We start from the raw sequence: 72,089 nt of genomic DNA on the forward strand, positions 1-72,089 counted from the left end.
TTGGCTAAGGACCCCGTCTGGAAAATGAGAGAGCAACGATTTGCTGAAAACATTTTATTATTATTGCGACCGTAGGTCGCATTTACTACCAAAACCTCCACGGGCTGTCTGTGCGTCAGTCAGTCAGTCACACTTTTGCCCTGCTCATATCTCCGCAACCGTTGCCCCGATCCATGGCAGATTTTGCACACACACTCCTTGACTGCCAAACTTCAACCTCCAAGGACCCCCGGAGCCCCAGGGACCCCCGGGTCCCTGGGGGACCCCCAGATGTAAAAAATGACCAAATGTGCTCACACGTCACACGTCACACTTTTCCCCTGCTCATATCTCCGCAACCGTTGACCCGATCCATGCCAGATTTTGCACACACACTCCTTGCCTGCCAAACTACAACCTCCAAGGACCCCCGGAGCCCCAGGGACCCCCAGATGTAAAAAATGACCAAATGTGCAAAAATGACCAAATGACCACCGCAACGGGGCTGCTCACGGTGAATTCCCGGGGACCACCGACTCTTGGAGCTCCAGAACGGATGCAAAAGTGGTGGCGCCCCCAGTGGAGGACCCCCTGCCACTGCAGCGCACAGAAAATGCCGTAACTCGGGCTAGGAGCGTCCGGGAGAGCCGGGGCCGGTACCTATTCGTCCGCCAAGGCAACGCGGACACCCCACCCCTCATTTCTCACATGGCACTATTCTAGCGCCACCTTCAGGCTGATTTTTAAAACACATTTTTGGACACTGCTCCTACAGTTTTGGCCCTAAAATCACGAATATCACTACACAGCATGTCTACACTCATGTCATCAACATGGATCAGGAAGATTTTGGAAAAACAAATGTTTGCCCTATTTGTGGAGATAAGCCACCTACGGTCGCTTATCTCCCGATTAGGGAGTCTTACTGGTTATTATATAGATTTCCAAGTACTGTATGACCCAATCATTATGCTTTCCGTAAGTCGCACTTTCTTTTCTGTGAATCATTCAAATGCTGGAAATGCAGATAGCCATTGTTTCAGTTTCAGTTTCTCTTCGCCAGGCACGTCAGCCCAGAGGTACATATATACATACACACACACACACGCACGCACGCACGCACACATGCACGCACGCATCCGCGTGCGCGCAAGCCGCGCATGCACACACACACATACAATACTGTACATACATACATGCAAAAATCATGTGCATTTCAATTTCACTATTTCTTCACCAGCTAGCTAGAATTTAAATGACAACATTTATTTAAGAAGGTAACGTGTCATTAGGTCGAGCACCCTTTGGATCGACCACCAAACTCTAACCCAAACCCTAATCCTAACCTCAGTAAAACTATGCCTAACTCTAACCCTAAGCCTAAACCTAACCTCAGTAAAACTATGCCTAACTCTAACCCTAACCCTAAACCTAACCTCAGTAACCGTGCCGCGGGTGATTATCTAACCTGCCGACGGTCGCGGGTGATTATCTAACCTGCCGACGCTGTTCGACCCAACAAGAGTTCGACCTATGGGGCAGTCCACATTTAAGAATGACTATGCACTATGCAGATCTTATTCTTTTCCCCAGTTGAAAGTTTGTTATTCTTTTGGCGAGCGACACTGTTAAATAAATAAACAAGGCTTTGCGCGGAAGACACCCTCTTAAGGAGCCGATTTATTTTTTTGTGGAACTTCCGACAGAGAAGAGAAGCGGTCTAGACAGGAGACAGTCGTGCTCGGGCCTGACAATGCCTTCATACCAGAGATATTTGGAAACGGTGAGTGTGTGAGCTCAGGGGTGTCGCACCAAATTCTGGGCCCTGGGTACAAGGATTCACTCACATTCTGTGCTTTAACTATTGAAAAATAGTTAAAGCACTCTGTGCCGCGCTGCGAGCTTGTAGATCTGCTGTTTTTGAAAAATGTTGAACATTTGTGGCTGAGTCTGAATATGTCAAATCCTTCTAAGGTGTTTTGAAAAGCCTATGTTTCTATGTCAGTTCTGCTCAAACGTTTTGATGTGAAGGACCCCCAAAATGATATGGATTTGGCCACGGACCCCCATCTCAAAATATTTCGTTCCAGGGACCCCCCAAAAGCAAAATTTGAGTTGCAAATGTTCGCTTAAAAAGTACATATTCAAAGATTAGCACACATTTTCATGACTTTTCAAAAATAGCAGATCTACAAGCTTGCAGCGCGGCACTCGTGCCGCTCTGTGAGCTTGTATATCTGCTATTTTTCAATAGCTAAAGTCTAAAATAATTAAGGCCCCTCCACCTTGGGCTCTAGTAACTCAGTCCCACTCCCCCCCCCCCCTTGTGACGCCCCTGTGTGAGTTGCTCCCCCCCGCTCACGTCTGGCACAGAGGCATCGTGAGTAGTGGGACGAGGAATGCGGGCCCACCACTGAACCAAATTTGGACTTTTTGCTGCGTCACAAACCACACCCCCTATCCCCTACCCCGTACCCCCACCCCCAGGCCGGGAGTCAAAGTGTAGATGAGTTTGGCACGAGAGGGAAAACTACTGTAGGTAAACAATACTGTAGCAGGCAGATGTCCTTAAAGGAGTAGTTCACCAACTTCACCCCCAAATGTTTTCCTATTGATTACTCACGCCATGGGGCTGTTAAGTGTGACATCATTTTGTAGGCAGAGGAGAACCTTTGCCCCCCAAAAAAGCGAATCTTTTTAGTATTTTTTACTATTTACAAATTTTTCTTCTTTGTTTTTGAAAGGAAAGTGGTAGAATTATACTTTAGTCCTTATTTTTGTCTCGGATCTATTATATTGAAATTTCTTTATTAGGAATAACCCCTTGAGATGAACCATCTCGTTTTAGAGGAGCTCCGCACTTTACAGAATACTTACGAAGTATATATAGGTACACACTACACACATAGCAAACAGAACATAACACTACAACAAAAAATAAATAGCGAGGGACAGATATTGACAATAAATCTGCTTGGAGGTCTGACTGCAAAATGATGTCACAGCTTAAGAGCCCCATAGAGACTTGAGTTGATATTTTTAGTTTTTTGTTGCATTCCTAAGACACAAATGATTATACTGTAGTAAATGTACCCCCATTGATTCCAGATGGGAAAGCAAATTGCATTTGGGTCCCCATCTGGAATCAATGGGGATACATTTACTACTGCTCCTTTAATCCCATGTGCAACGCTTTGACTTCCTAGTTCCTTTTTTTTGGTGTGTGTTTTCTAAAACCTTAACTAACATCCATAGTATATCATGTGTACAGTATACCTTTATAGTACCTTTGTATGTTATCTCATATCTTATCTCAGGTACTATGTGTAACACTGTAGATAATTTGTTTGTTTTCTCTGATATGGGCTGTCTTCCTCCATATATGGGCATTCCCATATGAAGTCCTGTTAGATATGGGCTTAATCTGTTAGAGGGGTTCCCATGACATCAGCATACAACCCCTTTTTATGCCCACAGTGTCAGGCGTTACACGTACCGGTATACGGACAAGCTGTGCCCGTTGTGACAGTAAACTGCGACCTTTGGTCGCAAAAATGCATATCCTCTTTTACATGCAGGTCTTTTTTTTATTTACATTGTCTTTTATATTACTCTATGCTAAACAAGCCATCATGCTTATCTACACAGTGACAGGCACATCTGATTAGGGAGGGCCAAACTAGGGCCAAAAACATAGCAGAACAGGACTTTGTTTCTACTATTACACTATGCATTGAATCTGTTTGCTTTCTTTATTCCTTTTATTGCAAATGCTGTGGCTGAAATCTTCCATTTATTATATTTCATGTATTATATTTATGTTATCTGGTCCAATAGCAGTAGTTGTATTACTATTTTTAGCTTAAACCCTCTCTCAGTGGTGTGGATTCCAAGATCATTGTAGGAGGAGATTAAATTAGATTAAAAAGCAATATATCCTGCTAATGTGAGTCTTCAACAATTACTCACGCCCTGTGTGTGTCACTATTTTGAAGACGTGACATAATTTCTGCCCAGGACTTGTCGGTTCGTCATACCGCGGGGTTATCAGTTCACCACAGGCGACACGTGGACGTCTTAGCGAGGATGCGCCGCTCTGTCAAGAACACGCAGTGAACTACTTTTATGTTTTACTTAAGTAAAAGTATCAATACTACAATGTAGAAACAAGTTCTGTATCCAAAATGTACTTGAGTAAAAAAATATAAAAGTGCCGGCATCAAAATATAGCCTACTTGAAGTACCAAAAGTAGAAAGTACTCGTGCCGAAGGTTCCCATTTCACAAGTCGAAAATGTATTCAGAATATTTTTAAAATAGCGGATCTACAAGCTACTGAGCTTGTAGATCTGCTATTTTCAAATGGCAGAGTGGTTAGTGTGTTTTGTAATAAATGATCAAAACAATGTAACTAGTAAGGAAAGTACAATATTTTCCTCTGCTATGTAGTGGAGTAGAAGTAAAAGTATTGAAATGTGTAAATACTCAACAAAGTAAAACATTTTAATAAAAAAGTACATACAGTACTTGAGTACACGTAGGCCTACTCAGTTACGCCACTGAGAACACGTTCACAAGAAACACCAGAAGTTGACTTTTTCCACACATACGTCACACACGTACAGACAGTACGTGCCGTATAGTGTCCTATATTCTGTCAGTTTGTGTGTAACGACCATGTCTTACTGTCACAGTGTCTGGGCCGTCGGCCAGCTGATGAAGCTACTGGAATGTGTCAGCGTCAGTGTGTCAACAAACAGCGGCCAGTGATTTCACCCCGTTAGTGACCCCGTCCGTCCGTCCGTCCGTCCGTCCGTCCGTCCGTCACCCCCGGGAGGACAGTGCCAGGGGATCCCTTTGACTAAACACCATGACTGGACTTTCTCCTCTGAGAGAGCTGCTAGTCAAACATACCGACGCGATTGCGTGTGTGTGTGCCTGTGAACGTACGTGTACGTGCATGAACATGTTTTTATGGGTGTGTGATTGAGTGTGTGAATGGATCAATGAATGAATGATATAATTGGTTATTTATTTTGGTCACTTGTGCAATTATTCAGACACATTTAAGGACAGTGTTTTGTTTTTGTTGTAGCGCTATCGTGCTGACACAAAACAATCAAAATAAAGATAAATACTGCATATGAATAAGAAATCTAATTGATAAAAATAAGAGTTATGTGTGTGTGTGTATGTGTGTGTGTGTGTGTGCGTTCGTGTGCGCGCGCGTGTGTGTGCCGTACATGCGCGTGCATGAGTGCAAAATTGCTCAGATCAAGCCCATTTTTCCATGAGGGCATGATGGGGAAAAAGGCACACAGAGTGAAATTTGAGAGCAATGATCAATAACGGGAAAAACTATTTATGTGTGTATGGGTGAGAGAGAGAGAGGGAGAGAGAGAGAGAGCATGTGTCAGAGTCAAACAAACCAGGGGGAGAGAGTGTGTGTACTCAGGAGAAAGGGTGCCTGTCCAGACAGTCAGGGTGACCTCATACCCAGTAATGACTTCCGTGTGTGTGCGCACGCGCTTGCGTGTGTGTGTGTGTGTGTGTGCGTGTGTGTGCGTGCATGTGTGAAGAAAGTGAGGGTGGAGAGAGTGAGTTGAGTGGGAGGGGCAGTAGAATAACGTGCTCCAACCATGTGTCTCCATTTCTATATAAAGAGAGGGAACTCCATTAGTTCCTCACATTAAACCGGTGTTATCACTCTCTGCACAGGACCAGGAGCAACAGCAGAGAAAACTCAACTGCTACCAGATCAACTAACCAGAACTCCTCAACTTTATTCATTTGCAGTTTCAAACTTTTGACTTCAAACACTCCAACTTACAAGGTAAGGGTTTATATCTGAACTGGACTTGTCTGAACACTTTCATCCTCACAATGCCAGTTTTTGAATAAGTAGAACATGCTCAAAACGATGCTATTAAAGGGATGCAAATTACAACAAAGCTCTCCGTAAATATGTCTTTAGAACTACAGAAATGTTGGAAGACACAGTATAGGCTTTCATGGATTGGTTGTCTGTGTGAATAAGTTCAGGAGTGAGTTGATTAGTTGCATAACACCTTTTACCAGAAATTATCCATGATTCATTTCATACCATAATACATACATCACAGCCTTGGTATTTTGTTTTAAAAGAGTTTGGAAATAGTGCTACTGCTGTAGAATAACTGTTGAAAGTGCTGTTCAAATGTTGCATGGTGGTACCGTTTAAATCATGCATAGCAACACACTTAATTTTACATAGTTTATATTTTAATGACATGCTTATATTTATAGTCGCTGTCGGGCGGAAACCTTGTATCTCCAAGTTTCAAATGTTTGTTCTTTCGCAAGGTAAAGCCCTGCTTCATCATACAAGGCCGTCCCACAAAAGTAGTGAAAACAGCCGATCTACAAGCACACAACGCCTCGCGGCGTGAGGCGTTGTGTGCTTGTAGATCGGCTGTTTTCACTAGTTTAAATCATTTTGTCAAAAGGATAAATGCAAAACTAACGGTTTTGGACATACAAGGTTTTCATCGGACAGCGGCAATATATAGAGATGCCAGGTGGTCCGGTGGAAAGTATTTAACTTCAGATCAGAGACGGCCTACAGTGTCTACAGTAGCTTCTGTGTAGTCAGTGGCAGTGAAAGGAGGTTTGTAGTACCATCATGATGGGTGTGTGAGCCAGATTATGCAAACAGATCCCTGCGGCCCGCGGTGTTTGATTTGAACCGCCTCTGTGATGCTGTCGCTATGTAGAGACAGCGTGTAGCATGGATACGCTACTGATGTACTGTACTGTACTGTACTGTATGTATGCAGTGGAAAACTAGGAACGTATGGTTAGTGACTCACTTCCAGTAAGCACATGGGCCTCCACAGCCAGGCGTGTATCTCTCTCTCTCTCTCTCTCTCTCTCTCTCTCTCTCTCTCTCTCACACACACATGCACACACACACCTTCTCAGAGTTTGTCCTGAATTGGCAGTTGGTGCTTGTTATGCCTCCCCCCCTGCCTCCCTATATTTGTGGCTGTGTAACTGCCAATTTGAGGCATTTAGCAGTCAACTGCCAGTGCCAAGGTCTTATATCAGTGCCAAGGCCTCCGTTCAGTTCCAAGGCCTGTATTATCCTTGTCTTGCGTAACCAGACAATCTGAGATCTCAACCAAGGATAGGCCTATATACCACTGGTGCCATCTAAATTCATTGAGTGGACAAAAACTGGACGGAAACAATTCAGAAAGTTAACATTGCAGAACCAATGCAAAGATTCAGGGTGCTCTTTCAAATTGAGACGGTACCAGGACTGGTTTTCAAAGCAGTGGGCGTACTGTATGTAGGTTTGATAACTGGTATTATGCAAGCTTCTCATAGTTGGAGAGCCAAGCTGGAACTGCTGACCTTGACCTCTTTTGCTCATGCCTTCTTCCACCTGAGGCGAAAGCTGTTCTAAACCTGACAACGTACAGTGATGCATATGAGAGTGTTGCACTTTGGGGAAAAAAAGGGGGGGAAAGGGATGGTAAACTCACTAGTCTGTGGTCTTTAGGGAGATCATTGGAAAGCCTGGAAGGCCAAGACAAAACGTAATACTCAGCCTACACCACAAAATCCTCAGTGTTATTTTAAGAAGGGTCCATTTGTTTCCATTTGTAAACTCTTGAAGTTAGATTGACACTGAGGTTTTCATTGTGCATGACGTTTGCCAAAAACTGAAATGCATTCAATGTGAGTCAGTATTCTCTGGTGCCAAATAATGTCACAAGGAACATTTTGTTTTTTCCATCATTCAGATGTGGAAGGTTTGTTTTTAATAGACAGATTGAAGCATTTTTGTTGGTGAGCGCAGCAGAAAAATGTGCCAGCTCTTGTTAAAGAAGTTAACAATTCAGCAAACCAACCCATGTATTATTTCAGCAAAGATTGTAGTTCCTTGGAATAACTTCTTGGGTTAACAGTTTGCTTGCGCAGTAGATTATACTCATCTACTGCATATTTTGCACGGCCTCAGCTGTCTGTTAAAGCTATATTTAGATGATTTTGGCTGGCGCGTTTTTCCATGTTTTAGCAGCGATAGAGGCAAATCAAACAGGAAGCTTTGTGTGGTTCTAGTCAGATATCTGACTGTGCCTCCGCATGAGTACTGACTCCGTGTCTGAGACCCCTTGGGGGTCCTCAGACTTACTGCAAGGGGGCAGCCAAATCTGTGTGATAGGACTTTGTTTTTACAGCTTGCTTGCATCCCTATTCTGAGGAGAACTTTACCTGAAAATAGGAGAACGTAAGCCCAAAATAGCCGTCCACGGCCCGAGGCTCCTCTCGATAGAATACTAAACCTCAACGTACACCCTTCTCTCTTTCCCAGGATGCTTTGCGTGTACGTGTTCCTCTTCCTGTCGCTGAGCGGAGCGGGGCTCGGCAGCCTCCTGCAGGAGAGGCAGACAGACTTCGGTCTGAGGGTGTTCTCCGAGCTGGCGCAGATCTCGTCGCCCAAGGGAGAGAACCTGGCCTTCTCCCCCTACGGAGTGGCCTCCGTCATGGGCATGACGCAGCTGGGCGCCGGGGGAAACACCCGCAGGGCCTTGACCGCCTCAATGGGCTTCACTCTGCAAGGTAGGCTATACCGGCTCCTGATCATATTTGTGTACATTCATGATCCAAGTTATACATGTTCCAGTCAGATTACGTTTTGACAGTATGTTGCGTCAACCACAGAAACCCTGTAAGTACGTGGTTGACTGTCCCTCTCAGGGATAGATACTTGTACCTTTTATGTTTTCACTCTACATTAAACATGTTCGCAAAAAATATACAATTTACAAGCTCACAATGTGTTGCAACAAGACACATTGTGAGCTGGTAGATTGGCTATTTTTCTGTGAACATTTTCCCCACAATATGGATCTGGGGTTTAGGTGGTTAATCAATTTCAACCTGGCGTCCCTATTTTAGGCATGTCATTGTAGGAGAACATTTTTAAATTTCCCAAAATCTTAAATAATGCATGAAAACCTTCAAAATTTACAAAAATATGCAAAAATGGGAGATCCAAGATCACAATGCATCGCACCACTATGTGTTGTGAGCTTGTAAATTGCCTGTTTTCGCTCTGTGTACTACTAGTTATGTCTAAGCGCTTAAGTGCTTAAATTGCCACTTGTATTTTGTTCCGGGTGATTCATGGTCATCATGTCTTTTCTCTCGTCCTCTCAGAGCGTGGGATGTCTCGGCAGCAGCGTCTGCTCCAGCGCGACGTGTCCAGCGAGGACGGCGTGGAGGTGGCGAGCGGCGTGATGGTGGAGAGGAAGATGAGCCTGGAGAAGGGCTACCGCCGGGCGCTCATGAAGGCCTTCCAGGGCGAGCCTCACCAGGTGGACTTCACCCGGCCCGAGCAGGCCCTCGCCGTCATCAACGCCTGGGTCTCTGACCACACCGCAGGTACTGCTTGGACTTGGACATGTCTCCCAATGACCTTTCCCTGGGTTGAAACCCATTAAGACCTGAGGACACATTGCCTCGTAAATCAGTAGTTCTCAAACTTTTTTCTAATTCAAAACTATTCTACAACACTTTAAAGATCTTTTAAAAAAAAAATCGAAAAATAGCAGATGTACAAGTTTGCACCGTGGCATGAAGTGACACGCTGTGAGCTTGTATATCTGCTATTTTTGAATAGACACTCAAATCTAAAAGGACACAGATACTTTCCTGGTCTTAATGGGTTAATTATGATGGAATAATTAGCTGGTTTTCTGATTTCATGGCAGACACATATTCGTTTAGCTGGTGTGAAAAACTCACTTATGGAGAAATAGTTACTGTTTTTGTGATGTGCATTTTAGAAGCCTCGTCTATTATGCTGCACCTCTTCATTTTAGTATCAAGATCAAGTCCGTCAATGTTTGAATTGTTTGTTGAAATTCCCTCACTAATCTTCTTTTTTCCATGGTTTTTCACCAGGTATTATCCCAGAGTTCCTGACCTCTGGAGCCCTGACCGACCAGACCCGCCTGGTCATCCTGAATGCCCTCCACTTCCAGGGCCTGTGGAAGGTGCCCTTCGACCCCAGGCTCACCCAGGAGAGGATGTTCCACTGTGCCAACGGCAGCTCCGTGCCCGTCTCCATGATGAGCCTCACCAACCGCTTCAACGTCGGTAGGTCAACCGAGTTCCTTCTGGGTCAAGCTGGCACTTCTTGTACCAACGGGAGGCGAAAAAGGATAGCCGAAATACTAATGTGGAGCAAATATATAAATTAGAGCAGGGGTCTTTAAGGGGGTCCTCAGGGTTGCTACGGGTCCACAAGCTCAAAACACCTCGCAGCAGTGAAGAGGTTTGGTGTAGACTAGAGGGAAAAGGGAGAAAACCAAATACAGAGCCAAAGGTCAAGTTTCGAAGTATTAAGGTTAATGTCTGAAACAAACTAAAAATGTTAACTTGCACTGAAAACATTGAAGACCTCTGCATTAGAGACTTGTGGTAGAGAAAAGACTTGCTGTAAATGAAAACAATAATGATATAAACAAAACATTCTCTCAATTTCTAGTGTATCTCAGGGTAGAAAATATAACCACTGCAAACATTGTTTTGAGTCCTTTATTACCCTGTGTGCACTGTGTTGAACCCCATACTAAAACTATCTTTATCCCTCTCCTCAATCGACAGGTGAGTTTGTTTCCGCCGACGGTCTGGACTACGACGTCATCGAGGTCCCCTACGAAAGCGACTCTCTGAGCATGCTCCTGGTGTCTCCCTTCGAGCCCTCTGTGCCGGCCAGCGCGCTCGTCAAGGAGTTGAGCAGCAAGAGGATACAGCAGTGGAGGGCCGAGTTCAGGAACGTCAAGCGAGAGCTGTCCCTGCCCAGGTGAGCGAGAGGGACATGATGTGTCTGACTTTCTGAAGTTCTTTAGTGAAACATGGCATAAGTACTGAAGAACTCTGGTTCCCAATATTATTTTATCGTTGGGTGGAAACCCTGTATGTCCAAAACCATTCGTTTAGTATTTATCATTTTTAAAATGATTTAAAGTAGTGAAAATAGCCGATCATAGTAGATCTGCTATTGTCATAGTTTTGTGCGACAGTCTTGTAAGATGAAACAGGGCTCTACTTCACGAAAAAAATAAAAATAAATAACAATTTGAGACTTGGAGATACGAGGTTACTGCCCGACAGTGACGTTATATTGTGACCAGTAAAATTGTGTCCTCGACTGTTTGGGAAACTGCTGTAGAAGAGAAGGGAGTGTTGGCACAGGCATCTATAGTGTTACGTTACAAAAAGATAAGTGGTCTTTATTTGCAGTGTGTGTGTCACAGATATGATATTAACGGCTTGTGTTTGTGTGCTGCAGGTTCACCCTGGACACCGAAGTGAATCTGAAGGCTGCTCTCACCAACTTGGGCCTGGGAGACATGTTCAACCTGGCAACCGCCGACTTTACACGCATCACCTGTAAGTTCAACATACAGAGTAATATGAACTCATGTAGGCTACTTGTTAAACTCTTAAATGTCGCTCACTTAAAGCTATATAATCTGGCCCGGACTGTGGCCTCCCGTTCTGGGCATTTACTGTAGGCTCCAAAGTGTGCAAACTAAAATAAAGCAGTATTGCATTGTAGTATTGGTCAACGTTACACAGTACAACGAAAGACTTTGTGCAGTGTAAACATGTACATTTACGGATGGTCAGAGTGATCAGTCTGTACCAGGTCGGGCTATGTGTATCTAAAATGAGCTTTGCTTGTTGTTTCTACAGCGGAGGAAAGGCTGTGCGTCTCCAAGGTTCTGCAGAGAGTGAAGATTGAGGTGAACGAGGAGGGCACCAAGGGAGCTGCCGCGACAAGTAAGACATGAATTCACTTATTCTTTCATATCTTTCTCGCGATGGCACCAGAGTTATTTGAAATAGTCATTTGTTTCTCAGTTTGATGTTAGATGTTAGAATGCATATAGCCTAAGTAGAAATTTGGTTATTTGATTTCAGGAATTGACTAGTTTTATTTAGTTTTAGTTTTCAGGCATTGCGATGAAAACCTTGATTAATAGACAGGTTGAAAGAATGCGCAACACCACATATGATGATGGAACAAGTTAAACGAAGATGATTAAACATGCAATTCTAGATAGTTTTAGTTTGTTTCTGCGTTGCTTATTGTTAGTTTTTTAACTTTAATTTCTAATTTGTAATTGTCTCTCTGCTACAGGTGCCATCATGTTCTCCCGCATGGCTGTGGAGAAAATAACCCTGGACAGACCTTTCCTGTTCCTCATCCAGCACAAAGCCACAGGTGAGACCCTAGAACATGATACGACAACTGTGTTGCAGTAATTTATCTAAGTGTAAAACACAAGCATCCGTACTGTGGTGCAAGCATTCGCTGAAAATAGCAGATAGACAAGCTAAAAGCTCACAACGCGATGCAACAATTGGCTATTTTCAGCTAAAGCTTTCCCCACAAATACAGAAAACAGACTAGAATAGAGCCCTGAGGGACAACCATATGGAGTTTAAGAGGGAACAATTTTGAAGATTCTCATGGCCCTATTTTCATCCATGCTAAACCCTAAACCCCTAAACTTCCTATTATTTTGAAGGAAAAAAAAACATTTTCAAATACTTCAAATAGCCCATCTACATCGACTAGCTTCTAGATCAACTATTTGAACTATTTCAAAATGTTTTCCAAAATACAAAAAAAAAGTCAAAGAGGTTTGGGGGTTTAAGGTTTTGCATAGACAAAAATAGGGCCCTCAAAGTTAAACTAAGACTTGGGATTTCACAATGTCACATGTATGATCACGTTATACAGTATATTAAATGCAAACCTTCTCCCTCCCTATCAGGTGCTGTTCTGTTCATGGGCCAGGTCAACCAGCCCCAGAAGCACTAAGTGGCCAATCGCCGCCACTCGACGCACACCCAACTACCGACTCCTATCATTCCATTGGCAGCGTCCGCTGCCAGTCAAACTTGCTACTGAGACTTGAACGTGACAAAGCAGAGATGTGATGACCACAGCGAAAGATATATTTCCCTGACTGACTCAAGAGTGTATTGATAATAATGCTTTGTCCCCCTTTATGTTAAAGCTGCAATCCGTAAATATCATGTCCTACCCATGGATTTGAACCGAAGACCAAATGTATACCGCTCTGCGCATGTGAGCTTCAGGCTGTACTCCTTCCCAGCACCAGGGTCTTAATGTCTCAATGGAAGAGTACAGGGAGACCAAGTTTTATTGTGTTAACATACTCTATCATGCGGAATGAGGTCCGGATTGCAGCTTTAAGGGTGATAAAGACATGAGAGGATAACAGAGACAATACGGTATTTCTTTGGTTGTATGTATGTTACTAATTTATTCCTTTTGATGGGCTATGGTTGACGAGATGGAACTTATATGAAGGAAACTGAAAAGAAAATGTTTACCATTTTCTGACCTCGGAGGCACTGATGCATTTGACAGTATGTAAATACAGGTCATTCTTTAACAAGGGAAAACACTTGTAAAATGCACCTTTATGGCTGCTTGACTGTTAAAAAAAAAGTTTGCAGGTTATGATGTTGATGTTGTATTTTGTTTTCTATTTTTACAATGTTTGTAATGGCTATTTCATTATTTCTTTATTGTTGCAAATATACATTTGTATTTTTTACAATATTTATATATTTATTTAAAAAAAATAAAGATGTTTTTACAAAGCCATACTCTTGTGATTACTTTCATGATAACCTATTAAACTATATCAAACGTTATAGTTCATGGCTCAGGAGGTAGAGTGGCCGCCTTGGAATCTGAAGATTCCATGTTCGATTCCCGGCTCCTCCTGGCTATGTGTAGAAGTGTCCTTGAGCAAGACACTGAACCTCGAACTGCTGCCGATGAACTGGTTGGTTCCTTCCTAGCATGGTTTCCTCTGCCATCGGTGTGTGAATCTGTGTGTGAATGGGTGAATGTGGAATTCATTGTAAAGTGCTTTGGAGAAAAGCGCTATATAAATGCAGTCCATTATAGTACAGTATGTCTGATGAGGTGATCATTTTGGAGGCATGTGCAAGTGCAGGATCTTTGTTTTTACTGTGTTTCTTCTTGTAAAATAAATGATATCTTGTAGCTTCTATGTTTCTTCAAATACAAAGAAAAGTAGTAAAACTAGCAACAACACAAAGTATCTATAGGTGTTTAGAAGCAGGTGAATGCTGCCCTCTTGTGTTCAGGCAGAACATGGTTCGCTCAAAGTACTTGATACAAAGGCTTTGATTGATTGATTGAAGACTTTATTAGAAGTTTGCATAGGAAAAGGTACAGTTTCATGACGGTACAGTTCACTGGTACACGGTCTACTAAAAGGAGATCCATGAAAAGACTAAGCTTATTTCCACAGGAAACCATTAAAGTATCTCATATAACATTGAATGACAGATGAATAGAACACAGTACTATGCAGTAGATATGTAAAGAGAAAAAAAAATGAGAGAACAAAAAAAGAAAACAGTAAGTCTATATAAACAGTAAGTATATACAAAGAAGGGGCAGGGGAGGGTAGGGTTGGGCTAGGTTAGTTTTTTTTACCAGTTGTGAACGGCTGCTGCCTGTAAGTGGTTTTTCAGGGCAATTTTAAAGGATGCTAGTGATCCACACTCCTTTATGGCCTTTGTTAAGGCTTTCCACATTTTGGTGGTATAGCAGAAAAACGAGTTTGACCCTTTGTTGGTTTTGACTCTGGGTTGGAAGTGATCTGTAGCGCTGCCTCTGGTGTTGTAATTATGGACATCCTTAATGTTTATAAAGTATTTTGACAGGTACTTGGGTATCATAGTGGTGTAGTGTATCTTGTACACCAGGCCCATTGCAAGTTGCTGTACTCTGTCATCTACTCTGAGCCACCCCACTCTTAACTGGTGAGTAGCGGTGAGGTGAGTCTGATAGGGAAGGTTAAGCAGGACCCTAATTAGTTTATTTTGGGCTGTTTGGAGTTTAGTTTTAAGGGCTTGTGGGGCGTCACGATACCATACGTGAACTCCGTAGTCAAAGAGGGGCTGGATTATTGCACCAGCTATGGTCTTCAGTGTGTTGAAATTGACCATTGGGGCGATCCTCTGTAGGAAACGAGTTCTTTTATTTATTACTTTAGAAGTCATCTTTTCGCTGGAAAGATTAGCTTCAAGGATACATCCTAAGTAAGAGATTTCGTTTTTTCGTGTTATGACCTTGTCACCCACTTTGATTGTGAAGTTATCGACTTTTTTGAGGTTATGATTTGATCCAAAGAGGATGGACTCAGTTTTTCCCAAGTGAATTGATAATTTGTTGTCGTTAAGCCATGTGCAGATCTTGCTTAGTTCAGAGTTAAGTGTCTTTTCAACCTGCAAGTGGTCCTTGCCCGAGACTAGGAGAGCCGAGTCATCCGCGAACAGGAACAGGTTGCAGTCGCAAGCAGATACCATGTCGTTCACGTATATTAGGAACAACAGAGGCCCCAGTATGCTACCTTGAGGAACACCACAGCTTACTGGGAGGGAGGGGGGGGGGGACAGGGTACCGTTAATCTCCACCACCTGTTCCCTCCCCACCAGGTAAGATTGCATCCAACTCACTGCTGCGCTGTCAAGACCAATGGCTTTTAGTTTCTCAATCAGAATAGAATGATTTAGGGTGTCATATCTACAGTACCTTTAATGCAATTTACACTGTGAAGGGCATGTTTAAGGAGTAGTTCTCCCCCAAAATGACTATTTTTCTATTGATTAGCCACGCCATGGAGACTTGAGTTCAATAGCCTAGTTAGTTTTTTGTCTACAAAAAATGTATTATAGTAAACTTACCCTGGTGGTTTCCCCATCCAGGGCCATGCATTTGGATCCCCATCCGGAATCAATGGGGGTGAATTTACTATAATCACATGTTTGTCTTAATAATTGTCAGTTTGGGGGTGAACTACTCCTTTAAAGAGCACCATACGGGGGTCCCCAGATGACAGTAAAGTGATAATTTAAGGACTTTTAAGACCTTTTTAATTCATGAAAAAAGGGAAAACAAAAGGGCCATTATAGCAGGTAATCAACAAACAGGCCTACTATACAAACAGGTCAAACATTGGTCAAAATTGTCAAGTAAGAGGCAAACATTGTGAAAATAGACCATCTAACAAGCTCACAACTCCTATTTTCCACAATATTTATCTGGGGAATTGAGTTAAACTAAATGCCACACATCCTACAATTCCAATTGCTTTAGGGGAGTTCTCAGTTCAAATATGATTATTTAGAATAAAACCACTGCAGTAGGCTAACAGTAGTCTACTACAGCGGACATTGACAAGCTGTCACTAACCCACAGAGTCCCTGGATTCCACTTTGAGAACCACTGTGTTATTGTATTACAACGCATTCAGAAATGCAGTAATTGACTCATAACTGCACAGTAGGCTACACCACATTTCTTTGTACATATCTGTTGCCTTCACCCCTTTGCTGCCGTTTCCATGGTAACTGCATCACCGTTTCATTTTGTCATGGCAACAACATTTGGAAACAATTTGAACTCGGCAGCCTACTCACTCAACTGTGGCAAGCGCAAGCTGTGCTACCTAAACCTCAATCTATGTTCTTTTAAATTAAAATTCCCTCCTAAATTAGATGTTTTGGTTGTATTCTTTGTGATGCTCAAGACAGTCAAGTTCACCTCCCCCCAAACATTAAGTGCTGTGTTTAAAAGGCCTACTGTAGTTTATAAATAGAAACAAGATACAGTAATGCCTAATTTATGCTATAAATAGCAGATCTCCAAGCTCACAAGGGGTCGCATCCTCGACGAGCTTTGAGCTTGTACATCTGCTGCATCTTCAGAGCCTCCACGATCCCATCGCCCGGAGGGTTTGTTGCGCTGTGATTGGCTGAGTTGGTTGTCAGTCAGTCACACTCGGCCTAGAGTAGACGTTGAAGGCTGGTCGCCCTTGACAACCCGAGTGCCGACTCGCCCAATCACAGCGCCTGGCATCCCCTCCCGCGTGTATCTATTCTGCATCTAGCTTGAGGCAAGACCCAAATTCAAAGTGAACATTTTTAACTAAAATCTTTGCTTCTGCGGGTCCCTGGAACACAATATTTTTAAGTGGGGGTCCGCGGCCAAATACATATCATTTTGGGGCTCCTTTTGACATGACAAACGTTTGAGAACCACTGCTTAGGCAGGCTAAAGCCTCGATCAGAGTCGGCGTGTTGTCTTTTTGAGTCATGAAACTACAAAGTTACGTCATTCCTCGCGGTGAAGAGCTTTCCACCGCGATTCCCGACACATCTCTCTGTTTTTACTTTCAGATAGATAGGCTCTTCACCCCGTTCACTGATTGGCCGATCTAGACCAGTCAGTCACGGTGAATAGGACTCCACCGTGACTGACTATGATGGCCATCACTTATTTTCTGACTTGAGGTGGAAAGCTTTCCACCTAAAATTTGCGGTGGATAGCTCTTCACCGCAGACTCTGATCGAGGCTTTAGGCCTATGCCTGACCTCATTGTTGCTCTGCTGCAAACACTTGTTTTTAAATTGTTGTACGGCGACCTTGAGTGCCTTGAATGGCGCCTAATAAATACAATGTATTTTTATTATTATATAGCATCATACTCTATGGCAGGGGTCTTCAACGTTGTCACCTCTTAGCTGAGAATAGAGATGAAGCAGGGACCCCCACATATTGTATAAATGTGTGATGCTGCAGTTTTTCATCGATTTCATAAATAGATTCATAGACTTGTTTGACAGAACTGTCATGATCAGTCTATGTTGGAATTGTGTTTTTTTGTTAACTTGACCTATATCACTCTGTACTTGGTCTGCTCTTTTTTGCCTCTACACGAGACCTATTGCCGGAAATAGCAGATCAACAAGCTGCGAGGCGTTGAGACTTGAGAGCTTGTAGATCTGCCATTTTTGGCCAAAGTTCTCCTCAGAAATCGTAATAGGGATGCAAGGGCTCAAGTTGTTCATTTAAAAGCATGATCTTATCACACACATATTTGGAGAACCCCCTGTTGTAGCTCTGAGGAGACCCCCCTGTTGAAGACTCCTGCTCTATGGTCTTGCCTCAAGCTAGTAGAATAGATAGACGCGTCCCTCCCGGCTATGGGACGTTACGTCCCACGGTCACGCACAAGAATGCGCAATGCGCATGTGTCCCACACACACAGCGGAGCAGACAGAGGTGGACGTGTGGAGCAGAACAGCTGACGCTCGCGCTGCTCCGCTGTCACCTCACCGGTCCTTTCCTTTCCTTTTCTTTTTAATGGACGCATTTGAACACGCGCACACAATGCAATGTTAACGTCGCTTCGTGCGTCGAAACGAGCCGGTTTATAAAAAAAACAAAACAAGCTTTTGCCTATTCGTTGTAGGAGGCTACGAACGGCGTAAAATGGTAAGTACTGCTGTTAACTGCTTGGGAATGGGAGCTGTTGTAGCCTCTGTGGCTAACGTTAGCATGCAAGGTGTTTCAGGTTTCAGGAAGAGGACACCTGTGCGTTTTCCCTTCCTTCCTCCTCCACCTGGATGAAGACTTTCACATTTCAAGGTCTTCCCTTAACTCTGTCAGTGTACAAATGGAACCAAATGAACCCTGTCGGGTTTATTTGGTTCCATTTGTACACTGCCAGAGTTACAGACTTGTATGGGTCAATTTAGACCCCACTAAAGGAAACCCACAGAGTCCCTGGAATCCACTTTTGAGAACCACTGCTATTAGCTCATGCCACCAGGCCATTTTAAGAGCACGAAACAGGCTCTCTAAACGCTTTAAATGACTTCAAATGACATTGACAGCCACTTGTTGTCAGAGATGGACAGCGACCCCAGTATACTTGAGTAAGAGTATGGTACACCTGGTCGAATTTACTCCACGACAAGTAAAAGTAGCTCTGTCAAAAAGTAAGTAAAAAAGTACTTTTAAGTAGTGCATTATTTTAAAAATACTTAAAAGTAAGAGTACATTTCTTTCTTATTGTTCACACATCAATGAATTGCTGTAATTCTTTCACAATTAATGTATAGGACCTTGCAACTCTTATTTCAGTGGAGTAAGTAACTGAAACCACTTGCACTGATGTGCTTGCTTGTAGAACCACTACTTTATACAAAGCTGGTAGAAAAACCTATAGAAATTAGGGATGCACCGATACAGGTTTTTTTCAATTTTGATCCGATATATACATTTGGATATTTCCAGATACCTGATACAGTAGGCTACATAGCAAGTATATAAAAAAAATGCATCACCTTTCAATTAAAGCCTTGTATTAATTGTATGACAGGCTTCAGTTCAAATAACAGAGTGCAGTCAGTGCAACTGAGTGCAAAATGCAATGGCAACACATGTCTCGTCTCAAGACGTAAAACGTTTGGTTATGGGCTTACAATTGCGTGATTATATTGCATATTTATAAGCCAGAGACTTTTTAATTATGTCATCGGCACCCAATACCAATAAGATATCGGTGCATGATGCATCCCTAATAAAAATATGACTGGGGGACCAGAACTATTGAAATAATTTTACTCCTACATCAAAAAACGTATTACTCAAGTAAAGTACAGTTCAGTTACAGTACAGTACATTTACTCAGTTACTGCCCACCACTGCTTGTGGTAGCTGTGTGAGTCTTGTATGAACGTCTTATCATAATATGGCCAAAGTTGAGCATTGGAGGAAAGAAAGTTGTCCTAAGTAGCTGTGAGTCTTGTATTCCCTATAATATCTTATCATAATAATATGGGCAAAGTTGGGAATTGGAGGAAAGAAAGTTGTCATAATGAGCATTGGACGCCAGTTAATTGCTTGTTGCGACCGTCATTTTAAGTGTAGCAACAGTAAAAACAGCAATCAGTGCTCTTATTTTACATTCCCGCAGACTAGAAGACAGCTCTGGCCATGTGCAGGTGTTTAGACAGATATCTGGTGTTGTGTTTTTTTTTATAGACGGTTGTGTCCTCTCTCTCAAATGAGCACTTGCCCGGTCGGGCAACCTGAAAGCAAAGTTCACCTGCCCGAAGGTTTCATTTAGTTTTTCCCAAGTTGCAATGTATGTGACATAATGCAGCTCTGTTTACACAATGCTGGATTTAATTCCCTCCAAGTAACCTTACTCATTCATTCATTCATTCATTCATTCATTTCCTCTGCTGTCAGCCTGTCAGTCAGAGCAGTGGAAGTGCCATTGACAGTTTTACAGTTAAGTTGGTATTTTAGCCTTGGATGAAGACTATCAGGGTCGAGGGCAAAATAAAATGCCACATTTTGACTACTTTACACTTTCCAGCATTTTTTACAAATTTGCTGGGGACCCCTTGGAACCCCCTCAAGGACCCCTGGGGGTTCCTGGACCCCACTTTGTGAACCACTGATGTAGGGACATGACTGAAATAGCTTTAAACCAGATGTAAAATGTTAATGATTTCGTATAACGTATATTTATTATTACTATGTCTATATATATTATATACTTAGTTGTAGGGACATTTCGTCCTCTCAGCATCGGGTATAGGAATCCACGCACGCACGCTCGTGCTTATTGGCTCCTCTCTGTTACGGCTGGCACTGAATATTAGGCCTGGTAATACGGGAAACAAGAAAATACGAACAAATACAACCTTTTCCGTTTGCTGTTTGTCTCAAATGCAAACCGATCCGTGTGAATCAAATGATATAAAAGAAACTGTTATCCGATCCTTGTGGATAAAATGATAGAGAGCGTTGGTAACATTGTGGGAATAATGTGTTGACCTAATACGTTTTACAAGTGGACATTATTTCTTCATCTGGGACAGATTGTTCTTGGTATCTTAACCCAATAAGAGGAAACCATGCAAGGCACCAACCTGCTCATCGGGAGCAGTTAGGGGTTCAGCGTCTTGCTCAAGGACACTTTGACACTTACTCTGGGGGAGGCCGATATCAAACTAAGGTTCTGTTTAGTCAAGTGAATGACAGTGTTCATACAGACTATAAAAATAAGAAGAAAATACAATGGTGAACGATCTGTTATCGTGCTCGGTTTGAATGGCGATGTCAAGACAATGAGCTACTACAATGATCGATCTTTACCTTCTCCCCGTGTCTCCTAGTCCTAGGGTTGATACCCTCACAAAAACATGCAGTAATCCTGGTCTCAATAATGCCTCCCCCTTGCCAGCCGGGGCGCCTGATGGAGGGGAAAGGAACTGGTTGGAATAACGTGTTCCTTCCACGCGCTACGTCCAAACCAGGGAAATCCCCACTGTCAGGTGAAAAGAAGCAACTTGGACTCCTCATGCATAGAAGGAAGCATGAGGTCAGTCCGTTGTCTCCCCAGGCGCGGCAGAGGGAGAGCAGAGCCCAGGATCACATAGGCAATTGGCACTGGGTGAAAATGGGTTACAAAATCGTGGGATAAAAATTATATATATAAAAAAAGTGCCGAAGTGTCCTTGAGCAAGAAAGACACTTAAAACCCCTAATTGATCCCAATGAGCAATGTTTCCTCCAGTTGTCCATGTGTGAAGAATGTGAATGTGTGTGAAAGGGTCAATATGAAATACTCTGTAAAAGGAAAAGTGCTTTGGAGTCAATTAAGTCCATATGAAGGTTCATCATGGGTTACTTTGTGATTTAATGATAGTCATTGTGCATGCCGCACAGTGACATGATAATTATACCGTACTGTCGTATATGTAACCTAATTATTGTTGCTGTCAGGCAGAAACTTTATTTTATAAATCATACAAGGTGTCAAGCAAAACAAAACCTCACAACGCATTGAGATTGGCTATTTTCACCATTTTAAAATGCTTTTAAAATTACCTTCATATCCAATTAAAGAAGTCACTTTTTAAGTAGACTTGAGTCAAGTCACTGTTTGAGAACTCACCCTAAATAATGTCAAATCAATAACTTCTCTTTGGTGTATTTGGCAACAACCTTATTTGCTGCAATCAATGAATAAGATTAGTCACACTGTCACACATGAATGTTGGAAGGGGAGTAGCCAAGCATGTCAAGACAGAGTCACCCAGGTTGTCTCGTGGATTTGTACAGTGCTGATTTGCTTGTGTGTACTTTCGTTTGACTTGGGCTCAAGGAAAGAAAACTACAAGAGAGTGGGGTCAACCACACTCTTGTCTCCTATTATTGGTTGACACCTAGTCAAAGTTGCTCCCTAGAAGGCTGCTTGTGAGTTGTGACATAAATGCGCGCTGCTTCTGGGTGTTGTGCTGACTGCTGAATATGAGTGAAAGGGTGTTGTGCTGACTGCTGAATATGAGTGAAAATGTAAGGCCCTGGCCTCGGCTGACAGGCATTATGAGAGATGCCAAGTTTAAGTTTTATAGATCTATTTGTCTATTAAATACAACTTGTCAAGTGTAAGTTTGCATGGGGCACAGACTGTACCCTTTCTCTGTATATAACCTGCGATAAAATGTTGGCTAATGAACTGCACTAGCCCGGCGTGTTTCGTTAAAGGTTAGCTTTGGATTGGGACTCGTGGAATTCACAATCCTTGAATATAGTGCCTGCATTACCTGAGGCATAATGCAAATATGCCCAATACAAACATCCAAGCATCTTGCCGTTGTAAAACAAACATATAAAACACACCTCTCTCCTTCTCTCTGTTAGACTGAGGAGGACAGAGAGAAAGCTGTGGGCAAAGTGCTGTAAGTAAACTCGCCTCGCAGGCAGTAGATGTTACGTAGCGGCTGTGTAACCAGTAGAGTGTGTGTTCTAACAGTTGTGTTAGTTTTGTGTCCCAAAGTCCCCACCTAAAGTCTCATTGTTCCGTTGAATAGTTGTATTCACTGCCACTTAGTTCACTTTTCTGCTGCCGCTGTTATTGCCAACCCCTTCTGTTTGTGTGTAGACACCTACTGTACGTGTCTGCTCTAATACTGTACATATGCCTGTCACTTCTTTTCATCTGACAGTGAGGATTTAAAGACAGGGTGCTGTGATTGTATGATAGAAAGGGGAGGGGATGATTTTAGTGTGTCACTAAAGCTGTGTATTTTGATTGGGCCTTTTGACTCGGTGACTTTCAGCTTTCAGGAAGAAATTAAAACAATCTGTAAAGTTGCTTCATTGCTTGTACTGTAAATATTGGTAGTTGTGGAAGGCAGATTTTTTGGGGGGCCCTGTTTCTTAAGTGTAGTTGCTTATTTGGTCTTCCTTCCCAAATGTTGTTTAGGAACCAGTGGTTCTCGAACATTTTCACATCAAGAACCTCCAATTTAATATGTATTTGGCTGTGAACCTCCATTTGAAAAGTTTGTACCTTACACAATTTGTGTTAAAACGTTTAAAAAATATTAACCCCCCCCCCCTTTTTTTTTCTCAACGCGTCACATCTTGTAGATCAGGGGTCTTCAACAGGGGGTCCGGGACCCCAAGGGGTCCTCCAAATCTTTGTGTGATAGAAGCTTTTTTCTCCTTTTCTATATTAACCACTTGAACCCTAGCGTCCATATTCTGAGAACTTTAGCCAAACATTGCAGATTGTGAGCTTGTAGATTGGCTATTTTTGGCAAAGAGGTTTGGTGTAGAGGGGAAAAAGAGCAGACTAAGTACAGAGTGATAGGTCAAGTTTATACTAAGTATTGATGGTTCAAAAAGTGGTTAAATATCTGGAAACACAAATTTACATGAACCCAAAATACACTGATGATTGTGCTATCAAACGATGAAACTATATGGGTTGTGGGGGTTCCTGCTTCATGTCTCTCTCAACTAAGGGGTCCTTGGCCTGAAACATTGATTACCCCTGTTGTAGATCCTTGTAGATCGGCTATTTTCAAATAGCCAATTTATACAGTATGTATAGGTTTAAAGTGCTCATGTGACCTAGTCGCTTCTTTTGGGCTTGTTTTCATAGATCTGGTTGCTTTATATCTCTTACAAAATCTGTCAACACTGCAGTTAAGCCACTTTTTGTTGGTAATTATTATATTCTAAATCCTCTGTTGACCACTTCGAGCTGTGAACTAGACTAGTGTGTTTTCATCATCGACATGGTCTGAAGACTGAACAAAGTAAAAAGCAATGAAAAGCTGATGCGGGTTTGAGATGTGGAAACCGAGTTCCTTCAACCTGTTCATGGTCTAGATTTAGCCGAGGACTTCATTCTGCTTTTATGAAATTGACCTCATTAGTGTTATAGAGGTTTGCGTTGCATCATTAAACGCTGCACTGTCATTGTCAACCAGGCTAAGAATAGACTCATTCTCCCAAAAGAGAATTCATTCTTGTGGATGATGGCATAATATCTACTGACACACAAACGCTCACACACACTGACACACAAACGCTCACACACACACTGACACACAAATCCTTGTGTGTGTATGTAGTACCAGTAAGACTCCCTAATCGGGTCACATACACAAACTTTAGAAGCCAATGGTAGCCAATCAGGGAATATGGGAAATGGGACAGATGCATGTTGATGACATGACTTTAGAGATAGTGTGTACCGCTTTGCGTGATTTTAGGGCAAAATCTGTAGGAGCAGTGTCCAAAAATGTGTTTGTCAAGAATCGGCCTCATGGTGGCGCTAAAAGAGGGCCATGTGAGAACTGAGGGTGTGTGTACAAAGTTTGGCATGGATAGGGGCAATGGTGGCGGAGATAGGAGTAGGGCAAAAGTGTGACGTGTGTATAGTATAACAGGCAGGCACACACACACACACACACACACACACACACACACACACACACACACACACACACACACACACACAGAGCTCATCCAGTCTCCCCTCAGCGATCTGATAACACCCCTCCCCCCCCTGCTTCATGTCTCACTGTTTCTGTGAGTCTTTCTCGTGCTCTCTCTTGCTCTCTCCCCCCCACACACACACACAATAATCAGTTGAAAAGTTATTTTAGAAGGTGACTTTCTCAGTCGAGCCCCAAGAAGACAGCCTGAGACACGGGGAGAGAGAGAGAGAGAGAGAGAGGGTGGGGGATGTCAGCCAAGGTTAATGGAGTCACCGCGCCAGCATTTACTCTGTGCTTCCACACCCCACGGCCACAGGGAAGCAGTTGGCAGCCTGACAATAGCGGCTCATTTGTCTAAAACGCGTCTGACATTTCAGATGCATTAACACGGCCCACATCTTCCCAAAATAGACTTTATTTTCATCAGGTCAGGATAAATGATGAATTATTTAGTGTTTTACAAAAACATCATTGAGTGTCCCCCCCCCCCCCCCCCCCCTCCTGGGAAGTGAGAGTGTAGGTTAACAACTGAATTACGCACATCACGTGACTTCAGTGTCCGTGCCTTAAGTTACTTGGACACCTGACCTGTGTACAGTGTTCAGTCCTCTGCGTTATTTTAACTCTTGAGAGTGTACACATTTAGACCAGGGGTCTTCAATGTTTTCAGCCCAAGGACCCCTTAGTTGAGAGAAGGATGAAACGAGGACCCCCACAACCTTATCATAGATTGCATATAGTTTCATTGTTTGACAGCACAATCATCAGTGTATTTTGGATTCATGTCGGTTTGTGTTTTCAGATATTTAACCACTTGAGCCATCAATACTTAATAAACTAGACCTTTCACTCTGTACTTAGTCTGTTCTTTTTCCCCTCTAGGCTACACCAAACCTCTTTCTGCGAGGCGTTGTGAACTTGTAGATATGCTATGTTTGGCTAAAGTTCTCAGAATATACAGTATTATGGACGCTAGGGTTCAAGTGGTTAATATAGAAAAAAAGGTTTCTATCACAAAGACTTGGAGGACCCCCGGTAGTAACTCTGAGTGAGGACCCCCTGTTGAAGACCCCTGACTTAGACAAAGCGACTTACGTGTCTGATGTACAAATGGCACTGGATGGATCCTTACGGATCTGTTACTCAGAGAGTGTACAAATGGAACTAAATTCATCTTTACAGGTGTGGTGTGTGTAAGTCGGAGACTGGGCAGTGGGCAGCATTGGCCCCAGACTGAGTCTTTGTTATCTGCTCTTTGATTGAATAAACGCAATTGAGGCAACACTGGTCAATTGATCTCCAAATAATTGTCACTGATAAATTGGCGTTTATCTATGATGCAGGATGTATCCATCATCATCACTGCTTGAACTTTACAATGTAAAAACAATCTGGAGTTTCCAGTCCAAGTGTTGGACAATTAACCGAAAATAAATCTAAACAGACATTTATAACCAACTTAAATGTTGCTCAAGTAGGTTAATTGATTAATCAAGATCAGATTTGTTTTTAAATACATTTGTATTTTATTTCTTTATCATTGATTGACGCATATATTTTAGGCAAAAGTTTGACATAATGATGATCTTGATTGCAAGTCATATCACCCAGCCCTATTACAGTGCTGTCAATAGTTTCTTTTAGCCCTCTTTGGTCAATTTTCTTTCATTCAGTTTGTAAAGCAGGCGTCTTCAACAGGGGGGACCCCTAGGTCCCAGACAAAAATAGCAGATCTACAAAATCTCAACACATCGCGCTGCGAGGCGTTGAGAGCTAAAGAGCTAAATGTCTGAAAATACACATTAACATGAATCCAAAATAGAGTGACGACAGTGCTGTCAAACAAGTCTATTTATACAATATGTAGTGGGGGTCATTGCTTCATCTCTCTCTCAGCTAAGGGTTCCTTGACCTGAAAACGCTGAAGACCCCTGTTGTAAAGGGCTTATAAGGCAGTGGCGCGGGGACCTTGTTTAACATAAGATCACAGTAACTAGGACAGTGCCCCAAAAATGTGTCCTGGGCTGGCAGAATGAGGGTTTGCAGTGTTAATGTGTATCCTTGCATAGGCAGTAAAGCTGCATTGCATGCACAGGGAGTAAGACTTTGATTTAACCCATTTAGACCTGTAAAAGCCTACACGTTGTCATACATTTCAAATCCGGGAAAGCATCCATGTTATTTTATTTATGTATATCATATAGCTTGTATGTAGATCCTATTTTAGCTATCTTTTGAAGATATTTGAAAATGTATGGCCATTTTTAAAACGTGGAAACTATTATGACGATTATGCAAAATAATTGCGATTATCTAAACTATAAGCTGATGTAATATTTGAGACTGGAAGGAGTGGATAGATGTACATTTTGAAAGCAAAACATGTGAAGTACTGTAGATGTCCGTCAACTTAAAACATTCAAAGGGGGAAAAAGGCAAACTTCAGAAGAGCCACACAACATGCACATTCAGCCCCTGAACTCCAGGTATTTGGGCAATGCTGCAAACAGAGAACTCCTGCATATTGTCCTAAAATTCAAAAGAAATTGAGAATGCAACAACTTTGGTCTTAGACCAACATATCTTGATGAGAGAGAGAATACAGTTTTGGCCCCTGATTGATCGTCGTTTGTAGACCTGCCAGTGCAAGGGCTTTGCTTTTCATTGAGTACTTCAAACTCAAAAATCACTTTGTGAAACTTGGGCTCAGAAACAGGAGAGATACGGCCTGCTGTTACAAACCCAACTCTGGTTTTTCATCCAAAGTGAACGACTGAAGTTCATCTCCAAAGATTTACACCCTTATCAGTGATGTTACTAGGTTTTCAATGTAATGGGTCCCGGGACCCACAGGTGGTCATTCAAATGGGTCCCAGAAAAGTTTTATGAGTCCTCAATACAACGTTTTCGAGCGCTGTGAGCTTGTAGATCGGCTATTTTCAAAATGTTTGCCTATTTCTTATATTTATTTTACAATTTGGCTAATGTTTGAACTTAGAACTACTAAAACTACTAAAACATGTGCCCCTAATGAATTCGGGCACGCAAAATGGCGTCGGATGTCGGTGGAATCAAAACATTGACGTTTCTATCGCCTGTTTAAGACTTTCTATGTGGATTTTATTTGTGTTAACGTAGGGTAAAGTAGGATGCTTTCACCCATGAACAATGGTGGTGTCTGTGGAATTTTAAAATGTTTTTCTTTTACCGCGACCCGGTAAATTATTTTAACATGGACTCCAATGGAGGCGCATCCCCGGGACCCCAGGACCATGACATGAATGAGTCCCTGGGTGACTTGAATGAGTTTTTGATGCGGGATGCGCACGTAATGACATCACTGCCTTATCATGTGGAGCACGTATTTCAGTAGCTGCCCATTCATAACACAAGGGAGGACAGGTTTTGGAGATGTTGTCCTGCGGCGTAATAAAAAATGCAGTGTTTGCTTTAAGGATTCTACCAGGCCATCTCACGCAGGAGTTGAGTCTGTGCGCGTTTTAGAGCAGGGTTCTTCAACGTTTTCAGGCCAAGGACCCCATAGTTGAGAGAGAGATGAGCCAGGGACCCCCACAACCTTTTCATAGATTCCATATCTTTTCATTGTTTGAAAGCACAATCATCAGTGTATTTTGGATTCATGTCAATTGCTGTTTCCATATATTTCCATTGTTTGACAGCAAAATCTTTTTCAGATATTTAACCACTTGAACTGTCATAAAATGACCCTCTCACTCAGTACTTAGTACTTAGTCTGCTCATTTTACCCTCTACACCAAAACTTTGCCGAAAATGTTTGGCTAAAGTTCTCAGAATATGGACATTACTATTAGGGTTCAAGTGGTTAATATGAAAAAAGAGAAAAAAGTTTTCTGTCACACAAAGATTTGGAGGACCCCCTGCAGTAACTTTGAGGATCCCCTAGGGGTCCCGGACCCCCTGTTAAAAACCCCTGTTTTAGAGTGCAGAATTTGAGGCTATATTATACCCTCAATTCTGCATTCTAAAACCAGGGTCTCTGCCAGACTTTATTGTCATCAAACAAACTCGGAACGGGAGGTACTCGTAAAGTTTTCAAAATGTTGTGGCCAAGGTTGAGACTATCTAATTCAAGTTCTAACACAAGTTCCTATGTGTGTGGACACTACACCATAACTCAACTTCTGCTAAGCAGGTCACTGAGTGTTGCTGCGCTCCATCAAAGAACTTCATGTTGTTAATATAGTTACAACCACTTTCAAAAAGTAGTGGAAATAGCAGGTCTACTGAGCTTGTAGATCGTCTATTTCCACTATCAATGTTGTTTTTTAAGTATAAAATTGTCAAGTATGTAAGTTTTGTGTGCAACTTCAAAGCCCAAAAGCCAAACAAAGTTTACCCGCCGGTCACCGTTATTTGTTGTCTCTGTCTCTCACTGCTGGTTGTTAATAAAATGGTGCAAAACCTGAATTGCGAATAAAGCTGTGGTAAGCTTTACTGTAGTGTATACAGTATAAACTCCCATTGTAGTAAACCTTTAACCTTATTAGAGACAGAATACGCACACAGACAACACAAACATCACATTGTTGTCGTAAATTGTCTTTGCAAGCCCGCAGCAGGCTTCTGCCATAATATTTAACTGAACTTCATCACATTGTTGTCATAAATTGTCTTTGCAAGCCCGCAGCAGGCATCTGCCATAATATTTAACTGAACTTTAGCTGTGCTCTTAAGTAGCTGTAGGTAACTGAGGAGATAATAAAAAAGGCTGTCACACGGTTTGGCAGAAGGTCTACTTTACTGTTTGAACAACATACAGTAGAGTCGAGTGCTGGGAGAACATGACACAAACGTAGCTTTTGTTACTTGGTGGACATGCAATATTGCACAGCTAATCCCCTCGTGATGTTTTATATCTCGAGGGGATTTCTATTACTGAAATATGTACAAAGAAATTACTGACAATGACCACCAGTACCAAATTAACGATGTAGTAAATGTACTATGGCCCAGAATGTTATCCTTTATAACACTTTAACAAATGTTACAAAAACAGACAATCTCACAAACTCATAGAAATTTGTATTTTTGACTTTCTTTTTAGAAAATGAACAAATAAGTCAAGTAAAGTCAATTTTATTTATATATTAGCACATTTAAAAACCACCAGGGTCGACCAAAGTGCTGCACAACATACAGAAAACAATAGAAAATATGCAATGTTACAGATAAAATACAGTGGGGAAAAAACAAACAAAAAAAACAACAACAATGTTACACAAGTAAAATTATACAAAATATACAAAATGTGATTTTAACAGGCCAGGCAAAACAAATAAGTCTTTAATCTGGTTTTAAAAATGGCCAGGGAAGATGCAGTCTTTACACTCATGGGCAGGGTGTTCCACAGGTTCGGCGCGGCGACCGAAAAAGCATGATCACCAAGCTTTACGAGTTTACGTTTGTGTGCATTTGGTCAGCTGATCGTAGTCTCCTGGTGGAATCTGGGGGTTCGATTAGATTGCTTATGTAGAGTGGTGCAAGATTGAATTGGGCTTTATAAGTGAACAGAAGGATTTTGAGGTATATGAAGATTGAACATACATGTATGAGAACTTAAGAGTGTGGACAGCAACATGGTTGCCTTTTGCAGATGCGGATGAATAATGATTGACTTTATAGCACAGTGCTCTTTTAAACTGTGGTGTCACTCTCCTTCACACCATCTTGCCAATGCTAAGCTTTCATACAGGAAGGATCTCACAGCGGATACTGAGGCATGAAGCCAGTGGTGAGAAAAAGTACTCACCTGTTTTACTTAAAGGGGAAGACCACCCATTTTCAATATTATACTATGTCATTAACTCATATGCTGCCATTTAACAATACCTTCGTACTCTTTAACTGCCATTCGTCTCCATAGACTTCCATGTAATTCATAGTGCACGGATCATGCACACCCATGCCTAGATAATGCACCACGTGTGTCCACATTGCTCACAGCTTTCAAACAAAAAAATCCGAATGGAAATCCGTTCAGGCATTCATGAGATAGCAGCCATTATTTTTTACACTGTTGTGAGCTTGGAGGTCTGCTACCTGAGTTGTATGGGGGTTGTATGGGGGTTAAACAAGCAATTTCGCGATCGCTATCATGCCTACTAACGTTTTTGGGGTCCCAAAACATTTTTTGAAAAAAATTTTTTTTTTTCAAAATGGCGGAAATTCTCGGGTTCCTCGGGCGTGGCAGGGAGGGACATCGCGAAATTCTCGGGTTCCTCGGGTTTGGCAGGGTATGAGTTAATATACCTTAGAGGAGTTGTAGAAATACAACGCCTCTGAGATTTAGTGGAGTAGAGGTAAAAGTATTGACATTTGAAATTACTCCAGTAAAGTAAAAGTACTTAAGAATTGTACTCAAGTACAGTACCTCAGTAAGTGTACTTAGTTACTTCACACACCTGCTCACAGCGGATACTGAGGCTTGAAGCCCAGTGTGACAGCACAGCAGGCACCTGCACACATAGACATCAAAGGGGGCTTGAGCCCCTGCCCTTTTATCCGTCTGTAAAAAGTGCCCTCTCTAGACCATGAATGCAGTTTTTACTATGGTGAAAGAATTGCAAACGCCCTCTTTGCATGCCATACCTGAAGGCAGCATTCAAGAGAAATTGCCTTGTCCAAAAACTCTCCTGAACTTGAATGCAGCATCTCATGTTGAAATAATTGCCCTCTCTGTGTAGAAATCCATGCTTTTATGTCACATCTCCAGTATTGACTTGATTATGCTTAGTTTTGTGTGGTATCAAGCACCAAAAATAGCGGCCCTCCAAGCTCACAACGCGTCACGCTGCGACGCGTTGTGAGCTTGGAGGTCGGCTATTTTCGATATTTTCACCAAAAGGCCCTTCTAGAGATTTCAGCCCCTGCCTCTCCAACATTCTCTGCACGTCCCTGTGTGACAGCACAGTTTAAAAGAGCACTGTGGTGCGGATTAGTTCTGCTGATCTAACTGTGTTTTTAATGTAACTCTGGCTCTTTAACTAGGACAGACAGTCCTTTGGGAACTGTGTCGAGTGGTATTCATAGTTTTACAGCTTTTGGCGCGCGTGTGCGAGAGAGAGGCTTGTTTGTGCAAGGTGCATTCCGCTTAGTTGTCGTCGTCTTCTTTTTTTTTAAGGTAAAGCACAGCAGTTGACTGTTGTAAAAAATATGGTGATTTTGAGGTAACGATTGGGTGTCTCCCTTAAGTGTAGGCTATGGGTCTTCAACAGGGGGTCCGGGACCCCTAGGGGGTCCTCAGAGTTACTACAGGGGCTTTTTTATATTAACCACTTGAACCCTAGAGTCCATATTCTGAGAACTTTAGCCAAAAATAGCAGATCTACAAGCTGAGCTTGTAGATTGGCTATTTTCGGCAAAGAGGTTTGGTGTAGAGGGGGAAAAGAACAGACTAAGTACAGAGTGAAATGTCAAGTTTATTAACTATTGACGGTTCAAGTGGTTAAATATCTGAAATTGACATGAATCCAAAATATACTGAGGATGGTGTTTGTCAAACAATGAAACTATATGGAATCTCTGAACAGGTTGTGGGGGGTCCCTGCTACATTGCTCTCTCAACTAAGGGGTCCTTGGCCTGAAAACGTTGAAGACCCCTGGTGTAGGCCATGGGCTCTATTTTAGCTGATGTAGATCAGCTATTTTAAATATTTTAAAATGTTTTTTTTTTTTTTTTTTTTTTCAAAATAGCAAAAAAAGCAAAGAAGTTAAGACGAAAATATAGGTCTATAGATAGATAGATAGATAGATAGATAGATAGAGGTTTTTATTAAAGTGTCCTGCACCAAACGATGCCCAGCCCGTACGGGCTTACAAGACACTCACAAACATAGTACATACATACACCAAGATAAACCACACACAAAAATGCAAAAGAAAAACGCAAAGAACACACAAACTATATGTTGCTGTCTGCTCCGCTGTCAGCCTTTTCTCTCCATGTGCATTATTCTCTTATCATGTTTCCTGTCCCCATCCTCCTTCCCCCCTCTGTCTCTTTCTATTCCTCTCATTTCCTTTCTCTCTCTCTCTCTCTCTCTCTCTCTCTCTCTCTCTCTCTCTCTCTCTCTCTCTCTCTCTCTCTCTCTCTCTCTGGGCTCTCTCTACCCCTCAAATGTTTCCCTCATTTCCTGTATCAAAGATGCCCCCCTCCACACACACACACACGGCTTCTCCCCAGGGGGATCCTCCCGAACAATCATCACGATGAGCTTGTTAGCAGTGTTGCTGCAACGTTGCTTGTTTCTAAAGCCCCGAAGTAGTACTAACGGAAGTAGTCTGTTAAGCCCATTTTCCACTGGCCCAACTCCACTCCACACCACACCGCCCACTTGTGCCAGGTTTTCCACTACAAGGACCTGGGTAGAGTGGTGTGAAAGTGGTACTAAACAGGGTACTAAAAAGTATCCACTCTAGAGTAGGTCTGAGCTAAGCCACACAGGGCCAAACACTTCATAATGACTGATCACTCACTGACTTTTCATTTAGACCACCAGGATATAGTTGTAATACATGATAATAGATTCTATGGTGTTATAACCACTATTGTAATCTATTATAGTGTATTTTAATTATCATAGTAATACATTAATACTTTATAATGTATTATAATCACAGTTATAATCCATTACAGTGCATTATAATTAGGATAGTTGTAATACAAATTTATTTTGTATTATAATCACAGTTAAAAGGGTCAATTTGTTTCTTACCGATAGGGGTACTTTTTTGTAACGGAAAATGTAGATATTTTTATGTGGTGCGGTGTGGTGTAGTGTGGTGTGGTGTGGTGTGGTGCTAAAACTGCAGTCGAAAAGGGGCTTAGTCTCCCAGCAATACAAACTGCACAATAGTTAAGTGACGTCTTACTATTGCCACGTTTTTTTCTAAGCTTCCTAAAGGCACAGTTAATCAGTGTACCTCTGCATGTTATGTCTGTATTTACTGTAATCAGTACTCTTCTCTGTGTGACCAAGATAACAGCCATTTGGTTTCCATAGAAGCCAGCATGTCTTATAGAAGCATTCAGCGCTGCGAACATAGGACAATCTGCAAGCTCTCAATGTGTTGCATTCGTTTCGTTATTGTTTTAAGATTAGAGTATTTGAAGTGGTCAAACTACCAGTATGTTCGAAGCGCATCTCCCATAAAATCCTAAGTGGTCTCGGGCTAATTCATAACAGCGAAGCCACAATCTCTGATTTCTTCACCTGGTTGGCAGTATGTGGAACAGCAGGACTATGAACTAAAACAGTGGTTCTCTCAACCTTTGCAGTTTGGGGAACCTCCACCCTGCACAAACACTTGGAATTGTAGGAGTTGGCATTACATTTAGTTTGACTGATCTATTCCACTGTGAAAATATCCGATCTACATGCTCACAACGCCTCGCGTTGCAAGGTGTTGTGAGCATGTAGATCAGCTATTTTCACAATTTCTGACTCAATATTTGGCAATTTGACCAATGTTTGACCAGGGGTACTAAAGTCCTTGAATTGTCACTTTATAAATGTGCAGATACCCTGCATTATAACATTATACTGTATGTTGGTCTGTTTACTCCTCGCTGAATAAACAATGTTAACATTTAGCTAAACATCTGGGGACCCCCCCAAAATAATTTGGGGACCCCTGTGGTGGTCCCGACCCACAGGTTGAGAACCACTGTACTAAAACATCATACTTTTACATACTGTGGTAATTGTTGAGGAAAAGCAGTGCTAGTGTGGACTCCTTTTTGGGGTCTTCAACAGGGGGTCCGGGACCCCTAGGGGGTCCTCATAGTTACTACAGGGGGTCCTCCAAATCGTTGTGATAGAAACATTCCCCCCCCCCCCACCACCCCTTTTTATATTCATATTATATTATTTGATCCCTAGCGTCCATATTCTGAGAACTTTTGCCAAAAATAGCAGATCTGTCTACAACGCCTCGCGCTGCGAGGTGTTGTGAGCTTGTAGATTGGCTATTTTTGGCAAAAAGCTTTGGAGGGGGAAAAGAGCAGATGAAAGGTCATGTTTATTAAGTATTGACGGTTCAAGTGGTTAAATATTTGAAAACCCACATTAACATGAATCCAAAATATACTGATGATCGTGCTGTCAAACAATGAAACTATATGGAATTTATGATAAGGTTGTGGCCGGGGGGTCCCTGCTTCATCTCTCTCTCAACTAAGGGGTCCTTGGCCTGAAAACGTTGAAAGATCCCTGCGTTAACCCATTTAGGTCTAGAATTATTGACTGCTTTAACTATTGAAAAATAGCAGATATACAGCGGTGCCGCGCTGCGAGCTTGTAGATCTGCTATTTTAGTTTTTGAAAAATCGTGAAAATTAGAATGTTGACCCGATTCTATAAGTGTCTTTTGAATCCTTATAAGATTTATTTGAAAAACCTTTGTTTTCTATGTCAGCAATCTGGCCAGCCATCGTCAAAGAAAAGGTCCTTTTCACTTAAATGGAGCTCAGTTAGTCTGTTCTTGAGAGTCAGTGGTTCTCAAACCTTTTCAGGTGAAGGACCCCCAAAATGATATTTATTTGGCCACGGACCCCCATCTCAAAATATTTAGTTCCAGCCTCCAGGGACCACCCAGAAGCAACATTTGAATTACAAACGTTCGCTTTGAAAATACATATAGTCAAAGATTTGCACACATGTTCACAACTTTTTCATAAATAGCAGATCTACAAGCTCGCAGCGTGGCACTCGGTGCCGCGCTGTGAGCTTGTATATCTGTTATTTTTCACTGGTTAAAGCATTTAATAAATAATTCTAGGCCTAAATTTTAATCCATGGCGCGTGTGTTGTGTTGCAGATGCGTTTCATGCTGCTCTTCAGCAGACAGGGGAAGCTGCGGCTCCAGAAGTGGTACACAGCCACGGCGGAGCGAGACAAGAAGAAGATGGTGAGAGAACTCATGCAGGTGGTGCTCGCACGCAAACCCAAGATGTGCAGCTTCCTGGAGTGGCGGGACCTCAAGATTGTATATAAAAGGTACAACATCAAACCAACTTTGAAGTCAGAGGTGGTGCACGTGTGTTTGTGTGTGTGCGTGCGTGCTTGCGTCTTAACCAGCGGTATTGCAGCTCAGTTTGTGTGCGTGTGACCAGTGGTGCTTTGGGGTTTTTTTTTTTTTCAGGGCGGACTTTCATTTATTAACGCCATGTGCACATGATGCATGTGCGCTCGCGTGCACGTGACGCATGCATGTGCATGTAGAGCAGGGGTTTTCAAAGTGGGTGACGGGGCACCCTGGGGTGCCGTGACGGCAGTCCAGGAGTGCCGTGAGATAATTCAATAATATTTTGAATTTATTTTGACACTTAAAACCATATATAGTATCATTTTAAACTTGAAGTACAAAGTTATTTTCAGTCAGTTCTAACCAAAATGGCTATTATCTCAACGTTTTCCTCGTAATACAATCGCTAAAATATGGCATAAATTTAAGGTGTTGGGAGTGAAAATTATGAATATAATGTAGGGGTGCCTCGGATGAAAATAATATTTATAGGGGTGCCCTGAGCCCAAAAAGTTTGGGAACCCCTGCTGTAGAGAAACAAAACCAGCCTCGTCTTCTTTTGTGGAGGCATTCTGTTTGCGTGCAAACAGAATACCACAGAAGCAGCACTGAATGCCGTGTCCTGCTTCATACAGTGGATGAGGAACGCTCACACATTCACCACTAGAAACCTGTTATGCATAGTAGTAGCCACTGATTAAAGTACTTAACTTGTAGTTATCGTGGCGGAGGGGTTGTCGCGGCTCTTGCGCGGAGGGGGGCAGGCAAAGTTACTCTGAGGAGCTCAGGTTTTCATGACCCGGAGGCACTAATGTTTTTGTGTCATCATGCATTGACTGATGCAGTGTGTGCCTTGAATGAGAGCTGGCTGTCCAGGACAACGTAGGAGGAGTTAGGAGTTGGAACCAAAGTCACCAGGGCATTGTCTATAAACGGCATACATGTTTGCCTACAGGCATACGTGTTTCCCCTCGGGGATTAAGAAATAAACCATACCATACCATACAGGTAGGGTTGTTCGATTAATCGATTTTTAATCGTAACCCGTTTTTTTTCTTTTGGACGATTTAAAAAAATGGAAATCGTAAAATCGATTTTCACTTTAATTAGGGAAATTCTTACTCATTGGAGCCTTGCACGCGCAAAAAGTACACAGCCCCGTCCTCCTAAAGCAGGACGACAAGGTCCGACACCAAATTAATACTACTTTCTCTCTGATGTGTCATTTCTTTGATGCGCGTTTAGCGCACGTCAGACTGAGCAGAGTTCACCACCGCACTGCGCTCACTCGCGATGGTTCAAGCAGAAAACAGAACAAAACGCTGCTGAGCTGGTAAACTTACTTCTTGTTGTAGTTTGAAAGAAGCTTATTAATTCTGTGTTACCCACCTACTGACTGTAGTCTCCTACTGTCCCTGTCACTGTGTTAATTTTGCGTCGGGAAGCGAAGCGCTTCGCCTCCGTTTACAATCAGTCAACATCTCCGTGCATGAGTGGTGCAGGGCAGGGGCGTAGGCGTAGCCAGGAATTACATTTTGGTAGGCGAAATGCCAGCCAAAATTCAGGGGTGGCCTTAGCTATTTTTTCACCCGTTTCACCAGCCTCCAAGAGCTGGCTTGTTTTGGCTGTTTTGTCACTCACTATTGATAATGAAACACTAAGGACGCTAAGTTAACTTCTGTATGTGATTGTTGCGCAACTAAAGTTATTATTATTAATACCCTTATTGTTTTATTGCATTTTGCTATTTGGCTATATAAAAAAAATCAAAAAATGAAACAATAATGAAAAAAAAAAACATTTCCTTGCATTTTTTTAATGAAAACAAAATAGTTGAAACAATGTATTATTCTTTTAACAAAAAATCGAAATCGAAATCGAAAATCGGGATTTCAGAGAAAATAATCGAGATTTTATTTTTTGGCCATATCGAACAACCCTACATACAGGTATGTTGACGTAAGCAGACAAGTGCGCACACTGTTATGCACACAGCCGTGTGTGTGTTCAGGTTTATGTTCATGCATGTACACAGTACACGAGGGCAGAACAAGCAATGTGTACTTAGCAACATGTACATGCATACAAATATGACAGGGTCATCATGTTCCTCTTTGCTCGTCATCTGTCTTGCACCTCTGAACTTTACTCTTACACTCACATTGATTGATTGATTGAAAACGTAACTTTATTGGTTAAAAAATGTAAACTGCATGTGGTACAGTTAAATATTAAAGCTAAAAGGATAACACAAAAACGTCCTGGGGACTTGTTTCCATTGTGGTCCTATGTATGCAATGCATCAACAAGGCATAACAATAACAAAAAGGAAAAAAAAAAAATCTCCTTTCTATGGGAAAATGCATTCATCTCTCGTCTCCTGGTGATTCTTCAGGGCAGTTTTGAAAGAAACCAGACTGGTTTCTTATATTTTAATGGATAGTGTCAGGCAGGGGTTGACACTAAGGTCTCAGAGGCACTTGCCCTTTGGGCAAGTACAGGTCATGTTCTACTTGCCCGAAGGTCATGCCCACTTGCCCAAAAAGTAAATCGTCCATTGTAAAATGATAGGTAAAATTGTAATTACCGCTCAATTTCACACTTATTTCTTTACTTTCTGGGGCTGTGCGATAAATGTCATACCTCAATACATCCAAATCCAAATACCTAAATAGCTATGATTGAATATGTCTATGGTTTCACACTTGCAGCATTCCACAGACCAGAAGACAGAGCATGCTGGCCACGTTCAGGTGTTTAGACAGATATCTTGTGTTGTGTTTAGACTGTTGCATCCCCTCTCAAATGGGCAACCTGAAAGCAAACTTCACCTGCCCGAAAGTTTTATTTGGGCAAGCCTTAGTGTCAATGCCCGTGTCGGGGCATTCCACATTTTCACACATGTACACACACGGCAGATTGTGTGTGTGTGTGTGTGTGTGTGTGTGTGTGTGTGTGTGTGTGTGTGTGTGTGTGTGTGTGTGTGTGTGTGTGTGTGTGTGTGTGTGTGTGTGTGTGTGTGTGTGTGTGTGTGTGTGTGTGTGTGTGTGTGTGTGTGTGTGTGTGTGTGTGTGTGTGTGTGTGTGTGTGTGGTCCTGTAATGTTCTCCGTGTTCTTCTATCTCTAGTCATTTCTCAACCAGTTGTGACTTGATGATGAATCGGAACACAACTTATCCATTTAGGAACTAATAGTTCAAAGACGCTCAGGTTTAATACATGGCCACATTCACTGACATAGATTTTTCCCTGATATGGAATTGCATCAGACAGTCTATTGTGACATGAATAAGCCACTGTCAATCTAATGAATGTTTGACTGTTCAGTTGTGTAAGGAGGTTTAGAGGAAATGTGACACATGATATCAGTAGCGATTGAATTTCAACAGTGGTTAAGCATATTATAAATAGGCTATATGACACTACACCTTTAAGTTGTATTGCCCAGGAGGAGAGCATGCGATAACATAAACTCTGTGTCTGTACTAGTGGTTTGTGATGTACAGTAACATTTACATATTGCTGTGCTATTTATAAGGCCATCAAAATATGAATGTGTGTTCCATATTATATTGTAGTCTTTTCCCACTACGTTGTTTAACAAATGACATCCTTTTCACATTGCCACTTTATTTTGTCTAAATGACACACAGATCATCTCTACGTTCATGTGATCAAGACATATTCCATCCAGATTGGCGAATTCCAAACATTGCTGGCCCACAATAACCTACCTGGCCTGGCAGAGACCTGTGCTCTGAGGAGCATTTTCTCAATGTATTAAAGCCCTTTGCACACAGGACCGTTGCGTTTTTTTCGTTTGCTGCATGAATAAAACGCATTTGGATTTGGTGTGCAATGCTGTGCGGAACGGCGCTGCGGATCCCAAAAGGAGTCATACAAGGAGTGATGAGTTTTTTACCGCATGCGACAAGACGCACAAATTGAACTGGGTTCGATCGAGAAAAAGACACACGGCCGCAGCCACTCGTCGCACGGCTAATTCGGATCCGGTGTGCATGAGGTCTTAGAGAATCTTTGTTTTCTTTTTAAAAAATGAAATTGTCCGTTTTATCCGTGCGGATAAACGCGCCTGTGTGCAAAGGGCTTTAGTTTGTTTTTATCGTGTCTGTAGGAGATTGCTATGTGGATTTTGGTGTTTATAACGTAGGATAAGGTAGCAAGCGGACAGCTGGCCATGCAACATGGCAGTGTCCGTGGATTTGTTTTATTGTTTGTCTACCGCAATATTTCTCAACAAAGAATTTGCACGGTAGTCTACGGTATGCTGAATGCGTCATTTCTTAATACTAGTAAGACTGGTTCCTTTTGGGAGGTCTAAATTGAAGTTTACAAGTATGTAACTCTGACAGTATACAAATGAAACCAAATGGACCCTTACAGGTCCCTTTGGTTTCATTTTTATACTGTCAGAGTTAAGTGGAGACCTTGACATTTTAAAGTTTGAGAACTACTGATTTAGACCAAAATGCTGGTTTAAATTGAATTCTGCAATGAATCTCCGTATTAACGATTAAACAGGATTTTTGACAAGGCTCCCTCAATTGTATCACAATATATACGATACCTCTGAAAAGGCATATCGTGGAGACATTGTATCGTCTCAACGATAATTATCACCATATCGCCCACCCCTACACTGAGCCTTATTTTCTTATTTGTTATTTTTTTTCCATTGTGCTGACTTCACTGAAGCATGCCTCCACACACACAAGTACATTTAGCTCTAGCAGTCATCAATGTCAAACCTCTGGGAGCATTGTGTGGGCGAAACGACAGGAGGGGACGGACTGACCTAACGCTGGATTATCTCATCCTTCTTGCATCTCCCCCCAGAGGAGAGTCCTGTGTCTCGCACAGAGCTCTCCTGCTTCTCTAGTACAGTGGTTCTCAACCTGTGGGTCGGGAACCCCCAGGGGGGGGGGGGGACCCCAAATTATTTTGGGGGGTCTCCAGATGATTAACTTAATTAATAACTTGTTTTCTCACTCAACAGTAAACCAACCAACACAAGTGTATATAGAGGGTATCTGCACATTTCTAAAGTGACAATTTAAGGACTTCAGACCCCTTTATTAACTCTAAAATATTAAAGACAGAAATTGTGAAAATAGCCGATCTACATGCTCACAACGCCTTGAAACGTGAGGCGTTGTGAGCATGTAGATCTGCTATCTTCACAATAGAACCGTGTTATATAAAATGTAATGCCTAAACTCTTAGTGCTCGAGTGCTCGTCAGGTCCCCAGTTAAAAAATATATTATTTTAGCGGTCGCGGCAAGAAAAGGTTGAGGACCACTGCTCTAGTAGAATGAGCTCCATCCTGCCGTGCACATGGATTAAAGTTCTCAGTCGCACTGACCGACTTCAGTCATATGGACTCCATAGAAGCCAGCATGTCTTCTATGGAAGCATGTGGTGCAGCGAAAACAGCCTATCTGCAATGCGTCGCAGACCCATCGAGAGCTTGCTATTTCAAGTTATTATTAAGATTTGAGCATTTAAAGTGGTCAAACTAGTAGGGCTGTCACAATTATTAAATAATTGTCTAATCACAATTATTTGACATAATCGCAATTATTTTAGCAGAACTACAAGCTCTCAACGTGACGCATCGCGACACGTTGAGAGCTTGTAGATTGCCTATTTCCACTATCGATGTTCTCTTTCAAGTATAAAGTTGTCAAATATGTAAGTCATTTCTTTGTATATTTAGTTTATTTGTCATATCTGCCATGTGCAACTTCAAAGCCTACAAGCCAGACAGGAATATAATTGTCAACGACAGAAACACAATTAAATTGTTAATCGCAGTTATTTGAGTGACAATATTAATCGTCATGTAAAATGTCATAATCGTGACAGCCCTACAAACTAGCAATGTGTTCTGAAGCCTATTCCATTAAACCCTAATGGTCTTGCAAAAGGTTAAATCCTCAATCTGTTTTCTTCACCAGGTTGGCAGTACAGTATGTGGAACAGCAGGATCGTTTTATCATTTACATATTGTGGTGTTTAGGAAACCGCGCTTGTATGGGGAGGCTTCTTTCATAGGGCTGTCTCAATTATTACATAATCGTCTAATCGCAATTATTTGAGTTAATCGCAATTATTTTTCATAATCGTCATAATCGTTTCCATGTTGAGAACTGTTCATATAGTTTCAAACACTTGAAGAAAGTAGTGGAAATAGCAGATCTACGAGCTTGTAGATCGGCTATTTCCACTATCAATGTTCTTTTTTTAAGTATAAAGTTGTCAAATATGTCAGTATTTGTATATTTAAGTTATGTGTCATAATTTCCATGTGCAACTTCAAAGCCTAAAAGCCAAACAGAAATGTAATTATCAACTACAAAAACACAATTAAATCGTTAATGGCAGTTATTTGAGTGACAATTAATTGTCATTTAGAATGTTATAATCGTGACAGCCCTTTCCTTTCACACGGTTTCACAAATCACACATACTGTAAGAATTTCAATCATTCAGTTGTGATATTTTATTTGGATTTAATCCATGCGTGCTACTGAACATGGCCGACCCACAAGCTCACGATGTGTCTTTTGCTGAGATGATTGTGAGCTCGTACTTTCGGCTATTTTTGGGTGCGCGACACCGACGTGCAGCGAGGTGTAACTGCGTTTTACTGTCTCAATGAGTCATTGGTGGAAATGACTCAGCCTTTCGCCCACCTTCCAACCCACATGTCCCAACTCACATCTGCACTGCACTGCACAATTTTGACCGGTGAGATAATCTTTTTTTGTCTGGTATCATGGGTCCCCTGTGGTGTTCTTAAAAGAGTAGTTCACCCCCAAAATGACTTTTTTCCTATTGATTATTCACTCACATCATGGAGATTTGAGTTCAATCATATTATTTTAGTATTTGTCGCATTCCTAAGACAAAAATGTGAAAGGTTACTTTAACCCCCATTGATTCCAGATGGGGACCCAAATGCATCTGGGTCTTGAGTCCGTGACTCATAGTGAAAAGCTGACTCTCCTATTATTAGGTCTGATAATTAGATTTAACCCCAAGACCTGAGGCAGATTCTACAAATGCCTTCTGAATCCAAACCATTTTCTGAACTTCTATATCAGTGCCAATGGTGCTCAAACTTTTTCATGTCAAGGACCCCTCCCAAAAAAAAGGATGTGCAAATTGTCACGATTTAAAAAAAACTGGCAGATGTACAAGTTTTGTGCCGCACTTTGATCTTGTAAATCTGCTATTTTTGACTGCATAAAATTAATGCTTTTTGGCTCAAATCTAATATGACACTGATACTGGGATAGTTTTAATGTGTTGAATGGAAACTTTACAAACGCCCGTCGATGAGTCAGCCGCAGCGCATTGTTCCGGTGGCTGTACCTGAGCGCAGTGTTGGCTGTCCATCGGGACTGTAGTAGCTCATAATTCATTGTGTCCTTGTAGGTCAAATCCTTGGCAGATTGTTACTGCAGTGCCAAGCCCTGTGGTTCTGATCCTAGCCCACTGTTCTGTTTTCTGCCCTTATTTAAGTAACTAAAAATGATAGGGGAATATAGGCTGCATGAAACGATACCCTTTGTAACACCAGTATTAAGACCAGATCTGGGTCATCTTTGGCACATCATCATTTGTTGTTTTATTTGACCTAATGGCGTAGATCAAAAGGTTTGCTCGTTATTCGAATAGTGTACAGTATTAGAAGACACACTACAGGTATTTTCAGTAGAACAATTGAATACTTGTATTTGACCACAGGGGGGCACCAGAGCATTGATGCACCTTAAGTATGACTATGAGTGGGTGTGTGTGTGTATGTATTTTGTAGATTTACTGTTGGGGTGTGTGCCCTGACACTTGTAAAAGCCTGTGTTACTTTTTTGTCTTCTTGTCACCCTCCCAGACACCAATACAAACTGTGTTTACTATAAACTGTGTATATAGTAAACCAGGGGTCTTCAACAGGGGGTACAGGACCCCTAGGGGGTCCCCAGAGTTACTACAGGGGGTCCTCCAAGTCTGAGTGATAGAAACCTTTTCTCCTTTTTTATATTAACCACTTGAACCCTAGCGTACATATTCTGAGAACTTTAGCCAACAATATTCAATCTACAAGCTTGTAGATTGGCTATTTGTAGAGCTTGTAGATCGGCAATGTATTTAAGATCTTTGGTGTAGAGGGGGAAAAGAGCAGTAGTGATGTGTCGATCATGAATGACCCGTTCAAATGAACGGATCTTTATGGTGAACGAGATCGAACGGGTCACCATCCGGAAAAGACCCGTTCAACCGTTCACGGCGTTCAGTTGCAAATGCGACGAGAGAGAGAGAGAGAGAGAGAGACAGTTCATTCAACGTATCTCACAAGAGAAGACAGACCCGACCGACCGTTCCGTCCCTCCTTTCCACCGTTCCTCTTTCCTTATTAGACACTGTAGTGGGCTGGAGGCGGGCTCTCCCTCAGAAAACCAGGACTGTGTGTGCGTGGGGGTGTGGAACAGAAATCAGGGACCTACATTTACGGAGCAGCAGAGTGCCTCCGACCGCGAGAAGAGTTGTGACTGATGATTGATTGACCGAGACCGACGGACTGCCTGCGAGTGAAAAGGGTGTTATCGTTCATTCTTTGAACGGGATGTTCTAATTACTAGCCTGATTATAGCCTACCCTACGAGACTGCAGACTGACTGACTGACTGACTACTGTATTAAGTTCTACAAAAGAATGCTAGAAGATAAGCCATAGAAAACACTATGGCATTAATCTATCCTAAGTAGCCTATAGTAACACATCTCATCTCATACAATGGACCATTGAGCCAGACCAGTGTCATGTTAATTCATGAAGTGTGAACGTAATGCTAATGGTAAGGGATAATCGTTCATTCTCTGAACGGGTGAAATGTTAATTTGTGCTTTTGAGTGATGTTGGCCGTTTTATAATGATAGAGCGTGCGGCGACGGTGTGAATGTTTTTGATTGATATGCGTGCGTGCACCAGTCGTGGAAAAAGCCTACTCCGATTTTTATTCTTTTAGGGTGCAGGGCACTGCAGGGAAAAGCGACGTTTCGATGTCAATACATCATCATCGTCAGTTCACGTTCACAAAATAGGCAGCAGGCAGGCCAGGCATACAGAGTCTGTCATCTGACCGAAACAGTCAGGTAGAGAGGAAAGAGGTGTGTTTTTGACTGCTTGTGCTTGACTGACTGACTGACTGAACTCGACTGATTATCGGTCACGGCTCTGAACGAGAATGATGTGACGACCGGCTCAACGCCGGCTCCAATACCCCCCCCCCCCCCCGAAAGTTGTGAACGACCGATTGAACGATAATGACCGAATCTATCTTGTGAACGAACGAACGATGATTCGGTTCACGGAAATGAATGAAAATTCCCACCACTAAAGAGCAGACTAAGTAGTATAGAGTGAAAGTTCACGTTTTTTAAGTATTGATGGACATAACGCAAGTTAACGCAAATTAACAAGTGGTTAAATATCTGAAAACACAAATTGACATGATTCCAAAATGCACTGACGATTGTGCTGTCAAACAATGAAACTATATGGAATCTATGAACAGGTTGTGGGGGTCCCTGCTTCATCATCTCTCTCTCAGTTAAGGGGTCCTTGGCCTGAAAACGTCGAAGACACCTGTAGTAAACAGCAGTGTAATGTGGGTGGACACACTGGGTGAAACCTCACTATTCCAGCCTCCACCATTGATCTGACTGCTTTGTAGTAGGAAGGAACGCCACCTCCAACATCTCTCTCTTCTCCCTCTCTCTCTGTCTCACACTGCCGTCTGCCATTGCTCATTATTGTCAGCAGAATGCAGAGGCGGGCAAACAAGACAGCAAGCCTTCCACCCACCATCCCTGTGTGTGTGTGTGTGTGTGTGTGTGTGTGTGTGTGTGTGTGTGTGTGTGTGTGTGTGTGTGTGTGTGTGTGTGTGTGTGTGTGTGTGTGTGTGTGTGTGTGTGTGTGTGTGTGTGTGTGTGTGTGTGTGTGTGTGTGTGTGTGTGTGTGTGTGTGTGTGTGTGTGTGTGTGTGTGTGTGTGTGTGTGTGTGTGTGTGTGTGTGTGTGTGTGTGTGTGTGTGTGTGTGTGTGTGTGTGTGGAAGTGAGGGGGGGGTGAGGTTGTTAGTGGAGTGAAGAGGGATTCCCTGTACAGGGTGGTGTAGGCGGAGTGTTGTGAAGTGATCCAGTGATTAATCTGTCTCTCCGTACTCTAAATTCTATAAAATGACTGTTTGGTCGGGACCCATGTTTGGGTTGCGGACCAATAGAAAAAAATAACCCTAATTAATGGAAAGTTGTGATCTTTTAAAAGATATTTTGACATCTATCTGCTATCTCACAACGGTGTGTTTTTACATACTGTAGATCAGGGTTCCCCAATTAGTTTTCCCCAAGGGCCAAATCATATCTAGGGTACCAAGCCGAGGGCCACACCATTGAATCATATCTAGGGTACCAAGCCGAGGGCCACACCATTGAATCATATCTAGGGTACCAAGCCGAGGGCCACAACATTGAATCATATCTAGGGTACCAAGCCGAGGGCCACACCATTGAATCATATCTAGGGTACCAAGCCGAGGGCCACAACATTGAATCATATCTAGGGTACCAAGCCGAGGGCCACACCATTGAATCATATCTAGGGTACCAAGCCGAGGGCCACAACATTGAATCATATCTAGGGTACCAAGCCGAGGGCCACACCATTGAATCATATCTAGGGTACCAAGCCGAGGGCCACACCATTGAATCATATCTAGGGTACCAAGCCGAGGGCCACAACATTGAATCATATCTAGGGTACCAAGCCGAGGGCCACACCATTGAATCATATCTAGGGTACCAAGCCGAGGGCCACACCATTGAATCATATCTAGGGTACCAAGCCGAGGGCCACAACATTGAATCATATCTAGGGTACCAAGCCAAGGGCCACACCATTGAATCATATCTAGGGTACCAAGCCGAGGGCCACACCATTGAATCATATCTAGGGTACCAAGCCGAGGGCCACAACATTGAATCATATCTAGGGTACCAAGCCGAGGGCCACAACATTGAATCATATCTAGGGTACCAAGCCGAGGGCCACACCATTGAATCATATCTAGGGTACCAAGCCGAGGGCCACACCATTGAATCATATCTAGGGTACCAAGCCGAGGGCCACAACATTGAATCATATCTAGGGTACCAAGCCGAGGGCCACACCATTGCAGGGGGCGACGGTGGCGTTCCCGCTACTCCAGCGACAGTTCGGATATCGTCGTTGTGGGGTGAAAATCTTGTATGTCCAAAACCGTTCGTTTTGCATTTATCATTTTAAAAATTATTTTAACTAGTGAAAACAGCCGATCTACAAGCACACAACAAGGCGTTGTGTGCTTGTACGGCTGTTTTCACTACTTTTGTGCGACGGCCTTGTATGATTTGCGAAAGAATGTACACATTTGGAGATACGGGTTTTCTACCCGACAACGACGATATACTAGTGTTGTTGCTGCGCTTATACCACCATTATTACTGGGGTTGGGGGGGGGGGCAGACAGTAGTACCCTGCGGGCCGCAAATGGCCAGCGGGCAGCCTATTGGGGAACCCTGCTGTAGATGATATATGTGCATATGGATGTTTACTGATTGTGTGCGTGTGTGTGTGTGTGCGTGTGTGTGTGTGTGCAGGTATGCCAGTCTGTATTTCTGCTGTGCGGTGGAGGAGCAGGACAACGAGCTGATCACCCTGGAGGTCATTCATCGCTTTGTGGAGCTGCTGGACAAGTACTTTGGCAGCGTGAGTTCCTAGTCCTCTCTCTCTCTCTCTCTCTCTCTCTCGCTCTCGCTCTCGCTCTCGCTCTCTCTCGCTCTCGCTCTCTCTCGCGCGCTCTCTCTCTCTCTCTCTCTCTCGCTCTCTCTCTCTCTCTCTGCTCACCTTGATCTCTCTTCACTGCTGCAGGCATTCATCCATTAAAACAGGGAAAGCGTCTTCGTCGTTTTAGATTTGATCTTTAAGTTTTTCTGAACTCTCTTAGGATTTAGAAGGTATTTCATTGCTGTCGGGCAGAAACCGCTTATCTCCATATTGGGGATGGGACGATACACAATATTATCGTTTATCGTGATAAAAAACACTCATGATAATCGTATCGTGGAGATAAAATGTATCGTGATATCGTCCTCCGTCATGCACTGGGATCAATTCACCTTTTATTTGCCGAGCTGCATATCCAGTACCACTTAAACCATCTATAATTGGTAAAAGGTACTTATAATAACGTACTTGATACAGTCTTTTTTTCACTCTCTATTAAATGTCTTTGCCAAAAAATAGCCGATCTACAAGCTCACAATGCGTCGCTTTGTGACGCGTTGTGAGCTTGTAGATCTGCTTTTTTTTTTTGGTAAATCTTTGGCCCCAGGATAATGGATTTTGATTATCGCGATAATATCGTAAATCACGATTTCTTTTGTCACAATAATCGTGATATTAAATTTTCATATCGTCCCATCCCTACTCCATATTCAAACTTTTTTTTTTCTTTACGAGAAGTTGATGCCCTAATAATTTATCATAGTAGAGCGGCACACAAAAGCCACTCAAAAGTAGCAGATCCACAAGTTTGAAGCAACGCGTTTTGATCTTCTACTTCTACGGAGATGATTTGGAAAATCATTCTCAGGAGAAGATTTGTATCAAGAAATTGTCAAACAAGACTTTTCAAAAGTGTTAAATGAGTAATATAAATGAGGCTTTATTCAGTGGTCAGGTTGAATAACAGTAGTACCGAATAGTCGGATCGCCCCCGGTTTCTGAATAACGTATGTCAAAGAAACCTGTCTCGCCGCACATGAACACGCTTGAAGTTTGAAACCTTGACGCTACATGCACTGTGTGTTGTCCTGGGGCGTAGGTGTGTGAGCTGGACATCATCTTTAACTTTGAGAAGGCCTACTTCATCCTGGACGAGTTCCTCATGGGAGGAGAGATCCAAGACACCTCCAAGAAGAGTGTCCTCAAAGCCATCGAACAAGCTGACCTGCTGCAAGAGGTACACGCACGCACGCACGCACGCACGCACGCACGCACGCACACACGCACACACGCACGCACACACACACACACACACACACACACACACACACACACACACACACACACTGCCAAAACCAACCGGTTTCTGAGGTCCTTTCCAGTCCCTGTCAGAATTCACCAAAAATATGGATGAATAAGGAATATATTTTATAGCCTTTTCATTTGATTTTCTGATTAATTCATCTGGCTTCACCCTCCTTTTAACTCATACCTCGCGATCCCCGTAGAGCCCGTAGATATCCCGCTGTACCGCGCTGCCATGCCCGTAGAGCCCGCAAAGTTTAATTAGCTTTAATCATTATGAAAGGATTAAAAGTATTAGCGCAGATTTTCGCTGATTCTGGCTCTTTAGGCCCGCCCCCCTAACTGTATCCGGTCATTTCCGGTCTGGACCGGATCCAGCTTTCCGTATCCAGTCTGAGCCTGGGCCATAGTCCCGCCTCCATTGGTTTACTGTGTAACAGAAGTGAAGTGGAAGCTACTGGGCGATGGAACGTTCGTTTTTCAATCGGATTTTTGCGTTTGGAAACTTTGATCCAGTCTCTACACGCCTGGATTATGATCCCCGCACATATCGTGCGTTTTGTGCGCGAACGTGTCCACGTGTTACCATAGCGCACAGTTGGCTTTTTTCAATGCTTTTTCATGTAAACACTGGCTGATAAGCAGAGATACAGCGTGGCAACGGATATGTCTTTTTCAATGGGGTTTTTTGTATTCGAAAGCTTGTCACCGAGTCTACACGTCTACTAGATGAGTCGCGCACAGATTGTGCACGATGCGTGCGCGTGCCCACGTTAAAAGGTAAGGACAATTTGGCAGCTGCTTACTACAGCTATGTTTAAAATGGCAGAGAAAAAGTTAAAGGGGGGGATGTACAGTATGCAATATTTGTTGCATAAAATACAGATCCTTCTCGAAAAATTCGAATATTGTGTAAAAGTAAAGTTTCTTGAAACCTTCATATATTTCTTGAAACTTTCATATATTCTAGATACATTGCACATTCAGTGAATTATTCCAAACCTTTTTTGGTTAAAACTTACATTTTTTATGCCATACAGCTCATGAATATCAAAAGGCCATATTTCAAAATATTATATTACACAAGACCACTCAAAACAAGGATTTATAATAGAGAAATGTCAACTTTCTGAAGTCAGAGTTGCTTGAAGTCCAGTGGGAAGTTTCCGAAGTCTGTTATGATTTGTGGTGCTATGGTATCTGCAATGCTTTTTTAAGTGTTATATAGCTCCATAATCCTGCAAATGAACAACATTTTTTATTTTATATGTCCAAAGCTGTTTACGTTTCTGGGAATTATTTCAGCTCATGTCACTATTAACCCTTCCTGTACCCACTTTCAACCCGGCCTCCACATCTATACGGACAACAGCCAAAGATTACATGATTGTTTGTCGGCTGCTACGCTCACTCTGTCTACTGCTCTCCCTGCTGCTGTTAACCCATTTAGACATGGGATTATTTTAGATACAAAAATTGTAAAAGTCTTTGAATATATATTTTTCAAAGCAAACTTGTTTAACTGCTTCTGGGGGTCCCTGGAACAACATATTTTGAGATGGGCGTCCGTGGCCAAATACATGTAACTTTTGGGGTTCCTCAACATTAAAAGTTTGAGAACCACTGATTTAGAAGGAATGTATAGAATCGGGTCAAAAATATTCAAAGGCTTTCACAAATGTTACGATTTTTCAAAAACTACTGCCGCACTGTGAGCTTGTATATCTGCTATTTTTCAATAGTTAAAGCATTAAACAGCGGTTAAAGTAATAGTGCATAATGCTGCGTTCCAGGTCTTTAATTCCCTTCCTCCCTGTCTCTCTATCTCTCCCCTTACAGGAGGACGAGTCACCAAGGAGTGTGCTGGAGGAGATGGGGCTGGCATAGTACACACACACACACCACACACACACACACATCACACACACACATACATACACAAACGCACATCATCGACCGACAGCAGTTAACACCTTTTTTAAACCCGAGACAGAAAAACCACGCACAGGGAAGGACAAGGAGGATGGCTGGGAGGGGAGGCACACATCGATTCAAACGCAGCTGTATGTATCTGCACCTCTTGGTACTGTGTGGGTGGGGTGGGGGGGGGTCGACAGACAAGAACCCAGGACTGTAGAGCCTCCCAGACGGTCCAGACTCTGTGCGTGCGTCTACATGATGCAAAAGTCTGAACAGGGACACGAGACACTTTCTACTGAACAATGTGACCAGGCGAAACCCCCCGGCCAGTTTCGCACTGTACACGTGTGGCTGTGCAAAGCCCTGTGTGCAGGGTGCGAAATGGCCTTTTTTTTGTGTGCTGTTGGGTTGAGGGGAGGGGAGGGGAGGGAAGGGACCGAATCGGGGATTTTAGCCCAGTCCGCAACAATGATTCGCAGCGCAACGAGTTGAGACTGCAACCAGTTTGCAACAGAATCCCAGAAACGGCACCAGGTCCATTTAGACCGCCGCACCTGGCTGCAAGTCGTAACTCGTGTTGCGAATCGTTGGTGTGGACAGTTCTTTTTTTTTTTTGTGCTGGATGTAGGAGTCCAGCTACGGCTACTTTTAAGTGAGGTCAAAATTATAACCATGGATATTGGCAGGTCCACACTTATTATGGCGCTTTTTTTGATTGATGTTTTTTATTGAGAAAAAAGAAAAAGTAAGACAAAAAAAAAAGCATATATATGACCATATATTTGTACATATCTGTCAAAAGGATGAAATACAAAAAAGGCTTGATGGCTTATTTCCATCGTGGTCCATTGCATAGAACCGACTCGACTCGCCCTTTTACTTTTTGTTTTTCCCAAAGCGCCTGCTTCTTTTCCCGGTTTCACCTCAGTCGAGGTTCCAAGCGAGCTGAAGCGATGATGCCTGGAGAATCGTCCCAGACATAGTTGACGGTTGACTTGTTTTCAAAGGTCCAGGGACTTCCAGGGGTCACCATACCAAATGATTGGTAACTCATACAAATGGAACCAAATGGACCCATTTCTATGCTCTCAGACTGATGGTGGTCCTACAATGTATAATAAACTGGGGTCCTTGAATATGAAAAATAGCTAGAGAATCACTGGTTTAGCACTCCTCCTATGCAGAGGGTTGGACTTTGCAGTGACGACCAGCTACACCGAGAGGATCCCACAAGCAGTGAAGAACAAAGCTAGTCGATTTGAGCCGGTTCAATGCAATGGAAAAGCGCCATTTAGATCTCTTGCATTGTTTTGTTTTTAAGACTCGCGACCATCGGTACTATGGACACAAAGGGTTAGATAAAAGTTAGCGGAGGTTAAACAAGCTTATGTTTGATACGGGAAAGAAATGCATTGTTGGAATATGACGCCCCTCGAGCAGTGGTTCTCAACTGGCTTTGCGCAAGGCCTCACATTTTGCGTTCATCGTCCACTCAGCGTCCCCCCCCCCCCCCAGTATATTTATTAACTAAATATTATTTATTAAAGTTGCTCTTTGAGTGGAAGCCTCGCCAGAACATAGGGCTGTCACGATTATGACATTTTACATGACGATTAATTGTCACTCAAATAATTGCGATTAACGAATTAATTGTTTTCGTCGTTGGCGATTACACTTCTGTTTGGCTTTTGGGCTTTGAAGTTGCTCATGGCAGATATGTCACATAACTTAAATACACAAATAAATTACTGACATATTTGACAACTTTCTACTTAAAAAAAAATAACATTGATAGTGGAAATAGCCGATCTACAAGCTCACACCGCGTCGCGGTGCGACGCGTTGTGAGCTTTTAGATCTGCTATTTCCACTGTTTCTGAAAATGTTTGAAAAACATCACGATTATGACAAAATAATTGCGATTAGACGATTATGTAATGATTGTGACGGGCTTCGCCAGAACATCCGTCTTCCTCTGCTTCTCCCAGTCTGCTCGTAGACCTCCGTATCCCGACGTGTCCTGCTCGTCGCCGGACGGGGTCCGGCGTCTCGGTTCCCCCGTGACCGTGTGCACAAAATCTACACTTCTAAGATGTAGTGGAGCAGTTGACTACCAGGCAGTGGTGGGAAAAGTACTGGGATGTTTTACTTCAGTAAAAGTATCAATACTGCAATATGGAAGTAAAAAGTCTGTAATTCAAAATGTACTTGAGTAAAAGTACGAAAGTGTTGGGATCAAAATATACTTAAAGTACAAAATGTTTGAAAATAGCAGATCTACAAGCTCAAAACGCGTCGTATCGCGATGCGCTGTGAGCTTGTTGATCGCCTATTTTCAAATAGCCTAGGTATAAAATATGGCTAAAGTGGATTAATGTATGTTTTATAATATAATCATTATATATCTGAAAAGTAACTAGTAACCAAGGTTTTCAAATAATTGTAGTGGAGTAAAAGTAAAATATTTGCTTCTGAGATGTGGTGGAGTAGTAGTGTTAGGAATTTCTTCAGCTCCTCCACCTGCGCACTCCACAATGAGCCATTTTGCTCCATCGATGCCAGCTGGACCTAGTCCACATTGTAAGACTTCTTCAGTTCAGAGAGGAATTAACTAAACTAATCAAATACCTCAAAACTGTACTTAGTAAATGTTACTTTACACCACTGCTACCAGGCATTGTTCCATTGGAAATGTATCACAAATGACATCCGCCATTGATTGATTGAATACTTTATTAACAGTTTGCAAAAGGCACAGAGGTACAGTTATACAGTTGTTTACTATATAATAAATCATCAATACTAGGAGCAGTAAAGGTGTATTTACAGAAAAGCTTTAAGGGTGTCATTTATTTTGGCAAGCCAGAAGACCTGTCTAGGTCCAGTTGCACATTGCAGACAGGCTCTTTTTATGGCGGTTTTTAAGGTGGGTAGAGTGTCGGTTAGTGCTGTTACGATTATGCCATTTTTACATGACGATTAATTGTCAATCAAATAATTGTGATTATCGTTGACAATCACATGTCTGTTTGGCTTGTAGACTTTGAAGTTGCACATGGCAGATAATGACACGTAAGTTGACGTAACCTAAATAACTGACATATTTGACAACTTAAAAAAAAAAAAAATAGACGATCTACAAGCTCACGGCGCGTTGTGAGCTTGTAGATCTATCTCTACTTTTCTTTTTTTGAAAATATATGAACATTTATCAACGTGGAAACGATTATGACAGGATATTGTGTAATTATTGTGACAGGCCAATGTGGCACGTGGCCCTTTAAACTCACCCATGGACGAGGCGTAGCCAGCCAGGGTGCTGCGGTGCTTGGAGGCTTGCTGGAGGACACTGTCCTCCATGTTACCCAGTACACCATCCATCTGCTGGTGGACGCTGTCCTCCATGTTACCCAGCACACCATCCATCTGCTGGTGGACACTGTCCTCCATGTTACCCAGTACACCATCCATCTGCTGGTGGACGCTGTCCTCCATGTTACCCAGTACACCATCCATCTTGCTGGTGGACGCTGTCCTCCATGTTACCCAGCACACCATCCATCTGCTGGTGGACACTGTCCTCCATGTTACCCAGCACACCATCCATCTGCTGGTGGACGCTGTCCTCCATGTTACCCAGCACACCATCCATCTGCTGGTGGACACTGTCCTCCATGTTACCCAGTACACCATCCATCTGCTGGTGGACGCTGTCCTCCATGTTACCCAGTACACCATCCATCTTGCTGGAGGACACTGTCCTCCATGTTACCCAGTACACCATCCATCTTGCTGGAGGACACTGTCCTCCATGTTACCCAGTACACCATCCATCTTGCTGGTGGACGCTGTCCTCCATGTTACCCAGTACACCATCCATCTTGCTGGTGGACGCTGTCCTCCATGTTACCCAGTACACCATCCATCTTGCTGGTGGACGCTGTCCTCCATGTTACCCAGCACACCATCCATCTGCTGGTGGACGCTGGCCTCCATGTTACCCAGCACACCATCCATCTTGCTGGTGGACGCTGTCCTCCATGTTACCCAGTACACCATCCATCTTGCTGGAGGACACTGGCCTCCATGTTACCCAGCACACCATCCATCTTGCTGGTGGACGCTGTCCTCCATGTTACCCAGTACACCATCCATCTTGCTGGTGGACGCTGGCCTCCATGTTACCCAGTACACCATCCATCTGCTGGTGGACGCTGTCCTCCATGTTACCCAGTACACCATCCATCTTGCTGGTGGACGCTGTCCTCCATGTTACCCAGTACACCATCCATCTTGCTGGAGGACGCTGGCCACCATGTTACCCAGCACACCATCCATCTTGCTGGTGGACGCTGTCCTCCATGTTACCCAGTACACCATCCACCTTGCTGGTGGACACTGTCCTCCATGTTACCCAGCACACCATCCATCTGCTGGAGGACGCTGTCCTCCATGTTACCCAGTACTCCATCCATCTTGCTGGTGGACGCTGTCCTCCATGTTACCCAGCACACCATCCATCTGCTGGAGGACGCTGTCCTCCATGTTACCCAGTACTCCATCCATCTTGCTGGTGGACGCTGTCCTCCATGTTACCCAGTACACCATCCATCTTGCTGGTGGACGCTGTCCTCCATGTTACCCAGCACACCATCCATCTGCTGGAGGACGCTGTCCTCCATGTTACCCAGTACACCATCCATCTTGCTGGTGGACGCTGGCCTCCATGTTACCCAGCACACCATCCATCTTGCTGGTGGACGCTGTCCTCCATGTTACCCAGCACACCATCCATCTTGCTGGTGGACACTGGCCTCCATGTTACCCAGTACACCATCCATCTTGCTGGTGGACGCTGGCCTCCATGTTACCCAGTACACCATCCATCTGCTGGTGGACGCTGTCCTCCATGTTACCCAGTACACCATCCATCTGCTGGTGGACGCTGTCCTCCATGTTACCCAGTACACCATCCATCTTGCTGGTGGACGCTGGCCTCCATGTTACCCAGTACACCATCCATCTTGCTGGTGGACGCTGTCCTCCATGTTACCCAGTACACCATCCATCTGCTGGAGGACGCTGTCCTCCATGTTACCCAGTACACCATCCATCTGCTGGTGGACGCTGGCCTCCATGTTACCCAGTACACCATCCATCTTGCTGGTGGACGCTGGCCTCCATGTTACCCAGTACACCATCCATCTGCTGGAGGACGCTGTCCTCCATGTTACCCAGTACACCATCCATCTGTTGGTGGACGCTGGCCTCCATGTTACCCAGTACACCATCCATCTTGCTGGTGGACGCTGGCCTCCATGTTACCCAGTACTCCATCCATCTGCTGGCTGAAGCTCTGGTGGGCACTGGTGTTCTGCCAGTCAACCTAGAGTTAAAAAGGGGAAAAAAAGTGGAACGTTACTGAGCTTAGGTGGGCACTGGTGTTATTGCTCCTTCTCGTGTGGCTGAACGCCACTTGTCCCTCTAAGAAGTTAGTCGCCGACCACACAGGGCCGCGAAACTAGTTAGCAACCCGGGTCCCTGATACAATATTTTTAGATGGGTGGTCCATGGCCAAATGCATATCATTTTGGGGGTCTTTGACATGAAAAAGTTTGAGCACCTCCGACATAGAAACATATGTTTTTCAAAAAACCTTAAAAGGATTCAGGACTCAGTAGACACTTATAGAATCGGGTCAAAATATTCGAAGACAAAAATTTAAATTATTTTCAAAAATGGCAGATCTACAAGCTTGCAGCGTGTTTAGCTTTTTTAATAGCTAAAGCATAAAATGGCTTAATTTAAAATGAATGTGACCAAAATGTACTAAACGCATTAGGCCTGTCCTCTAAAAATCGACGAATCGACGCGTCGTTTTAAGCCCCCGGAATCGACGCCAATTGTTTGAGTCGAGCCGTCAAAAATATATAATTTTTTTATCACACCAGTATACTGTGGTGCGGTATGAGAGCGCTGGACTGTGACTGTCATGTAATTCTTATTGAGTCCATACTTCCTACTACTTGTAAACTAGACTTAAAAATAAAATCAGTTCACGTGACTTGAAAGTTGCCTTGATCATATAACAGGGAGCTCTTATTTTGAAGTAACCGCTTGGAGAGGAAATGCGTCGACGAGTTGTTATTCTACTTGAGAGCTGGCCAAAGAAGCAGCAGAGCCAGCGCGATGCGCTTTCACTTTCACTGCCGTGGGTGTGTGGTGGTTGGACTCAGGCTGAGGAATAGCGACGGGCGAACTGTTTTCTTTTTATTATCTCGCACCAGATCGGCAACAAAGCTCTTTTGATACAGCAGCGGTGCTCTGAGAAAATACAACTTGTGGAAATAATACACGACATGCTGTCAAAGAGATGCATTATTCTCCCTCCTGCTTCTCTCCTCCGTTGTTCTACTCTGCTCCACAATTCACAATTACGGCAAATTACGCACGGCTGGACGCAATCTTATCGTCATTAATGTCCAGTGTCCACCGCTATCATGTCTCAATATGCACGGTAGTTCATGGATCTAATTCACTTTAAAGGCTTAAAACATATTGCTGTTTTATTGTATTACGTTGACGTGGTTTAAAAGCTTAAAGCACCACTTTTTTTTCCTTTTTTTTACATAAACGATTCGTCGACGCGTCGGATTAACCCCCGCGACTCGAATCGACTTGATAAATCCTGCGTCGAGGACAGCCCTAAAACGCATACTGTATCATGATTATTTAAAACAACTTTTCATAAACATAAAATGTTTATGAAAAGGTTTACCAAGATAATACAATTGTGTAACGTTTGGCAAATCCTCATAGACTTAAAGGAGAATTCCGAATCTCGTCAGTTTTATAATTGAGCTCTAGTGGTAAGAGGGCGGAACAGGATGAATTCTGGTTTGTTTGTGTTGAGTTGTAAAAGGTTAGCAGACATTCAATTTTGGAGGTCAGCTAGACAGGCTTTTAAAGAGGAAAGACCGTTGGGGTTTGAGGTGTTGAGTGGAACTGGAAGGCTACATTTCTCATTTGAGTCCTAAAGACCAATGACACCGTAACAAGCACAGGGTGGCCTTGTTGGTGGCAGATGATTGTGTTCTATCAGGTTGTTGTAGCTGAATTGTAGATGTTGAAAACTGGACTGTATCTGGTCCTTCTCTACCTTCAGGTTGTTATGGCTGGTGTTTAACTGGTCCAAACTGGTCTGAAGCTGATCTTTCTGCTGCGCTTTAGACGTCGGTTTCCCCCTGTTGTAGGACATTTGCAGCTAACTGCTTTCCTCATTGACGGATGAGCCAAGTGATCCACCACAAAGAGTTTGATCTTCCCTTTCTTTTTTGTTCTTATGGTAAAAAGATGTATTTGACACAGTCAACCAGGACCTGGAAATAAATAATCACCCTTATGTATACAAAATAAAGATATAGATAAAGAAAATATTAAGACAGATTTATTATTCATAAAATGGAAGTCAAATGTATTATTCATAAAATGTCTACTAAAAAATTATATATATATAGATTTGGGTTCGCAGATATAGCCTAGATATAGAGTATGTCCCGTCATGAATTTAAAACAAATAAAATTAAACTAAATAAGAAAACTCGCAAGGAATTACAGATTGTGTTGTTGGGTTGAGCAGCTGAGCTGAAGCCTTGAATTGAAAGTCATTCTGCACTATGGGCAACTGCATTCCGCCCTGTTGTTCTGGTCCCAGCAAGCTTTGATGCTGGCCAGGCAGTAGTTTAAATTGAAGACAGGCTATTTTATGCTTATTTTTTTATATATAATTTTTATCCCACGATTTTGTAACCCATTTTTTTCGTAATTTATGTAATCCTGGGCTCTGCTCTCCTCTGCCGCACCTGGGGAGACAACAAACTGACCTCATGCTTCCTTCAGTGCATGAGTAGTCCAAGTTGCTTCTTTTCACCTGACGGGGGATTTCCCCCGTTTGGACGTAGCACATGGAAGGAATATGGTAGAATATCTTTCATTTTGCCCTAGAAATGCATTTTAAGCGTGTGGTGGGGGGCTCAGACCACGTCCACTAAGTAGAGTAAGCTTTCAACTGTCCACTGATACCTTAGGTTTGGTGAGGGGCAAAACTGTTTTTGTCATTTTCGGACCAGACGACGGGTCTTTCCGGATTTGCCAAGGATTTGGGATGTAGAGGAACATAACGTTAGGGAGAACTCCACTAACGAGCTAATTCTGGGTCAGAGACCAATGTTTGGGTGGTGAATAAATGTCCTTATTGCAAAAAAAAGATGAAGAAAAAAAACATCAGTTCATCGTTACCATCCTCACAAGATGGAGATGGGCCTGTCAACTGTCCCGTGAAACTGAACAACCGCTACCTCCTCATGCAGGGCATCTAGCAGTGGCAGCCAGGGTCTCTTGGTGCCTAATGACCAGTGGCTGGTGCAGCCCCGGACATCTAAGGGCATCACAGACCTGTTATTGCTCCTTCTCGTGTGTCTGACGGTCTGTAATGGCTACCTTTTTTGGTCTGACCGCCACCTCTGGCTCCTTAATGCTGCCTTTTCTGGGCAGGCTTCCCGTGGAGATCATGGGCAAGGGCAAACGAGAGAACAACCTTTGGGTTCTGCGTTCTCCGTTTTGTTTGCTCTCTCATAATCTCTCAAGACTTCTAAGCCGAACGGGATCGTGGATACGTATATATCGTCGCTGTCGGGTGGAAACCTCGTATCTCCAAGTTTCGAATTTGTATGTTCTTTCGCAAAGTAAAGCCCTGCTTCATCGGCCGTTACTTACTCATCGGTTCATCGGCCGTCGCACAAAAGTAGTGAAAACAGTAGATCTACAAGCACACAACGCCTCGCAGCGCGAGGCGTTGTGTGCTTGTAGATCGGCTGTTTTCACTAGTTTAAATCAAAAATGCAGAACGAACGGTTTTGGACATACAAGGTTTTCACCCGACAACGACCATATATTTTTTCTGCGTAGACTTCCCCTCGGCGTCTGCCAGTCTATCAAAATCAATCGTGTTGAACTGGAAGCCTACATTTCTCATTTGAGTCTGACTCTTTAAGACTTCAGAGAAGGTGAACCATGAACTCCTTATATTTTTCCAGTCTCTTTAAGACTTCAGAGAAAGCTGATCTTTCTGCTGTGCTTTAGACGTCCGTTTCCCCCTGTTGTAGGACATTTGAAGCGAACTGCGTTCCTCATTGACGGATGAGCCAAGTGATCCACCACAAAGAGTTTGATCTTCTTCCCTTTCTTTTTGTGTTCTTATGATAAAACAATGGTTTGACACAGTCAGTCAGGACTTGGAAATAAATAATCACCCTGTATGTTTCCAAAATAACGATATAGTTAAAGAAAATATAAAGACGTATTAGATGTATTATTCATAACATTTATTATTCATAAAAAGTGCACAAAAAATAGCCATAGGAGGGGGTAAAAGTATTCCCTGTACCTGTATGCACACAGTGACATCCATGCATGCTCTGTTAGGTAATGCTGCTAACAAGTTAAGAACTTTTTATTTTGTTATTCAAAAACCCAACCAGAATCCAGCAGCAGCCATCAGAAAATCAGCTTACCTTGGCAGGCTTACCGCTGTCCCAACTCATCTTGCTGTGGTTGTGTGCTGCAGTGGGACTTAAAGTGGGGTCCATGAGGACTAGTGAGTGTACAAATGGAAGCAAATGGTCCATTTGGTTTCATTTGTACACTCTCAGAAACACAGAGTTAGGATTTTATAGTGTAGATTTGGGGTCGCAGATATAGAAAATAGCATCAAATTGGGGATCCTTGAAATGAATGAGAACCACTGGTATAGAGCGTGTCCTGTCCTGAACTTAAAAACAAATACAACTAAACTAAAGAGCAAAACTCGCAAGGAATTATAGACATTCCCGCAGCGGAGCTGGAGCCTCTGTGACTTTTTCCAGTGGAGGGGATGATCAATGTTATTTTTTAAGTAGTAAGTTGTCAAATACTGTATGTCAGAAATTTCTTTGTGTATTTAGGTTTTGTGTCATATCTGCCATGTGCAACTTCAAAGCCTAAAAGCCAAACAAAAATGTAATTGTCAATGACAAAAACACAATTAAATTGTTAATCGCCAATTATTTGAGTGACAATTAATCGTCATGTAAAATGTCATATCGTGACAGCCCTAGGTGAAAGCGCCCCAGAAAGTTTCTGGGGACCGATTAGTGATATCACTCAAAAAAGAGAAGGAAAAAAGGGGGAAAAACAATGGAGCTTGAACAAAAATATAATTTCACCCACTGTTTTACACCTGTAAACCTGTGATGTGGCAATAAAGCTGATTCGGATTGTGGCAGCATTTTATGATTGTCGCCAGGTCTGTCACAATTATGTCATCGCCTAATCATTATTATTTGAGATAATCGCAGTTATGATCGCAAGATATTCATATATTTTCAGAAATAGTGGATATCAAAACGTGTCACAAGATGTTTTATGAGCTTGTAGTTCGGCTATTTCCACTATTTTTATAAAGTATATTAAATCATGGAAGTTATGTGTCATATGTGCCCAATCTGTGCATTTTTTTTGTTTCATGAAACCTAAAAGCCAAACAGAAATGTAAATGTTTCCATGTCAGTTGTGCTCAAACTTTTTCATGTGAAGGACCCCCAAGATGAATATGTATTTGGCCACAGGCCCCCATCTCAAAATATTTGGTTCCAGGGACCCCCCAGAAGCAAAATTTGAGTAAAAAAAAAAATACACGTATAAAAAGATTTTCACGACTTTTCAAAAATAGCAGATCCACAAGCTTGCTGTGAGTTTGTAGATCTGCTATTTTTCAATAGCTAAAGTTACTAGGGCCCCTCCGCCATGGCCCCACCAAAAATAGAACGTTTACAATCTCCCACTCTTTTTTTTCCTTTTTTTTTTTAACAGGAAAGTCAAAGTCTATAATTAGAGGCAAGGTGACCAACAAAATAACTTATGTCCTAAAAAAATATATTACAAAAAATATTACAGTTCAAACTGAATAGTCTCTATTCCAGTTTCCACACTCCAACACAGAGTGCCTTCAGGAGATGAAGATGCACCTCGTTTTGTAAAGCAATTGGCCAGCTGCTCTCCTGTAGGTGCCCATAGTATCTGTTGGATTCTTTGGCTCTGGAGAAGCTCCTTGATACCACTTATTTCAACATAATAGCTACTGGTATTCTCAGTCTGTCAAAGACGCGCACACACACATATCACACACCGCTTTGATGCAGTAAAGTTCACTTCATGTGCCTTGTTGCTATCCCTAACTGTCAATATTTATAATACTGTTACCTCATGTGCTCAGCAGCGTCAGCTGTGCTCTCCCACCACTCGGGGGCACTGGCGTCCACAGCCTTTTCCTCGTGAAGAAAGCCTCAGCATGAGCCTGCTTACAGTACACCAGTTGAGAACCACTGATTCAGAGCGGGTTGTTCTTTATGCAATGCGGGGTCGTTGACCGTTTTTTTAACCAAGGTAAACCAATAACACAATAGTCAATCATCTGACAATAGGATTTATGCACAGCAGCCATTTTGGAGAGAAGTTGGGTCTTACTCTTTTCTCACTGGTGTTACCAATAATACTAATGAAGGCTCAGTTCGATTCTGGTCAAACAGAGTCAGGGTGCTGATATTGTTCATGTTGGCTCGCTGGAAACACTCTGCTACACCAGTGGGTCTCAAAGTGTGGTCCAGTTGGGTGGGGGTTTCCAAATGACCCCTTAAAAGGTGTGTAACTCTGAGAGTGTACAAATGGAACCAAATGGACCCTTACGGGTTAAGGGTCCATTTGGTTCCATTTGTACACTCTCAGAGTTATGGGGGTCCTTGAAATGCTTCATAAAATGGAACAGAGCCTTCATTAGTATCATCGGTAACGCCTTTGAAGGAAGTGAGAAAAGACCCAACTTCTCTCCAATATGGCTGCTGTGCATGTAGCCTTTTAATCTTGACTTCTGCAGCTTTCTATTTTATGTATTTTATCCAGGGCGTGTTCTCCTGCTGTGTTTGGACTTATTTATGATCTGATTGCTTCATTACTACGGTGTTATAAGAGGATGTGTGTAGTCGCTACGCTATATCAAGTGCTACTTCTTTACTGCCACCTACAGTTGCAGAGTTTGGACGGTTGTTCTACCATAAATGTTATTATTTTAACATGAACCTCATTATGAGCCAGGAAAAGTTCCCTGCAAGCTGTTTTAGTTATTAATGATGAATAGGCTAATTAACACAGTGGTTTTGATGAAACAAGGACTTGTACTGTATTCAAAAGCATTTTCTTTTTTTTTTTCTTTTTTTTTTTTTACATTGATTTGCTTTGATTAGTTTAAACCACACAAACCCTTGCATCCCTATTGTGTGCATGTCATAATGGGTGAACATTCCGGGGGGAAAATATCCGATCTACGAGCTCACGCGATGCTAAGTTGCGACGCATTGGCATCTTGTAGATCTGCTATATTTGCAATGATGGCAATGATGGTGTGGAAGGTAAAAAGGAGCAGACCAAGTAGGGACCCCTGAGGGACCACTAGTCAACGAAGTATATCGTCTCTGTCAGGTGGAAACCTCATGTTCAAAACGTTAACTTGTCAGGAGTCAAATTTAAAAAAGCCAAAAGTAGCATACCTACTTTTGATGCTTTTGTGTGACGCTGTGTATAAGTATGCTGTGTATAAGTATATATAGAGTAATAATGACATAGTTCAATATTGAACTGTCATTAATATACCTTAGAGGAGTGGAAATAAAAAAAGTCATCACAGTGAACTTTTTTTTAAGGCATATTAATGACAGTTCAATATTTAAAATGGGTGGTTTTCCCCTTTAATTACTTAATTTTATAGTGTGTACAAATATATGAGATAAGAGGTTTCTGCCTTGCAACAGCGATATAGGGTTTAACTAGTTAAATGTTGATAGAATGTTTGTCCCGGCAATGAAGCCAGGACCCTGTACATTTAACAACACTACAAAGACCCGTCGTCTGAATGAATAATGTGTCCTTTTCGGGGGAAACGTTCTGAGGCAAACAAATGCAACCAACATGCTGCTCTTAATTTATAATTGTATTTCCTGTATCAGCCTGTCTGTCTGATCTACTGTGAGTCACTGGTGTCAGTCATGATGAAAGTCTGATCTGCTGCCTCAAAATGGCTGCTTTTTTAAGTGATTTTCAAATTAATAATACAGGATTTCATGGTCCTTCTGGGGTGGGGGTGGGGGGGGGAGTGTTAATTTGGATCTATTTTTGTTTGTGTGTACTTCCATCCTGATCGCAGCTTTTTGTCATGGGCTTTGAAGTGTGATGTGATAAGCAAGGGTGTGGGTGTTGGGGATGGAGTGCTTTTGACTGGGGTGTGTTTGTGTGTGTGGGGGGGTGGGGGTGTTTAAGCCTGATTTTATTCTGTTTCATCGCCGGAAATTATCGTTGACGGTTGAAAACCTTGTATGTCCAAAACTGTTTGTTTTGTATTTATCATTTTAAAAATGATTTACCATAGTGAAAACAGCCGATCTACAAGCACGTTGTGTGCTTGTAGATCTGCTATTTTCACTGGTCTCGTGCAACAGTCTTCATGATGAAACAGGGCTTTACTTGACAAAAAACATACAAATTTGAAACTTGGAGATACAAGGTTTCTGCTCGACAGTGACGATATTTAACTTGATGATTGAATTGTCGCACGGATAATTGCGCTTAGCGATTCAATTGTTTTTTGTTTGTTTTTTGTCATTGAACATAGGAACATTATGTATGTAATACTTGTGAGAGGCGTTGCGAGCGGAGGTGGAAAAGGTACTTTTCTTAGTTGAGTAAAAGTAACGATACTGCAATATAGAAATACTGTTACAAGTAAAAGTCCGGAATTCGAAATGTACTTGAGTAAAAGTCCAAAACGTATTGGCATCAAAATATATTTAAAGTACCAAGAGTAAATGTACAAAATGTTTGAAAATAGCGGATCTACAAGCTCACAACGCAGCTCGATCGGCTATTTTCAAATAGCCGCCTAGGTATAAAATGGGGCTAAAGTGGATTAATGTACAGTATGTTTTGTAATATAATCACGATCTGCAAAGTAACTAAAGTTTTCAAATAATTGTAGTGGAGTAGAAGTACAATATTTGGATCTGAGATGTAGTACTGAAAACTGGAAATACTAAAATAAGGTACAAATATCTCAAAATTACATTACTTAAGTAAATGTACTTATAGTTACTTTACACCACTGCCTAATTGTAAATGATAGAATTTTAAACCCCCAAGGCATCTTTCTTTGGTCTGCAGATCAGTCTTGGATCGCCTCCTAGCTGCCTCGATTGAGACGTTTTGGGATGCGACTGCGAACAGGGCTCGAATGAGCACCGTCCTAAATGGCCACGTGTCACATTTTAAAATCCAAGTGTTGGGTGGGGGGGGGGGGGGGGGTGAACTTACGGTAATGAACTCTGTCATTACCGTAAGTGTAACGCAAGGGATTTGAACCCTGATCTCCTGCGTGGGGCATCTTAACTGCTAGTCTAAAGGGGAATCTCCCGTGACCAGGGGAGAAATTGGGGTTATTGGTCTTCAGGCAGAAGCTCAGAGCTTTTTTTTTTTTTGCTTTTTTTTTTTTAATATATTTATTTCATGCTTTTTTGTGTGTGTGTGGGGATCATGTACTGTACTTGCTGAACTCTGAATGTTTATCACATGTATGGCGAGTAAGGGCTCAATGACATGTGTGATCTGTACTGTGCGATCTGTGATTGTTGCGTGTCGTGATGCTAAAGTCGGGTCTAATATGCCGACATGTAAAGAAAGCAAATAGCAAAAAAAGAAAAAGAGTGATTGAATGGGAGTAAAACCCATTTCAAGTATGCAAGTAGCCACAGCAAACTAAAGACTCATTTATGCTTCGTCAAACGACTACCGTACATCAAAAACGGCATTCTTTTGACTCAAAAAAAGAATGAGCTTTCAGTTGACAGTACTGTACGTAGTTTTCAATTAAGTAAAAATGGGCTTTAAGATTCTTCAGATAGTCCATGATGTACGTGCATGCATGCTAATACTTAAACGCTCACACATTCCTTGTTCATTTAACTTTTCCTAAGAAGTGCGTCCACGAGGGAACTACTTAACTTCATGCAAAAGGCAGTTTTAGGGTCTGAAAAAGAGTCAATTTTTCAACACAGCCTCGTCCTTTCCTGTAAACCTGCTGGAGAGGACACGGCTGGAAAACCACTTGTATGAAAAGGAGGATTTTCTTTTTACTTTTTATGTATTTTTATTTTTTTATTTTGAGGACCCAAAATTGACTCAAATGTATTTTGCTTTGTGCGATTGTGTCCTTGCCTGACTTCTGCTGCCCTTTCTTCAACTTTTATTTTGTTTTATTAGAGATAACATTTTAAATAGTCCCCATCCCCCCGACTTGTGTGTTATGAGTTTGAGTTTGTTTGTTCTTTAACCATTTATGCCCTAGAGAGTCTTCTTCTTCTTTATACTACAGATGGCGAAAATAGCCAATCTACAAGCATGTATGTTGGCTATCTTCGCTACATCTTTGAACAATGTGCCCAAAACAGGGATGCCAGGGTTAAATGTGGTTAAATCCCATGCCCCCCTTTGAGCACTTGCCTCCCTTCCTTTCTTCTTGTTCTGCTTAAAAAGAATAGTTCAAAATTGTACTTGAGATTCAGATGACTCGGTCTAAAGAGATCATTACACCCCAGGGCTATCTGATGAGTTGATACACTGGTAATCCTGTACTGTAGGTAATAATCTTTGATAAGGTCTTTGACCTGGTGGAAGGAAGGGAGGCAGAGTGGGAGGAGGACAGGGTGTGGGTTATAGCACTGTTTCCCAAACCGTGTCTCAATTTACAGTTACAATTTAGGCATTTAGCGGACGCTTTTAATCCAAAGTGACTTACAATAAGTCGCTCATGTCTCGGGACCCATGTTTGAGTTGCGGATACATTTATGGCTTGCAAGTAGGCCAACCTTTGGTTTGTTAGCTATACATTAAAAAAATATATATATTTCAAAATATAAGTAGTTAAACAAGTTTAAACAAAGAATCTCAACTTTTCATCAATTAAAAACATTTCATAAAAAAAAACATTTGTAGAAATACCAGATGCACAAGGTCACAACGCGATGTGAACCGATGCGTTGTGACCTTGTAGATCTGCTATTTTCACTAGTTTGGATCCCGGCCAAATGTCTAATTGCTCTTTTGGGTCTTGAGCTAAGCGGTTTGGGAACCACTGCTCCATGGCGCGCAGGCTAGCGGAGGCATGTTGAACACTGTTGTATGGTTTCTGTTCATCAAAAGGGACTCAATGTGTGAATGTAATTTTATAATGAAATTAAATACCATTTTAAAGTAAACGACCGTGTCCCGTGTCGATGTCTTTGACGACTGCTACTGTACAGCATATTGTTGTCGGATGGAAACCTGGCTTGTATGTCCAAAAGCGTTCGTTGTGTATTGATCGTTTTAAAAATTATTTAAACTAGTGAAAATAGCAGATCTACAAGCACACAACACCTCGAAAAAACTTACACATTTTAAACTTGGAGATGCGAGTTTTCTGCCCAGACGATAGGCTCTTGGTTTTTCATCGTTCAAGCTAAAGCTAAACGATGTGCTTTTTTAATTTCACAACCTATTGAGGCGTTTACCTTTTGAATGCTGTATCAAAGGCGTTTCTCTGAGGTTGGCAGCGGTAAATGGAATGAAGACAGAAATGTAAGGAGGAGAACAAAAGATGCTACTGTATGTGACTCTACCCATGTGTCTTTGAAGAGTTGCAGTGAAGTCCCACCTGCCCACAACTCCAGAGACAGACGGACAAAAAGAGATAAATAAAAGGTAAAGCAATAAAAGAAGAGCTGGTAGATGCTATGTGAACCGAGATTAGGAGAAAGAATTAGATAAGAAATGACTTTGAAACTTGGAAGGACCGGTCAATTATACCATCCACACAGAAGAATGAGTGGGCAGCCTAAATAGTTGCATTATTTCCTGCCGCCTTTATTATTTTGTAAAGATGTCATTGATTATTGTGTATTGTTAAAATCATATGGTTTTCCTTTAGGCCATTTTTTTATTTGGACATGGTTATTGGACTGATTGGAAGTGCACGCACACTCCCTGGGAAACGGCAGAACCTCTGCCCCAAATCTTTCACATCGGCCTGTTATAGCGCCACCAGGAGCCCAATTTTTGAAAACAATTCTCAAATCATTAACACAGATTCCCACTAGGTCCTGCCTTTTGTACCTTATGGTAGCGCTACAACACAGCCCACTTGCGTTTTGGCCAATTAGCCTACTCTTGAGTACATCATTTTCCCTAGATTTCATGGATTCTAGGCACCGGCCACTTTATTCCAGATTACATTTTCTTCAAAACACTTTTTGCTACTACTATAACTTATAATATGCCATATGTATAAACAGAACTTATATATCACTATAACGCCATACAGGTGTCATGTCTGTAATTACAGGTCAGAGATGTCAGGATTGTTTGTTTCTGATGCTTTTTTTCAAATGAATATGCACTTGGCAACAGACTCCCATCTAAACATATTTTGTGTTCGGGATCCCCAATAAGATTTGTGGTGTTAAAATGTTTCAATAACATTCCAACTGTTTCACGATTTTTTTTGTGTGTGAAAATGACAGATCTACAAGCTCGCAATGAGTCACATTGTGAGCTTGTAAATTTTCAAATGGCTGATGTATAGTGTTTAAACTGGTGTTAATTCACACCATTAACTCTCAATGTGGTAAATTCACACTAACAAATTCATCCTCGCACATCTGCTGCTTGATTTTATCTTGGTGTTCATGACCACACTGCACCTGTTGTCTTTATATTTTGTCATGTTTTACATGCTTCATTGGATTCATAAACCCATGACCTGATATAATAAAAATAATGACATTAAACAAATATAGAAAACAAGATGATTAGGACTGTCACGATTATGACATTTTACATGACGATTAATTGTCACTCAAATGATTGTTTTTGTCATTGACAATTACATTCCTGTTTGGCTTGTAGGCTTTGAAGTTGCACAAGGCAGATATGGCACATAACCTAAATATAGAAAGAAATTACTTGCATATTTGACTACTTGAAAACAAACCTTGATATTGGAAATAGCCGATCCACAAGCACTATTTCCACTATTTTTGAAAATGTTTGAAAATATGAAACATTTTCAACATGTAAACAATTGACAAAATAATTGCGACTATGTCAAATAATGGTGATTAGACGATTATGTAATAATTGTGACAGCCCTACAGATGATTATAAAAAAAGAAAGGTTAAACTATATGAATAAAGTGATAGAATTATTTATTCCACTCCATATACTGTTTTGTGATTCTGAAACATTGTATACATTAATGGCCAGTCTGCAGATGACAGGGTCTCTTTATGTACTGTGCTCATGGCTAACACACATTCAAGTGCAGTAGTAGATGATTATTGTTGTTATATGGTAACTGTTGTTTTTAGCAGTCTGTGGAGCATCCCACCCAAATAGCTACGTGTGCTGTGTGTGGAAATATGATTTCACGTGGACATGAGCGCGACAGTGACACGTTGGGAGTGACAATGTGTTTCTTGGTTTCTAAGAGGAAGTACAACAGTTTCGCTCCAAATGTGAGGTACTTCTCTCCTCATCAACAGGATGTTAAATACATTTGTTGCACTATAGGCTGTGTTTGTGTGGGCGAGTGTGGGCCTGCATGCTTTACAGAAGAGGAGAGTTGTCTTTTTCACCTCCAACACAAAGCCAGTCTGAAGGATCGAAAGTAACAGCTGAGGCACTCAAGAGGGTAGATACAAAAAAAAGGCTTAAATAGAACATGGTTTGAACAAATGTAAAAACAGCTTCCTCCATTAATCACCTGAACCCTATGGTGACCGGGGTTGGGTACCTCTGGTCTATACGCTGCCCCTTCCTTTTATCTCTCTACAACACGAAGCACTTTGTGAGCTTGTAGATGGGCAATATGTGTGATGGCTGAGCGGTTAGTGTCCATACCTAGGACTCCGGAGGTCACAGGTACGTTTCCCCGCTCCAGCTATCACTGCTCCCCTCCCCCTCGCGCTCCTTGTGGGCAGCACTGGGTTCAGCTGGGTTAAGACGAAAAAAGCAGCTGGGTTGGGCTGCAAATATCTGAATTTACCTCGCGGGAGGAGTAGGTATTGTAACTATTACTATTATTATTATTAATATTCTCCCAATGTTCACTCCAGAAGTCAAGGCTTCAATCAAGGCAAGACGAAACCGTAGAAACCATATCATATGAGATGTAACAAATAGTCCAACAATCTTGAATCTTTAATTTTGACAGGTGAAATGCCTGTTCAAGTATTTATAATGTGTCTTTACTTTTCTGCAAATTCAACTCTGAGAGGGTACAGATGGAACCGAATGGACCCTCACGGGTCATTCTCAGAGTTACAGACCTGTAAGGGGTCCCATTTGGACTCCTATGTGGTCCCCGGTCCCTAAGTTGAGAACCAGTGGCCGTGACCCCCAAAAAGAATCATATTTGAACTGGGGACCCCCCACCCTGACAAACACTTATGGACACACCCTGACACTTGCACTTGGCATAACATTTATTCTACAGATACATTTGTGAAAATATCCGATCTAAAAGCGTCAACACTTGCGTTGCGAGTGTTGACTGGTGATGTAAAATTACTTGAAAATCAGAACTATAATTGAACATGAAAAGTACAATATTTGCCTCTGAGATGGATTGTCAAATTAATATTTGGCTGCAGACCTCCATTTGAAAAGGTTTAGAGCCAGAGACCCCCATAATAAGAGAAGATTTGTGATTGTCTATTTTTAAAGTAAAAGTATCTCTAAATTGTACTTAAACAGAGTATTTGAGTAAATGTACTAAGTGTGTAAGTGAGTTTCCAGCTTTATCAGTATGTTTTTTTTTTTTTTTTTTTTAAGATTTGTTTTTGGGCTTTTTATGCCTTTATTTGATAGGACAGCAGGCCGACAAGAAATGGGGAGAGAGATGTGGAATGACATGTGGCAAAGGTCGTCCGGATTGGGAATCGAACCGGCGACGCCAGCAGGCATCATAGCCTAGTACTGTATGTGGTATGCGCCTTGACCACCAGGCCAGCGGGCGCCCCTATCAGTATGTGTTATAGAGCAGAAAACCACTGAATGTGTTGTGATTTTCCGAGTGCCACTGCCAATCATAGAGCCTGTAGGAACAACCATCAGCACAACCAGGTAAGTTACCTCATATCTACTGTGTCTCCCTGCTCCATCTCTACTATCAACCCATTAGATACACTGTGTCTCCCTGCTCCATCTCTACTATCAACCCATTAGATACACTGTGTCTCCCTGCTCCATCTCTACTATCAACCCATTAGATACACTGAGTCTCCCTGCTCCATCTCTACTATCACTCCATTAGATACACTGAGTCTCCCTGCTCCATCTCTACTATCACTCCATTAGATACACTGAGTCTCCCTGCTCCATCTCTACTATCAACCCATTAGATACACTGAGTCTCCCTGCTCCATCTCTACTATCACTCCATTAGATACACTGAGTCTCCCTGCTCCATCTCTACTATCACTCCATTAGATACACTGAGTCTCCCTGCTCCATCTCTACTATCACTCCATTAGATACACTGTGTCTCCCTGCTCCATCTCTACTATCACTCCATTAGATACACTGTGTCTCCCTGCTCCATCTCTACTATCACTCCATTAGATACACTGTGTCTCCCTGCTCCATCTCTACTATCAACCCATTAGATACACTGTGTCTCCCTGCTCCATCTCTACTATCACTCCATTAGATACACTGAGTCTCCCTGCTCCATCTCTACTATCACTCCATTAGATACACTGAGTCTCCCTGCTCCATCTCTACTATCACTCCATTCGATACACTGAGTCTCCCTGCTCCATCTCTACTATCACTCCATTAGATACTCTCCCTGCTCCATCTCTACTATCACTCCATTAGATACACTGAGTCTCCCTGCTCCATCTCTACTATCACTCCATTAGATACACTGTGTCTCCCTGCTCCATCTCTACTATCAACCCATTAGATACACTGTGTCTCCCTGCTCCATCTCTACTATCACTCCATTAGATACACTGTGTCTCCCTGCTCCATCTCTACTATCACTCCATTAGATA

General features: G+C 42.3%; 2 protein-coding genes across 3 annotated transcripts; both read left to right on the forward strand.

Annotated features, from left to right (window-relative positions):
* Positions 1–8,338: 8,338 nt before the first annotated feature.
* serpine1 (serpin peptidase inhibitor, clade E (nexin, plasminogen activator inhibitor type 1), member 1) lies at positions 8,339–12,882 on the forward strand (the record flags this gene model as incomplete). The annotated part of the gene is made up of 8 exons (XM_080742011.1): positions 8,339–8,585; positions 9,186–9,410; positions 9,933–10,127; positions 10,638–10,836; positions 11,326–11,426; positions 11,733–11,819; positions 12,181–12,264; positions 12,821–12,882. The coding sequence occupies 8 exons, from the start codon at positions 8,339–8,341 to the stop codon at positions 12,865–12,867; spliced, it is 1,185 nt and encodes a 394-aa protein (XP_080598137.1). The 3' UTR covers positions 12,868–12,882.
* A 22,697-nt stretch (positions 12,883–35,579) lies between these two features.
* ap1s1 (adaptor related protein complex 1 subunit sigma 1) lies at positions 35,580–50,825 on the forward strand (the record flags this gene model as incomplete). Of its 2 annotated transcripts, none has more annotated exons than XM_080741833.1 (4): positions 35,580–35,758; positions 47,507–47,615; positions 48,733–48,870; positions 50,778–50,825. In XM_080741833.1, 4 exons carry the CDS (start codon positions 35,580–35,582, stop codon positions 50,823–50,825), a joined length of 474 nt encoding a protein of 157 aa, XP_080597959.1. The 2 variants fall into 2 exon arrangements, with proteins under 2 accessions (XP_080597959.1, XP_080597960.1); XM_080741834.1 differs by having other exon boundaries at positions 35,580–35,690; positions 47,592–47,615.
* Positions 50,826–72,089: the final 21,264 nt, after the last annotated feature.

The sequence above is a fragment of the Nannobrachium achirus genome (assembly GCF_963921795.1).
Source record: "Nannobrachium achirus genome assembly, chromosome: 14".
NCBI classification, from domain to species: domain Eukaryota; kingdom Metazoa; phylum Chordata; class Actinopteri; order Myctophiformes; family Myctophidae; genus Nannobrachium; species Nannobrachium achirus.